General features: G+C 42.1%; 1 protein-coding gene across 1 annotated transcript; it reads right to left on the bottom strand.

Annotated features, from left to right (window-relative positions):
• Nucleotides 1-27878: 27878 nt before the first annotated feature.
• Nucleotides 27879-50674, bottom strand: OPN4 (opsin 4). The gene is made up of 11 exons (XM_024210165.2): nt 50535-50674; nt 47518-47651; nt 44608-44811; nt 42158-42329; nt 40193-40354; nt 37274-37381; nt 35879-36056; nt 32859-33011; nt 30777-30845; nt 29162-29204; nt 27879-28159 (listed from the first exon to the last, which is right to left on the bottom strand). Exons 1-11 carry the CDS (start codon nt 50672-50674, stop codon nt 27879-27881), a joined length of 1644 nt encoding a protein of 547 aa, XP_024065933.2.
• Between the last annotated feature and the right edge of the window lie 21415 nt (nt 50675-72089).

Genomic DNA, 72089 nt, shown 5'->3' with positions numbered 1-72089 from the left:
CCAGTTATATGCAGTCATGAGTGTCACTCCAAATGAAATAAATTCCACCGCCCTCTGTGCTGATCATATGGTGTCTGATTTTCAAAGACCCAGTGACTGCTGGAGTCACTGGGAAATGCAGGTGCTCAACACATCGGTGGGGCAGGGGGGAGGGAGGGGGAAAATCAGGCCCATAAGCCCACAGGGAGAATCTGGGGCAAAGAGAGACAACTAGGTTGCTGCATTGTGTACCATCCCAGCAGCAAGTCATTACCACTAGTATGTAACTGTAATAGGGTCCTCAGTGGCTGTGAGGCCTAGTGGTTAGCATCCACTCAATGGGGCAATGATAGGGGAGCCCAGGCCCACCACTCCACAAGGCTCTTACCCAAGGTCCTAAGAAGGTCAGCAACATTTGACCTCCGGGGGGGGGGGAGGGGGGCAACCTCTGAGTTACCCTCCCTGGGTCACTTCCTACCACTACTTCCCTCCACTTCTGGTCCCTCCTCTGTACTCCTCTGCAGCCTTCAGAGCTTGGTTGCTCCCTTTCCAACCCTGTCTCCAATTGGAGCATGCTCTGCAGGGTTGGAGGGGCGGTGCTAGCTGGGCCCAGTACTGTCCTTTAACCCCTTCAATCCTAGCGTGGGGTTTTTATACCCCATCACATTAACTCAGAATTTAGTGGAGTAAAGCACTTTAGAAAACCTGATGATGTAATAAACTATTCTACATAACACCCTTGTTCTTGTCAAAAAACTTCTGATGACTTTTAATTACAGCCTGTTTTAATTTCTTAATATTCCTTTATATCACTATAAAGAGCATCTTTCTCAAAGTCTTTTATTTTGCCTAAGAAGGTGGCATTTACTATCTTTAATGGTGACCTCCTCCCCCACATTCTTCATCTTAGACTTCCCTTAAAACAAGAGACGTATGTAGATAGTAACTATGTTTAAGCAGACGAGAAGGTCACAGACTTAACTAACAACGTTTAAAAAAAAAAAATCAGGGAACAGAATGAAATGTTCTCTTCCGATATCAAAATGAAGGATTATCTAGAGTTCAGCAAGTCCCACCAGTGTTGCCCAGCAGTTGATTGATAGCAACAGCTGTAAATTCATGTCACAGAAGAGATGCAACTGTAAAGGTAACAATGATACTCTAACATGGACACTAATGTATCTCGCGTGCAAGGGGGAGAATGGCTACCTCAAAGTAATGGCTCAGAATAGAACCGGGTGATGGTTTGACAACTAATGGCAGATTCATTAGAGTAGTGGAAACAATTCGTAAATGCCAGGATACTACATTGTTGTACTAGAAAGAAAGAGCTTGAGGAAAGTTATGACTGAATGCTTGGAAGTACATTACTATCAACTGAATGAAAAGACAAAAACCTAGCATCAATGCAGAGTTAAGATTGAGGATATAAGCACTAATCAAGTCACAGAAATTCCAAATAAGGTTTCTATGACTACATTAACTTGGTCACATTGCTCATTCTGTATATTTTATATGCAGTAGTGAATTAGTTCCCTGAACATTACTGTGATAACAAAATTGTAACATCTATAACAGTGGTTTTCAAACTGCGGGTCGCAACTCAGTACTGGGTCACGGAATGTAAGGCACTGGGGTCGCGGCGGCTTTGGTCAGCACCGCCGACCGAGCCATTAAAAGTCCTGTCAGCGATGCTGCCCGGCTAAGGCAGGCTACTCCCTACCTTTTCCGACACTGCGCTGCGCCCTGGAAGCGGCCAGCAGCAGGTCCGGCTCCTAGGCGGGGGGGCCACAGGGCTCCGTGCACTGCTCCCTCCCCGAGCACCGGCTCTGCACTCCCATTGGCCAGTTCCTGGCAAATAGGAGCTGGGGGGGCAGTGCCTGCGGGCGAGAGCAACGTGCGTGCCTCCAACTAGGAGCCGGACCTGCTGCTGGCCACTTCCGGGATGCAGCACTGTCCGCGGTGCCAGGACAGGCAGGAAGCCTGCCTTAGCCGCACTGCCGCATCGCTGACAAGGAACCACCCAAAGTAAGCCCACGGCCCAACTCCGCCTCCCAATCCCCTGCCCCAGACCTGAGCCCCCCCCCCCAAACCCAGAGCCCCATCCTGCACCCCAAACCTCTCATCCCTGGTCCACCCCAGAGCCTGCACTCCCAGCCCAGAGCCCTGACCTCCTCCCACACCCCAATCCCCAACCCAGAGCCCCTCCCAGACCCCCAAGCCCCTCCTTCCCAGTTCCGTTGGGTTGCAGGCATCAATTTTCTTCAAGTGGGTCACCAGAAAAAAAGTTTGAAAACCACTGATCTATAAGATTAAGAATCTCCAAGAGATTTACATCAGAGGTAGGTTGGTTGACACTTGACTTAGGCTCTGATCCTGCAATGAGCTCTGTGCATATGCAGAAGATAGTGTACATGGAGCAGTTTGAAATATCATGGCCTCTGTGAGCTTTCATGTGGTCTGCTTAAGATAATGTATCAGTTGGGCTTCAGAGAAGCTACTGTTTCTAGTTTGATAACAATCCCCTTGGTAAACTGAATGTCTTCAAATTAAGCCTTCAATATCTCTTTGTCTCAGTATTATTTGCCAAATGAAGACAATAATATTTAAAACATCCAATCATTAAAGCAAGTGATTAGGTTAGTTGTACTCACCCACACATCCATTTCGGGGAATCAATCCAGTATACTAATAGTCCTGTTTTAAGTATGATGTTCTGTTACAGTAATCCCAGATATTCCAAATCTTTGGTTTAACGAAAGGTTAGTTAAGTTTCCCACGGCTGCAGTTAGTGCAGATCAGATCGTGTAGGAGTGGTATTTCAGGCTATAGTACTTGCCAAGCTCCTAAGTGGGGTTCAGGAACCTCAATGGAGCTTAGCATTAGGCCTATGGAGTTTAGACACCCTTAAAGTCCCCTGAACCTCTATAAAGCTGAGGTTTGCCTATACAATGCTCGATAATCAAATGTGTAAGATTAACGTGTTTATAACTGGGGCCTCAATATTAAGGGAAGTGAAAACGGTCCAGATAAAATAACTGACTCAAACTTCGTCAAAAGAATAATGAGAAAAATCTGAACCTCCTTGGAGATCTAGAGGAGTTTTAAAAATAAATAAATAAACACTTCATGAGAAGTGTCAGACTGACAGTCCTGGGGTCCCTTACTTATCTAGAGAATGTGTACCACATGGGCAGCAGTCATGTGAGTCTACCCCCATGGCCCCACCAATATGCCTTGTTCCTCACCCAGATGACCCACTACTATAGGTGAGAGTGGGTAGTTAAGTCACTCGACTTCTGTATTGAGAATTCCATCAAGCTTTGAGCCAGCTGTGATGTGATGTGATCTGCAATCCACTAGTAGACCCAAGACACAAAGCTTACTTCATATTCAAACATACCTCGGATGGTTCTTAGTTTTAATTTCTATGCCTCTGGATACTTCCTCGTTTTGGGAGACTCTGGAAATGGAAATGCTACATGAAGAGCTAGCTACCTGGCCTTCTGTCCAAAACCAGGAAGCAGTAAAATCTTCACGTAAGAGTACTCTACCAAATGCTACAGTACTAAGGGCTTGTCTACATTATCCGCTGGATGGACGGGCAGCGATCGATCCAGCGGGGGGGGGGGGAAAAGGTCGATTTATCGCATCTAGTCTAGTCTAGATGCAATAAATCGACAGCTGAGCACTCTCCCATCGACTCCGGTACTCCACCGGAGCGAGAGACGCAGGCAGAATCGACGGGGGAGCGTCAGCCGTCGATTTACCGCAGTGAAGACACCACTGTAAGTAGATTTAAGTATGTCGACTTCAGCTACGTTATTCATGTAGCTGAAGTTGCATAACTTAGATCGACCCCCCTCCCCGCCCCCAGTGTAGACCAGGCCTAAGAAAGTATTGTCTCTTTTGTAAAATGTTTTACTAGGATTTACTCTAAACACTCTAATAAAATGAGAATATGGGACCAAATCCTGAGTTTGAGCACCATCTACTCCCACGGTTTTCAAAATAAACGGAATCAAGGACACCTGAGCCATAACAAGATTGGTCTTATATCTAGGAAGAGTATAATCCATACATTCATTTGCAATCTTTCATAATGTATTCCACTATGATTTGGTGATATGAGGCTTGTAAACTATTTCACCTTCAGAGGCAGATAAAAGGAACGAATTTTATTTTGATGGTCAGATCCCAAAACGATCAATTCAGACCAACATGCAAACAACTTGCCCACCAGCTTTTACATGCCCAACAACAAAGCCCGTTTGTTGGTTGGTAATGTCTACCAATAAAGAAAAATGTTAATGTCTAAGGATATTTTATAAAAATTCATGGTAATCCACTTTACACACAGCTAATTTACAAATTATATATGCTACTTGTGCATATGGCAATGTCCTTCCATTGGCTAGGGTGCACCATACCCAATCTCTGGGCAGAACTGGAGTTTTCACCTTATGTTTTTCTATGCTGTTCCAATTCCAGAGGGTTTTTTTTTTTTTTTTTTTTTTGCAGAAGAAGGAAAGCAGTTAGAAACTGAAAGGCTTTCCTCATAATAAAGTCCAGCCACAGTTGCTTAAATGGTCAGCAGTTTGGGATTGTTAAATTCAGCCATGTTAGTGTTATGACATTGTAATGCATTTCTACCTGATGCGAGCATAAATCCTTGATTAATTGGAGCTACAAGCTTTGTTAGATCTAATGCCTCAAATAACATGAAAAGAGTAGCTGTGTATCACAGAGAAACTATGTAAGCATAATCAGCATGTATATTTATTTTCTTATATCTTTTAGCATTAGAAAAAGGTTTAAAATAGTACTATCAGTATGTACATCCAGCTTTAATTCACATACCTATAGCTATATCATTTAACCTATGAATATCATGCAATATAGAAGTTACACCATTTAAATAGTGTAGGTCTTCACAGAGGGATGTATAGAAAGTATGCTGCTGCTGGAGATGCTTTAAAACAAATTGACTTTTAAACTAACATTGGCACCCCAAAAAAAGTGAGAAAAAGACTGCAGATTTTTGTTAATACAATTAAAATTAACGTGCATCAGTTTATTGCTTTCATGAATAAAATCTCAAGATGGGTCATATTAACAAATAAAAGAATATATTTTGCTAGTTAGCTGTAGAATATAGGTTTAAAAACATTTAAGACTAGCTCAGAAGCAATTTTTGGCTCCAAATTTTAAAAATAAGATAGTTTAGCAAATACAAATGGATTATTCCAAGTGTATCACAAACACATCCCCTAGCATACAACTAATTAGAAAAGTTAAATGATAAATGTAGAATGAGGCTTAAAAGTAGTTTTTGGTTTGTTGGGGCGGGGGGAGGGAGGAAGTGAGAGAGGAATGATGTGCTGGCTGCTAACAGCCTCTGCTGAATACTGGGTGACCTGTGTGCTTTGGAGAGAGAGAGAGAGAGAAAAAAAAAGAAAAAAAGAACCGAACAGCTGATCCTATGTGATTAGTGAACAAATGGTCTGAAGTAAATCCCAGTTAGCACATCAGACTGATTAAATACCCCAACAGGCATACGCATGAAATGCAAACAACATGACAGCAGCCTCAGTAAATAAAATTAGCATGCTCCATTCTGAGAGGAAAAGGAAGAAAACTATCAGCAAGAGATAGAAACAACATGCAGTAAGTGCAAAGTAGTAAGGAAAAGCCCTTGGTTACTAGGAAAAGAATTAGTGTAGCTAGACAGTTGGCAATGCTTAGATAGAGACGTGCTGGTCACTTCTACCTGGGAGTAGCTCTGCAGATGTCCTCTGGTACTCTTGTGGCTCTCCTGTTGCTCCAGCTGCAGATTTATCTAATCCCTGCATCCCCAGTGACGTAGTCCACTCAGGCCAAAGGGGCGGGGGGGAGCTTGCTTAAGGTGGATCTCTTAAAGCTACAGTGCCACATTTCTTTTAAAATGTTTTTAGAGTTTGTTTGCTTTAAACTTGGTTAGTTTTTACCTTTTGGCCACATACTAGCCAACATTCAGAATCTAAAGTTTGGGGTGGGGGAACTGGAACACATATTTTCACTCCATTTCATTGGGAGAACTTTTTTGGGAACAAAACAAATATTTCACCCAAAAATAAATAGGGACAGTTGACTTGGATAGTCAGCAGGTGCTGATCATGTTACCCTTAGACCCAAACTGCAACTGTTATTCATGTGAGTAGCCACACTGGCTTAAATGTAACTACTCACATGAGTAAGAATTGCCAAATAGATATATACCTGCGACAGTGGTTGTTTCCAGCTGATGAAATGAAATGTACCAATTCTATGAAACCTCTGTGAGTTTGAGATTCATGGGAGTTACAGGCAGAAGGCATGCTCTGCTACATGCAGAAATAGAGCAGGACTGACACTCCAATAGTTTTGGCTGAGGAAAATGCATGCCAGCTATAAGCAAACATGTACCCTATGGACACAATCAAATTATGAAATAAACTTTAATTTTCATTGGTAATCTTATTGACGGCATCCTTCAATTTCCATTAAGATTTTTGAGTGTGTCATTCTCAGAGACCTTTGTAAGAGGAAAGTTATAACAATTTTGGCATCACCATTTGAATGATTAGGAACATGTTAAGTGAGATTTTCAGAAGAGCTCAGCATTGGCCTGATTCTATCCCCACTGAAGTCAATAGAAAATTTTAACTTTAATGGGAGCAGAGGAAAACCATTTTTGAGTGCTTTTGAAAATTCCACTGCTTTAGTTTAGATTTGCTTCTCTTTTTGGGGGGGGACAAGAAAAGTCCAAATAAAATAAGAATATATCCAAATTTTTGCACATCTCTCAAATGAACCTATATCTGGGGTTCAAGAAGGTTTGGTTAATATTAACCCATTTCCTTTGTGTGCCACCAAACTTCCCAACACTGGACAAGAGAAGGAGTGAAAATAGTCTGGGCAAGATTAGGTCCTCATTTGCATCCATGCCATTCCAATTACATTTCCTTCAATAGGATTGCATAGGAATAATGAGGGCAGAATCTGACCCTTTATTTGGGTCTGATCCTGACAACCATAGAAGATACACATAACCCTGGGGCTCTGCACTGGCTTCAGCTTCAGTGGTATACTGGTGCCAATCTTTAAAGTCCTCAGTGGATGGAGCTCTTTCTTGCTCTGTGTGATCCACCAAAACAGTTGTAATCGCGGGGAATGTAATGGCTGATGAAGCTGAGGATGAAACTGTCAGAGGCCAGGCATTCTCACTGGTATACCCTTTGCAATGGAATCCCATGCTAGTAAAGATCAGGGTGAATACAAGCCTTGCCATCCTAGAGTTCTATTTCCCCCCATCATGTCACACAATTCCTTCCTCAATAACAAAAGCTGCAGAGTGACCACAAGTGGCTCTCCTGGAAATATAGCAAGAACTGTCCATGTAAAATAGCATAAATGGTGAGTGGTCGGGAAAACATGGTCCTATCAGATTAAATTTGTGATGAGTGCATTAAAGATTAGATGTAGGATCCCAAATGTAAAATTCTACAACAGACTTTTAGCAACATGCAGTTCTGTGGCAGAGGTCATCGGTGGCTCTGACAGGTGGCTACAAATTTGCCCTGGTAGCCAGTCTTGAGGTAGACATGTTTGAGACGTGGTTGGACTGTCTTACCCATCTGAATGTTCTTTACCCATAACTCATCTCTGACACTGTAAAAAATGCTCACGTGTATATGTTTTGGATGACTCATGGGATTAGTTTAATGGCATAGGAGAATTTTGGTTCTTGCTCACTGATTCAACTAAAGACAAATTGAAAAATTCTAAAGTATGTGAAATGACTTGGTCCATCAGCTGGCACCATAAGAGAACAAGGACTGAATGGGCAGCACTGATAGCGATCTAGACTCACTCTCAGCGGTGATCGGGTATCAGGTACAGTGACAGAGAAGCACAAGTGAAACTTGCACTGCCATTTGCACATACTATACCAGTTCTAATAAAGGAAGCATTTCAGTCTCCAATGCTATCAATTGGTCACATTTCATAATAAGCATTGCATTCAGTTTTTAGAAAGGACAGAAAAGCTTGGCTTTTACCATGTGATCATGTACAGTGCTTAGCACTTTAATAACAACATTGATTCCCAGTATCTTCTACCCAGTGCTAAGTGCAGAAAGTATAAGGTTCAATGGTCTGCTCTTCCTTTTGTGAATGATGAATAAACTGACTCAAACCAACTCACAATCTTCACTTCCCTATTGATTAAAGAATGCAAGGAATTTCTTTAAAAACAGGACCACAGATGTGTCCAATACACAGGCTGACTCAAATGGTGATATGGCATAGTTAGTGAATAATGCCAAACTTACCCATAAAAGATGGAATCTAATATTTTAGAGTTTTACAAATGATTTTATTTTGCAAAACAAGTCAAAATGAAACTCAGAGGATATTCAGATTTTCTGTAAATGAGATGAACTCCAGCACATCTACATTAATTACTTTATACACTTTTACCATAGGATTGCATCAGTTTTAGCAACAATCTTTGCTCACCATACACTTTTCTAAAAGGTGCATTTGTAATATTGCCCATATGACAACTTAGCTGTTATACAGAAATCAAGTAAAACATTATTACCTACTGACTTCTTTGAGTTTTCCTTACAAATGAAAGAGGAGGAGGTCAAATACTGTAATCTTCATTGGAAATCTCTGTCAATTCACTGAGATGCACCATTGACATAACATCCCAAGACATAGTATGACATCAAGACACCATTATTTAAGTGAAAGTCAAGGTGGATTCTTAGTAGAAATGAACCTAAGCACTGAAGTGCAGTTTACAATCCAAACTCCTCCTGGGTTCAGGCCAGTCTCTAAATGTCAATGTGTTGTCTAGAAAATAAATTCTGATACTACAATTGCAGATGTAAACAGAAAACAGGAATTCACTGAAGTTTAAATTAGATATCCAGCTTCCCCAATAAATAGAGGCAGTAAATAATCAGTGGGGTATGTCTGCCATCTGTGCAGTGACAGGCATTGTCCATCCCTTCCATTTCATCTCTCTCTAGAGACCTTCCAATTCTCACATCACAGTTCATGACTTATTAATCTGTACATTTATCTTTATTAAGATAAAGACTGATTCATGTGTGTCAGGATAGGGGAAAGAAACATCTACCTTTTTACCTTTTTCAAAAATCAGTAACCACAATAATATAAATAATACTTAGCATTCTCATAACTAATTAAGCCTTACAATACCTCTGTGAGGTAAACAATAGTATGCCTGTTTATAGATGAGGGAACTTGGACAGAGAGGTGAAGTGATCTGCCCAAGGTCACAGAGGGAGTCAGTATCAGAGCTGGAATTAGAACTTTCTATCTATTTTAGGTATTTATATGGACCCTATTATCACAGTATCCAAGAGCCTCAAATCTTTAATGTATCTATCCTAATACGAGGTAGGCAAATACTATTATTCCCATTTTATAGATAGGGAACTGGGGCACAGAGTGACTTTTTCAAGGACACACAGGAAGTTTGTGGTGAAGGAAGGAATTGAACCAGAAGCGCCCATGTCTGAGATTAGCACCCTACCCTGTGGATCATTCCAGATAGGAAACATGCTCTAGAAAGGAAGAAATTTCTGGCTTTAACAACTGCCCTCAGACCACTAGATTACACCCCAAAAGCCATAAGAAAATTCTCTGGTGTCCTGCTGTCTCACAAGTGCCATCTCAGTGCAGGAACGTAACCAAACATATATATGCACAAATATTGATAGACAGACATCTGTAGTTTTAACAAGGGATAGTTTGGTGGCCTCTGTGCAATGATTTGGACTCAGCCTGACTCCCGGTAGACAGGAGCACTTATCACACAAACCATATAACAATTGGCACTAATTGCCCCTCCCCCTCTTGTTGGCAGACTCAGCAGGGAGGTGAATGACTCCATGGGCCTGAAATGTAAACTATCCTCTAGTTCCAAGAGGTCGACCCTGAGCTGGAGAGACCAAGCACATCGTAATGTTGACAATATTGCTTTATTACTGCCCATGCTGTACCTCTTCTGTGGAGAAAGGACTCAGACATGAGCACTTTTCATGAACACTAAAATCATGTGATCATTAAAAATAATACCCAAGGCTTTCTAAAACATGCATTACAAACTGGATGTGACCTCTATATAATACCTTACAGGACCATAACACTCAGCATATTGAAGGCTCATCTATACAGAGTGCGGCATGTGGCAAGTCAAGTGTGAATCTACAGTGCACTAGCTTAAGCAGCAGTATATCAAAGCACACAATGGAACTTTAATTGTGTGGCAGCAGGATCCAGGAGACCACTTAGTGCACAGCAAGTTAGTGTGCTGTAGATTTATACCCCCGCTTGCCACACACTAAGTCTCCGTACAGACAGGCCCTTACTTTAAGAATCCAGAGTTGAGAAATATTTTGCTCTTTCACCAGTGCACTCACTACGATAATCTGCAGCAAACATTTTCCAGGGATGGGAAGAATTACCCAGACTTTTCCAAGAATTTTGGATCTCGTTGTAGATATGACACATGAACCAGGCTAAACTGCCTTTCTCACAGTGGCTGCAAAGTAACACTTTTGGTATGCAATAGTCAGGGATGGAGATACTGATTTAAAAATAATAATAGCAAACCCTGGAAAATGGCCACTGCCATGTGCTATCTCTCATGAGATATGTGTAGGATAGCATCCTGTCCCTCCCCCTCTTAATGCCACCAGCTGGACCAACAACTGCAAGTCTGTTATATTTTGATTAACTTTACTATTAAACAGGGGAGGGGACAGATTTTCATGGTTAGACCAAAATCTATGCCTGACAATTTAGATCTAATACAGCTGTGGTCGTGATGTGCCTCATCAACCGGAATTGGACAGAGAATATATACAAGGTAACATTTGGCACCCAGCATCAGTTAGAAGACTCTAGCAGAGGTGTTCAGTGAGTAAGGTGCTCTCAGGATAAGACTGAGCCACTTAATGATGATTCAACCTAATTCTCTCACTCTCCTCATCACTTGGAGGGATTCTTTCATTCTGTTTTTAATTATACCTACTGTGCTGTGGCAAAGGAGAGAAATTAAGCTACAGACTAACTAACTAAAGTGCAATAGACAGAAATAGAGCTGGCTGGATGACAGCTTTTTTGGTTTGCTGGTAATTCTGAAAAAAATCACTTTGGGTGAAACCAAAAATGATATTTTTCAAAGTTTTCAGTGAAAGTAAAAAAAAATAGTTTCAGGGCAAATAAAACATTGCATTTAAATTCTGAGGTTTTTAAATATTTTAATTTTTTAATAAAATTACGGAAATTTTGAAACAAAAAGTTGTTTTTAATTGAAAAATCAGACCGTCTAGTTTTTAAAAATTGTCTAAATTTTTTGATTTTTAAAAAGTTTTTTTCAACCAAAACAATCCAGTAAAAATTGACACACATTAATTTCAGTCACCAAATCTGCATTTTTGTTGAAAAAATTTCAGTCTAAAAACTTCACCCAGTTCTAGACAAAGGGTTAATCTCACCATCGCTTCAGTGGAGTTATATTATACACCAGGGATTAATTTGTAAGCACTGTGAGCCAATCTTCCCTACCCCCTTTGTATTCTTTCATTATTTCCAGCTATAGCTTTGGCATATGACTATACAGTACTAGCAACAATTTTTAACTGCTGTGGTTCAAATCTTTATAGTTCATATAGGCTCCTCAGCTCTAGCTATGGGAATTTAAGCCTCAGAATGTGGCACTGAATTAAACCCTAGGGCAATCCAACAGTTTGAGATAGAGCTGCCTGAACAATTTATAGATAGAGGAGATGTGTTGTAATAAATCCTTTTGGAACAGTTCCTGGATGCTTATGGCTAGATTAAAAGGTCACAGTACTGTGTAAAGGCAGACTGTCACAATCTAGCGTGAGCACTAATGAACACGCTGCAAACTGATTTTTTGGACAATATGACAAATCAAACTGAAATAGTTCACAGAGGTTTGAAATAAAGGTGACATGACACTGATTTGTCAAAGAAGGGCTAATGGAAATGTGAGTGTATTATAGGACTGGCTGATTGTGCCCACTTTAGTTAATGTTGCAGAACAGTTTCCATTGTTAACCATTTTCATGGCTTCATAACTTTCTAAAACCTTTATCTTTGGTACTGAAATTTTCCATGATATCTCTCTGGCTGCTGCTGATTTCTATTATAATTTGGCCCAAATCTTCCATTTTTCATTCATTTAAAGGCTAGAAGGGACCATTGTGATCAGCTAGTCTGACCTCCTGCATAATACAAGACATAGAATTTCACTCGGTAATTCCTGCTTTTAGCCCAATAACTTGTCCATAAACTATAGTATATCTATAGAAAGACACCCAGTCTTGATTTTAAACATTCAGTGACATAAAATCCATTGCATTTCATGGTAAACTGCTTCAACTAGAGTGTTCAGTTATAAGAAAGAGCAAAATAATAAGAAAATGCCGAGCAACCAATTTTCACCAATATAAAAACTAAATTATTAATTCTTTCCAAGTCAAAAAACAGCAGAAACTTCAAACTTAAAATGTCACACATGCATAGTCCCTGAGCTATATATGCTCACAGAAGTTTTGGGGGGAAAACGGTTTTGAAATATGAAATCTATTGAACTTTGAAAGCGTGCCATGGCAACATGCAGTAAGAAACAGCATTAACTTTCAAGCAAAAGTGTGTACTGTGAAGCACACATACATGGTATTTAACTACCTATTCAATTGAGCTGATCTAAACATACAAGTATGTGGTAAAGAATGAGTGCAGCCCAGAAGCCTAACTTCCTAAAATCTGCTCCCACATGTTTGTACAGTACTTTCCAAACATTATCCAATTATGTCTCACATAACTCCCATCTACTACATATCTATCATTAGCCCCATTTTACATATGGGGAGACCATGGTGGATAAAAATTAAGTATTTAAAAAAAATTTAAATCAGATTTATTTAAATTGTTTTTTATTTAAATTTAAATTAAAGACATTTTTTTTATTAAAAATAAACCAATTAAATTTGAAATGATGAAAACCTGTGTTAAGGCCTAAATGTTTATGATCTATTAAAATCATTTAAATTAAATACCAAAATAAAATAAAATAAATTAAAATAATTAAGCAGTACGTTTGCTGCCAAACTTTTAAAGAAAGTTAAACCACTGAACTAGTGTCAATCACTGGCTTAGCACCTGGAACCAAAGATTGTTTAAGTGCTAAAGCAGCTTTTGATAGCAGTAGTCTTTTCTGCCAGTGCAGAAAGAATATTTTCTTCATTTCTGTTTATTCAACTAGTTCAGTTCAATGACTAGTTCATTTAAAGTTAAGAAACTAATTGGGAGTTGGAAAAGAAGGAAAGCTTCTTTTCCTTTTTAATTCTATGAATAAAAATTAGGTCTGAGAGGATAAGATCTACCAGTTCTAAAACCCTGAAGGAAACGGTGATCAGAAACAATCACTTCAATTCAGCGACTACATAATATAGTTCCTTTGCTTTGCAGTTAGTTTTAAATGCAAAAATGTGTTTGATCAATTTTTTTTCTTATGTTTTAAGGTAGTTTTATTTGACAAATGAAAAATTTTAAGTGATGTTTTAGTGCTTTTTTAATTGAATTCCAGTTTTCATCCATACATTGCTTGACACAAATCATAAATAAAAAATTAATCATCTAGCAAATAAGAAATGTATCATTAACCATTTTCTAACATAATACAAAATCTAAAAACTAAGAATGTGAATATTTAAGCTACATAACTGCTTAAATAAATACATAAATATATAATATCTTCCTAGTTAGCAAAAAGATGTTTAAAATATAGTGTAAAAACTATACTTAAGTTGCAAATCAATATGTTTTAATGGTTACCAACCAACAGGAATAAACTTTTCGTTAGGTAAATAACTAAAAAGTTCAAATGTAAAACAAGATTAAAATCAATTATTTAAATCAAGATTTCATGCTTGCTGCTTTAAATCAAGATTAAAATCAGTTATTTAAATTGTTTTTTATTTAAATCAGACAACTCTGGGGGAAACTGAGCTCAGGGGTTGAGTGACTAATCCATAATGCCAACGTGCCTCTCAGGCAAGACATGGACTTTTGAGTCAGCATGTTAATCCTGGCTGAGATGCTAACATGTTGTGTAACTTTGGGCATATCACTTATCCTTTCTATGCCATGGAACAAAAGCAAAATCCCAGCTCAGCCCCATCACTATATGAAAGGGTAAAAAAATCCTATGGATCAGGTGAGACAAACCTAAGTGACTAAAAGCTCTAGCCCATCAAATACAGAAACCATACAATTTTCTTCAGCCCTTGATACCTAAGATACTGACAGCTTTAACACTTCAGTTAGCTTTGTTCTTCCAAGTAGTAAACTTTTCCAATTCAAAAGGTGTGCAGAAAGATTGTTTTTCCTTCTGTGCAGCAGAGAGGAAAGAAGATCAGCAATATCTTGATGCTCGGATGAGAAATGTATAAATCACATAAGAGCAAACAGGAATTAACAAATTGCCCGTGTAATTTGCACTTCGCAATGTTTTTGTGCAGCAGGCAGAATGAAGGACAGAGTGAAAGGAACACCATGTAAGGAAAAGTCTCTCAACTACCCCAGTTCTATCACAGTAGCTAAAAGAAAGTTACATGAATCTATTACACAAGTTTATTGGAGGCTTCAATAATACAAGCTTTTGCAGGGCCAGCCAAGTGACTTTGGGCTCTTCATGACCACTCAGGAAACCTGGGCTCAAAATCTTCAGGCCAGAAGGACTTAGAAGTGCCATAGTGGCAGCACACTCAGCCCTAAAAGTAATGTCACTGTATACTCTACAGAAGAAGTTCTGAAACTTTTTTGGTGAGCCCCTTTTCAGAGATTGTGTACTGCACTCTTTCTAAGGGCAGAAGGTGCCCAGTATCCACAGTGGCCGGTAGCAGGAGGAGTGCCTGATAACCATGCGGGTGGGTACTCACTATGCAGCACTTGAGGAAACCTTCTGCAGTCTGCAGCGGTTGGGTGGTCTTGACTGCCAGGACCTGGTTCCTTGCCTGTCTCACTCCTTGTGTAGGGGAAGTGAGCAGTGCCGTGGTGAAGGGTCATGATGAAGGGTCAGGGCATAAGGCTACACCCGTAAGTACTGGCCCCCTATCAGACACAAACCCCTCCTTACCCTGACCCATCAGTATAGCCCCATACACTTCCCCCATGTAGACTCTGTCTGGCAGGGGAAGCGGATGGGGCTCTGTGCCTCGGGGCCATGCAGAATGGCCAGGGACTGGAGTCAGGAGGGGGCTCTGTTTGACAGGGGCATCAATACTCACAACGCACAGTCTGCTCCCTGCTTGCAGAGTCCCTGCCAGCCTCCCCAGCAGAGGAGGGTAACTGCCAGTTGGTAACTGTGCCAGTAGGGGAGCAAGACAGGTAGGGAGCCTGCACAGAGAACCAGCCACTTCCTCTGCTGGACAGAGCCCCCTTAACACCGGCCCTTCAGTGCATCCCCATCAGGTCCTCATGCCCTCCCCCCCCCAATTTGGGAGCCTCTATTCTACAGCCATCCATTAGACAGGTTCAGTAAGATTATGGGTTCTCATAAGAGTCCTGGGCAGAATTCTTCACCCTATATTAATGGAGAAGCAAATGGCAGTGAGAGATGGGAAACAACATAGGTCACAAAGGGCTTAGTCCTGCTTCCATTCAAGTCAATGGAAAATCTACCATGGACTTGAATGCTGCAAGATGAAGCCCCTAGTGAACACAACCTCCCAATCAAAAGGCAGCTTTACTTCTAATGCTCACTTGTCCTCTCAAAGTCCATGTCCCCCCTGCCACTGGTGCGCTGCGGCCACTGCTGACTAGCATGACCTGTGGTGCCAGGCTTTGAGGAGACACGTGCAGAGAAACGGAGAAGTGGGTGACTTTTAGATAAATCCCTCCCCACTTGGTTTCTTATTAAATTAAAGGTGTGGATGCCAAAAGCTAAAGAACGGGGTGTGGGTCTCACCTCCTTGGAGCTCAGGGAGAAACTTAAAGGCAGAGACATACCTTCTGCCACAGAGCCAGTGGCACTCTCTCCCCCAGCTTGCCAGCAGCCTGTTTGGTTTTTCCCCTCTCTCCTCTTCTCTGTCTGCTTCTAGCAGGCTAGGTTAGTCTCCGCCTCACACACATGGGAACTCCTGAGGGCTCCAAAAAGGGGATGTAACCCTCACTTGGGGATTCCCAGCTCTGGGCTCAGCCTCCAGGGGGGCCTAGCCCAAAGACTACAACCAAGATGGCTACCAGAGGCCTCTGACACCCCGCCCCCCAGCCTGCAGCAGGCTTGGAGTCAGGGGTGGGGACAGAAGGAACCAGAAACCTCCACTGGGGCCAATTAGGGAGCTTGAAGTGGGCAGGCAGTCGGCTACACTAATGACAAGTCAGGGCTGCACAGCCCCAGCATGTTAACAGGAGAGGGGACAGCTGAGCTTGTTTGAAAGAGAAGCAAATTTGAAGAAAGAAAAAAAAACCTAGGAGAGGCAGAGTGTAGCTCAGGGAGTTCCTGCTGATGCCCCTCTCCCCCAAAAGGGAGGTTTTGCACTATTCTGTGACTTCAGCTGTATGGATTAGGCAGCTCCATCACTGCAGTGACTAGCATCCCAAGAAAAAGAGCCTTTTATTTGGAAGCTGAGAGACACAGCACAGCTCAGGGAGTCCCTGCTAAATTCCCCAAAAGTGGACATTTGCATGGCTCTGAGACTCTAACTGCATGGATCAGCAACTCCAGCGCTGCATTCCGAGCTGACCTGGCACTGACTACGGAGAGCTAGGAACATTTGAGATCATGAAAACCAGTGAGCCTGCTTGGGTTTAGGAGAGGACTCTGCCCCATCAAAGAGAGACGAAAAAGTAAGGTGACTTTTGTTTATACTGGCCATACTGCTGCAACCCTCCATCCCAGGACATGCAAATTCAGCTGTATCATCTACTTTGGGAAGATGCTAGGGAGGGAACTGAAGTTTGGAGGAGTTTGTGAACGTGATGAGGTAGGGAATTCAGTTTGTTTCTAAATATTTATTAATTGTAAATTAACCTTAACCCCTTCCTTCCTCCAATCCAATTTTCCTGTTGCCAATAAAGACAACCCCACCCCAACTTTGTTATACTATTGTTTTTTAGAGTGATATTCCTTTGTTAGTGGTTTTTACTTTATTGTCCTCTGTACTGACTTTAACTTCCTTGTCAGTAGTAGTATTATCATTGACTTTCTCAAGGAACAATGGCCCTGTGTATTTGGTACAGTGAGGAGTTACTTTAGTGGAACCAGCTGCTAAGCTGGAATCCAGGATCAAACCCATGTGAGGAGGGGAAAAAGGCGCTCCAGATATTGGTGATACCAAACACGTGGGAGAGAAAAAGGATGGAGGAGAGTTCAGTTACAACTTGGGGGAGGGAGTGCAGGAGAAAACTTTCCAGCTGAGTGCAGGTGAAGCTATGGCCTCCAAAGATGCAGGGATATTACTGGCTTTGCCGCCTCTTCAGGAAGACTGCTTATCATTTTTCTTTAGTGGGATGAATTGAGGTAGCTCACAGTAAGACCTGATATAACAACTTCCTTCTGTGCCATCACCCAGCAGAAATAAAGCAGCTTCAGCTTTGGAGGGATGCTTTCCCCTCCAGGTGGTGGACTGGCCACACTAAGGGAACGATGCCACGTGGCATATTCTAACTCATGTCCTGGCTTCAGTAGATGCCTCTGTGTAAATGACATGCCCTGGCCTTCTACACATGTGGAAACTGTTACGATCTGGTAGAAGGGTCTGGGAGAAATCAAGAAGAAAAGTGTTAACTCTGAGATCCTTTGCTGATAACAGTCTATAACAGGAAAGGGAAAAGACAGATTTCTGTACATATTGCTATTTGTTTTCATACGCTTCTTCAGAACTCCCTTCTGGTTTGCAGTCATTGTGCCGTGGTGCAGTGTTAGTGTCCCAAATTGTAATGTTCCCCTTTCCTTTACCTCTTTGCAGTCACCCTTCGAAGTGACAGGTGTAAGTGCAAGTAGAATTAAAATGGGTGTAGTTTATTGAAATGGAGTTTGTAATGTGAGTGTCTTCAATACATGAGATCACTTTTTCCATGTTTTTTTAATTCCTCCAATAGAAATGAATGGGCCCTACAGTGCTCTAAGGAAAGATTTTTGTAATTAAAACTTCATAAAACTTATTTGTCATCTGACTGTACATAATAATCCAAGGCCTAAAAGACCAGTAACTCGCTTTTTCTGGGGAGTGGGTTTGGAAGGGGAAATCTACACAATGAATATTACATTGCACTTCATTGTGTCACAGGCAGCAACTTAACCACATGGTGCTGCTTCTTTCTCAGCTCACAGGAAGATTTGTTTTTTATCTAGTGATTCAGGAACATTAGCTCTCTTGAAGGGATATATCTATAGACTCTAAAAACGCTGCTATATACTCCTGTAGCCCAAACACTTCAGCAGCAGACAACAGCAAAGAGTTAATATTTTATAAAAGCACTTTAAGGATGATTTCAAACCTGGCTTCCATTTATTTACATGCAAAAAAAGGCATCCAAGTGTGACCAAATGTAGGGGAAATTGCTTGTATTCCTCAAACTGAAAAGCAGTTAAAACAAAAAATTATTTTTAAATGGTTGTAGGTCACTTTTTTTTTTAAGGCAAATCAAGGGGTCTTGATGTAGGTGTAATATACACAAAATATAGGCCAGTTCAGTGGGAAAATATTACCGGTACTTAAAAACAATGAGATGCATCCCCCCCCATGTGAAGGGCTATACTTTATGTATCACACTCTATGTAAGTAATATGGGTTTCATACTAATACTTTGGCACTTCTATAGCCTGCTTCTGGGAAGCAGGTCTGTAGCGTGCAAGGCAAATGTCTTTAGTGTTATGTCCATTTAACAGCATGGGAAACAGTAGCACACAGGTTAAAGGGTCCAGTCCAACTCCCTTTGCTTGCAGTGGGAGCTGGACTGAGTCCTATTTAACTTCCTCAAAGTCACACACTGAGTTGTGGACAGATTCACTTATAGAATCAAGAACTCCTTAATGGCCTGCATCCTAACTAGTAGAAAATACTGCCTTCTATTTATGCTCAGCTGCTAACTAACTAAGCAGCACAGCTACAATGATTTTTTCTCAGACTGTTTTATCATAATTTAACTACCTGCCATACCTATATTTCAGATGATCCCATTCACAGATATGGCGATAGTTTGACACCTCCATTAAAAAAAGTGCATGTGCTTCATTTCCACTGGGACAGCCTCGTGAAGGAGATGTGATGTTCCAACAGCTACAGGTGCTAAAGCAGCATTTAAAAAAAAAATTCATCCCCCTTCAGTCTTGGCCCTGAAGCCACCATTTTTCACTGTGGATGGGAATGCTTATGGTACCTAGCCATGGTGTTCATTAACCAGCCAAAGGAGTCAAGTCCTTCCCTTTCTTTTCTTGCTATCAAGGCCTGAGACTTCACAGCACACCCAACACCTGTCAATCTAGAACCTAAATTCTGATTTCCGTGACCCCTGTTGAAATCCACTGAATTCAGTGGAGTTACAATTTACATGTATGTGCATGAGAAGAGTATTTGGTCCTGTGAGTGAAAACCCAAACCTAGGCAGGTCCCTAGCACGTCACTGGATTCCCTTCCACAGCAGAGTCTATTTAAACTTGACTTTCTTCTGAATCTCTGGCTTGTAACCACTTTCTCATTAGGATTATGAGATTTCCTCCTTTTCTTGACATTTGTGTGCGCAATAGTAGTCAGTGTAGCACCTTTCCCTTAGGCCCTGGATACTATGGCTGCCCTTCAAAAGCTAATGATTTCACGAGTGAACAATCTGAGTGTTTCCTCTTCTTTTTCTCATTTATAGTCCTTGCATCAGTAGACAGTGCTGGTTTTTGGGATTGGCCTCATCATCCCAAAAGCAATAACTGTCTTATTTCTATAATATGTCTTATAGAATGATTAAAAAATCAGCAGGTTGAGCTTTCCATTAGCCTCCCCAATTACTGTGATCACCTTCCTAAAAGCTGTTGCTTTATATCAGTGCTTCTGTCCTTTCTCTTGCTTTACCATCCTTGCTACTCCATTCTCTCTCCTCCCCTTCTCATATTCCTTGCTTTCAGTGTGTTTCGGACAAAAAAAAATCAAATCTTTATGGCTCACTGAGTGTTAAAGAAATGAATACAGAAAGAACATGGCCCTCACATGTACCTGCAGTTAAATTCACAATCAGTATAGTGTAATATCACAGAAAGTCATTGTTTAAATAGATATAGGGCCTGGTCCTGAGCAACCACAATGTTTATCTAGGAGCTTCACAGTGTAAAGGGAATATTAAGTGGGCCATCAAGTACACATGTGCCTGCTCTCTAACATTTGCCCCACTGGTCTGTTGTAACGACTTTCAGGTTATTTTCTACTCACTTTAAGCTCTGTTTCTGGCTCCTTCCCCAGTCAATTTTTGCTCTCTTTTATCTATGTATAACGGAGCGGAACTTGGTCTGATATTTTTAATATACAGTTTGTCCAATAAATACATTATACACAGGCCACTTCAAACAATATACAGAATTATGATACATAATGTTAAACCACATTTTAGCATTAAAATGTTTTCTGGTATACACAACACATGCATACATTGCATCTTGAGTTGACAACTTAATTAAATATTGGCAGTATTATTTGAATTTCCCAGTCTGTGGAAAAAGTTATTACACATCCCTTATTCACATACACTGGTTTTTGCAGTGTGTGTGTGAAATATTGATAACTAAACAATGAGATAAGTTTGCATTTCCATCAAAGGATCAGTGAATGTAGTGTCACACCATCCTTGTGAAGTAGGTATTATCCCCATTTTACAGCTGGAAAAACTGAGAGCATCAAGGTAAAGTGACTTGCTGATGGTCATATACGAAGTCTGTGGCAAAGCTACAAATAGAACCCAGACATCCTGACACCCACTCCTGTATGTTTACTACAAGATTATCTTTCCTTCTTGCAGTAGATGTTTGTTACAGGCTTTCACTGAAGTGAATGCCATTGAAAACAAATATGGTAGCCTTTCCTTTTTACAGTTCAGGCTGCAGCAAGAGTGCTTATGCTTGCAATATGAGCCTCTATTTTGAAGGATTTATAATTTAGGAGGTAAATAACCCTATGCTCCAGTTTGTCATCAGAAATATTAGGCTAAGAATAAAATTTCACAAAATTAAAAAAATTAAACCACACTGTATTGCTGTTCTTGAGCTAAGAGAACAGGAATCCTAGTCCTGTATAACCCCTCAACCTAGTTTAGTTGTAAGGACGAATCATGCAAATATTCATGCATGTAGTTAGCTTTGTGCACATAAGAAGCCACGTTGAAATCCATTGTTCTGCTCACAGGCTTGTACTTAGGTGCTTCTGCAAGCATTCGCAGTACTGGTCTTTACTTTGTTTCACAGCAATTGCTGCCACATTAGATGCATGGGCAATTCATGTTTCACCTTTTAAGGCACGTTCCTGCATGTATGGTTTGGATTGTCAGTTCTTCATTCTAAACACTGAAAATATACAGTGATTGGAACAAAATGTTTGAAACTGTCACATGACTAATCATTGCTGTAATGAAATGTCCCTTATGAAGTTATGCATGATGGCTTTTGTGCTACACAATGATGCAGCCTCAGTTACCAAACAAAAATTCACATTTTACATATATTCTGTGTTCTCTCTCGGAACTAGGCAGCTTTCATTTTGCACGCACAGAATCCACAGCCAGAACTATATACTAAATGCATATAATTTTTCAGCACGGGTTCCTAATGATTTTTTACATAACTATGCATCAAGTTTACACATTTTATTAAGCAATTATATATACATATATATAGTTATTTACTGAAATCATGACAATATTGATCATTAGCCCACAAAGTACATGTAGGAAAAGGCAAATTCACATAATAAAATTTGCATGAAAAGAACCTCATCATTATGAAACAATTCCCACAACTACCAGACAAATCCAGAATGTAGGTACAAAGAAGAGCCTGGCTTAAATTTACCCAGTGGAAGCTGGTTTTGTAAAGTAACAGGAATTTCCTTTGTAATTGTGAAGTTCCTGTCTTCTGCTGTGTGGGTTTGTTTCACAACATGAACTCCTCTGTTGTTCTTCAGAAGTTTCTACAATTTGTTATGCTATAGCAAGTCAGTTTTTTCCTTATGATAAACTGTAACAAACAAACAAAAGATCACATCCCAATCCATAACAAACAATGGTAATAAGACACAATATCAGCTTTTACTTACTTTGTTAATTTTGTGTGAGATCTGCACCAAAGCAAGGAGATTGTCAGAATTAAAGCTGAGCCTAAGACCATTCTGTTTGCTTAGGTTTTACAAACACAATTAGGGCCTAATCCATAACCAAGCAAAGTCAACAGGAGTCTTTCCATCAACTCAAACAGATTTTGGATCAGGTCCAAATATGCTTCATAGATAGCATTCATTTTGCATCTTTATATTCAGTGATTACCTTGGACCTTATCCCTTCCCTTTCTGTTGTAAGTTTCTGTGTTTGTCTGATCACATATTAGATAGCTTGTGGCCAGCCACAGCCTAGGTGTCCAAGCAAGGAGAGGACATAAGAAGACATTCCCCGCATCCCAACCTTCTTAATTAGGGACCGTTCACAGCTGCCATCTTTGTGCTTCTCCCAAGAGCGAGCACAGAAATGTTCAACATTTAATGTCTATGTGCTGTATGCTTTAAAAACCTGAAACAAAGTTTGCCACATCTGGGGGCTGAATTTCCCTCCTCTCAGTCTCAATCACTGATGCACTGGCTGTGCAAGGGCAGAAAAAAACCCACAATTCTGGTGCCAAAATTATAGCCAATAAGTGGGTGAGGATCTGCCACTCAACAATAATGCCAGCACAGATAGCAAGTACACCTCTACCCCGATATAACGCTGTCCTCAGGAGCCAAAAAATCTTACCACGTTATAGGTGAAACTGCGTTATATCGAACTTGCTCTGATCCACCGGAGTGCGCAGCCCCGCCCCCCCCGGAGCACTGCTTTACCGCATTATATTCGAATTCGTGTTATATCGGGTCGCGTTATATCAGGGTAGAGATGTATCACGGGAGCCTCACCTGTATATACACAGTCAGGGAGCATCTACACTTGGGGTACATCTTCACTACCCGCCGTATCGGCAGGTAGCAATCGATTTATCCGGGATCGATATATCGCGTCTCGTTAAGACGCGATATATCGATTCCCCGAACGCGCTCACTGTCGACTCCGGAACTCCACCAGAGCGAGTGGCAGTAGCACAGTCGACGGGGGAGCCACAGCCATCGATTCCGCGCCGTCTGGACCCCAGGTAATTCGATCCAAGATACTTCAACTTCAGCTACGCTATTCGCGTAGCTGAAGTTGCGTATCTCGGATCGATTCCCCCCCCCCAGTGTAGACCAGCCCTTGGAAGACATAAAAGCCTTTCTGTGCAGGTGCAGTTATGAGTGTTAGCCACCTCCTTCTTAAAGGACATAGCGCTAAGAAATTCTGCACTGTGTCTGTACTAGAACCCTTCCCATTGGCAGAACTACTGGAGCTGAACCACTGAAGAAAGATTTTCCTAGTGTAAACAAGGCCCGACTGTACTTCTAACACAGCACAGTGGAATCGCAGGGACAAATTCACTTCTGGAGAAACTTCATTGACTTGAATGGAATTACCAGTGATATATTTAATCCACGGTATTTACAAGAATATAGATATGCTGACATAAAGCCCTCGACTAAGAGCTTCATATAGAAATAATAATAGAAAAATTAAGGGAATTAATACATTTCTTATTTTAAAGTTTCTTTTATTTAAGCCTATTTCTAACAGAAGGCTGCTAGTACTAGGATCCCTATTACATTGAACCCTTGCGCTGGTTAAAAGACCACCACTGAGATATTTGTGGCCAGCCACCAAAATAATGTAATAATTTGTTAATTATAGCAGTTGCTGCAGCTCTCATTAGAGTAGTGGTTGCAAAACAGTTTCCATAATAATACTAGCTAGGTATTTTTCTTGAGGAAAGTGAGTTTGCAGCCTATGAGAGCAAGTGACTAAGAATCTGGGCTACAACTGAGTACAGTGCTGGTTGTCTGCCTGTAAGCATCTTTTGCAGCTGTGCAAATGCACTTCAATCCTGACCTGCAACAGCCTCCTGCTTTTCCAGTCCTCAGGTTCTCCTTAGTGGGAACTGCCAGTCATGATGAATTTAAACAGATTGCATGGTGATTTTGTGATGTGCATGAATAGAAGAGACCATCAAACACATTTTCACTTGTGACCTAAGCCAGAATTTGAACTCAACTCTTTGGAGGTGCAAAGCTCATGCAAGAATTAACTCTAACTCATAGCATAACCCACAGATTCCCTTGACAATAGACTGGCCTCAGAATACCTGTTACAGCACAAAAGTCCAAAGGGAAGTGCCTCTGCTTCATTATAGTTCTGTTTTACATCTCAATCTCTGAAACACACACATGCACACGTGTAAAACAGGTCCACTTTCCAATGCAAATCACACTGGGCAGCCAACTTTCACTGAAACACAAATAATCTCAACCCTAAATCATTTTAATCCACTCGGTTGTCCACTTTAAGAAAGTATAAAGAGACAGTAAAGCAAAAAGTATGGCTGCTAGGCCAGGGATAAGGGACACAAATAAAGCCACTAAAATTAGATGAAATGTGAACTAATTATTTATTTATTCCAAATGCTGGTGGGGGTTACAGCATTCTTGACAGGGGAAAAATAGATTAAGTGAATTTACTAGTCTTTGCCATGAATGATTTCCATAGTTTTGGGAGAGGTGGAGGGGGGGGCGGGAGCTGGACTGGATTTCATGGACACAGGACTTTACAGGAGAGACTTGAAACGCTTCACTAATGCTTCACTCTTCACTAATTAATACACACATTTCAATGCCTTTGTAAGCAGACAAGTGCTAACAGCTGTAGTTTTTTTTTTATAGATGCAGAATAATCTCTAGTACATGCTGAGCAGAAGGAAACGGAGAACAACATGCTGCAGATTCAGAAGGCTTTCCCAGTCATGGAGGTATTCTTTTATATATTCTATAAGCAAAGTTTGACCAGAGCAGCAGGCAACGCAGTACAGTGCCGAGTATTATCTCCAAGTATGTTACAGAGGAATAAAACCATAACAAGTGATGAGGATAGATTTAGCGGCACATAGTGTATTCTCATGCCAATTATTAATACACGATAGAATGTATATGAGCTTTGAACGTTTTCTTAATAGACTCTGTGCATGATTTCACCATTGCTTTGCACCTCATTTACACCTATAAGAAGTGGGTGCAAAACTCCCACCAGTGGCAGTGGAGCATAATCATTTGGTAGCATTTGACACCTATTTTGTACAAAAGTAAATGGCTACACAAGTGGGAAGGAAGGGGTGAATCAGACCTTCTGTGTTTAAAATAATTTTTATAGCATGAACAATAGGTCTTAAAGAACTGTTTATAGTTGATGGGAATTTTCCAACATACCTTTTGTTAGGATACAATATCCTTTTTTCACCCTCTTTCCCTGTTCTTTATAACTAACAGTATCTGTTCTATCAATTTAATATCTGTTATGTGCTCTATCTGGGGACAATATCCTGCCCGGGCAGGTTAATGGTGAAGGAGTTATGATAGATCTTTTCCATCTCTAATTTCCTTGATTTCATTTACATGAAAACATCTTGGTTTCTGAATAGTTTATTTCCTCCTGCAGTTTGTTCCCTGCCTGAATTCACAGTCCTATCTGTGATGTCACACTTGGCTGCTGCAGAAGTTATGGTCATGTTACAAACACAGGTTATAATTAGAGATGGGCAAATCTCAAAAGGTTTGTTTCAAATCAACATTCCTAGGACCTGATTTACATTACATTTACATCATTTACCTTAAGGCCTCTTTACACCACTCACACTCACTTTAAGGCCCTTTATGATACCAGATTGGTGAAAATAGGCATTAAAGTAAATAAGACCCACTTTGTTTTTGCCACCAACGTGCTCAGAGGGGAATCAGCCCTCACAGATCCAGACTTAGTGGTGCTCAAAATATAAGTACCATCTCTGCAGAATGCTTCCCCCTACCTATCCAATGGCAAGTCTACACTACAAAATGAAGTCAACCTTAGTTAGGTTGATGTATAGCCACTGCAGTAATTACTGAGGTTTTTCATGTCCACACTATTTCCGCCCCCCCGTTGGTGGTGTGCGTCCTCACCAGGAGCGTTTTCACCCCCTTGGCTTTGTGGGGCATTCACAGCTGGAGCCCTGCTGCTGGGGGTTGATAACCCAAACTGTGAGCCCTGCAGAGGGCTAACAGCTGGAGCCACCACCACCACCCCACCGTGGGGCTGACAGCCAACAGGCAATGTAAGTAATGCAGTGTCTACATTGACCCTGTGTCGCCCTACCTATATCAACTTAAGTGCTATGCCTTTCACGGAGGTGGAGTTATTAATTCAATGTAGTGGGTGATTTACATCGGTGGGAGCTACATTTTAGTGTTGATGCTTACAGAGTTAGGTCGACGGAAGCTGCCTTATGTCAATGTAACTCTGTAGTGTAGCCCAGTCCTAAGTCTTCTCAAAATATTGACTCCATAGATTTCATCTGGATTCTGCCCCTTTACCTGACACCCTAGAAAGATCCACAGGGGAAGGCCAGCATAAATTATTACTACAGACAGCTATTTTCCTCCTGTGTGCTGAGAGACAAACACGTGTTGAGTAGCAGGGATAGCTACAGTTTGGAGGAGGCCCTGACTGTTGCTGTCCAGAAGAGGTAAGAAGCATGGTTAAATGCTGAGATAATGGGGAACCCATGTTTTGTGGGTGCCTGGGGTTGGGTGTCAAACCCTCTTTTCCCCTCATAATAGAAAAATCAGAACCAGAGTGCACTGAGCTCTAAGTTAATTTTGAAAGAGTTTCTTAATAGAGTACCTTTCTGAGCCAGCAGCAGCTCTTTACCAATAAGACATTTAATTACAGCTGCCTCATCCTTGAAACATGGTGACTGAAACTCATTAGCTTCCAGAATCTTTCATATTGTTCTGAGGCAAGTGAGCTCAGCCAGTTTTGGACTGGTCCCTTAATAACTGACACAGAAGGAAGACAGGAAGGAAGGGGAGTGTGGGCCACACTTGAAAATGATTTCCCTTCCTTGAGATAAGAAGAATGATCTGAGACCTCAAACTGCTGTTTAAATACATTGCTTTTTAACAAAACCGTACAAGAGCTTGAGAAAAAGCATGGAACTAAGAAGGGAGTGGAGCACTGATATTGCACTTAAACATGGTCTACTTAGAGATCTTTAACAAAAATAAGAAACCTTCTCCACCAGGTACTGTAAGTTTCTCCAAATACTCTCAACTCCATAATTTACCTTCTAAAAGTGTTCCTTTCTGGTACAGTAACTGTGGCTGAGATCTGGCACTGAGCAAAGATCATTATCTGAATCTTAGCCCCACAGAATTAACTCTTATCATGAAGCCTGCATATACTGTAACTGAAGGTGGTGTTCACGCAATAGTTGCTAATTCCTGAACAGAGTGAAATCCAAGTGAAAAGAGTGATTTCATAATCTAGATTGTGGAGAAATAATATACTTGTTCTAACACAAGAGCTAGAACAAGAAACCAACCACTGGAGAGAGCTCAGATGCTGGTTCGGCTTCTTCTTTTTACCCTTGGGTTATCTTGTGTTGTGTCACTATAGGAATGGTGACTGTCCGTGGATCAGAGCAGTTTTGGAAGGTCTTCTGCGCTCAGTTGATCTGTGGTTTCTCCTGAGATACTGGCTAAGGCAACACCCTGGTACCGTCTGTCTGGTTGGCTACGGTAGTCCTTATCCTGGTTGTGGCTACTGTTCTCAGGGAACCTGAGGCCAGAGCTGTATTCAGAAGGCTGTTCTATTCCCTGGACGTTGCTGTATGTTATTATAATGCTGGGTATCTGGGCTGCAAACAGTCTAGAGTGAGAGTCTCCTTTTCGTAGTCCAGTGCCATTCAGGCCCTCACCTGTCTTAAGCATGCAAGGATTTAAGAGAAATGTAAAACACAGATGTCTGCAAGATGATCAGATTGCAACAGTCCACTAAAAGGGAAAGTGACAAACATTTGGACAAGCACTCTGACAATTGCCACTGCTAAACCAAAACAAATCTTATATGAATGGAAAGAATTTGACCTAGAAACTTTTTTGATGTATCCCAGGAGCCACTTCTGAGAAATATCTTACTAAACAAACTAATATATCAAAGCACAGAGCTTACATTCCTTAACACTTCGATACTTCAGGCACATTCTCCAGTACTCTGATGAAGGTTCAGGTTAATAATAGCACATGCCTCCGTGAACAATAGTGCAAAGAAGCCAGCATAAGGGTCCGGTAAAGCTAGAAGTACACATGAATTCCAGAAAATAGATGGTTACTTCCCTACAAAAATCTAATCAAATCAGATGGCAATTGAGGCATTATCAGGGTAAGAGATGATAAAAGCTAGACCAAAGTGAACCACAGCATGGAAGCCTTGAAATGAGACACCAAATAGTGAAGTAAACAATGAAGTAAGAGAGGAAACAGTGGAAAGGTGAATAGAATTAATTCAGCAATGGAAAATACTGGATGATACTAGTGAAGGACCAAGAAAAGGAGTGTGTTAGAATATCATCTTCATCAAGCTGTAGAGAGAATGGTAAAACTTACTACTAACTATGAAAAGACCTATTTCAGGCACATGTGTTAGCATTCACGATGCAGTCTAAAGATAACACAGATTTACACTCAAATCCTGATTTCTGCCAATATTTCTACCCTCTTTTTCCCCCCACCTAGGTGGATTTAGGGCAGATGGATTAGAGTTAATCCACTCATGGGACATGTTAAAAAATTATCACTATGCCACAGCATCGTCATCAGATGAGAATGCATTAGTATGGGACTGCTCAAAAGGTTGGTGCTCTCCCAGGTTATAAAAGTATATAAAAAAAATCACACACACAAAACCCCCCCAAAACCACTTACTTGGATTTCCTCAAGGCTATAGGTTCTAGATGGCAGGGCCTACACAAACAAAGAGTAACAAAAGGTAACAGCTCTCTTTTCTACAGCAATATTCAGTGACTGTGGAATATTGACTTCTTTCTAGGAGAAAGCAAATCCTCGACAAAACAATGGGGGTTGGAAAAGAAGTGTCTGTTATTAAAGCAAAAGACACAACAGGACTACTATGCCCTTATCTTAAATGCACAAAAGTAAATAAATCTCTTGCATATCATTTCCTTTCTCCAGCGTGATCCATCTTGGATAGGAAAAAAGATAAGCACCTGATGTTTCAAAACTACCCTTGCAAACCTGTCATAGTATGCTACAGTTATGACCCCAAATACAGCATTAACTGTTGTAGGATATGATTTTTTTTCCAGTTTTTGCTTAAATAATCTAAGAGGCAAAAAAGGCTATGTTTTCTATAACATTTTCTAGGATTTTTATGAGTTCAGGATCCTCCTTCCATTTTCCTTTGCACTCTTGCTGACACTTTATGGCTTGGACAGCAGTAAGGGCACAGTCAAGTTTTAGAGTCATGATTTCCACTTAAGTTCATCAGGAGAACTCTTTTCTTCCTCATTCATCTTACTTGTTTCAAGATATCATTAAGGCTTATACAGTATACTGTATATCTTCAATTGATAGTCCAACAGCGATCCTGTTTAACATTTAATTAATAAACTATTTTACAATTAGCTTAGTTGTTTAGTATTTTAGACTAAGTTCTTTGGAGCAGGAACCTCATCTTGCTACAATATGTGTTCATACAGAACCTAACACAAAGGGGATCCAATCCTGATCAGGGCTTCTAAGCACTAGTGAGGAGTCCAGTGAGGTCCATGACTTCTTACCCCTGACTAAATCGGGGGGGGGGAGGGCACCTTGCGGATGCTGGGGGGGGCAGCAGCACGCAGCCCAGCTGGGAACCCCAGTGGTGCTGTGGGGGGTGGGAAGCAGCGCACGGCCCGGGATCCTGCTGGTGCTGGGGGGAGGCAGGGCTGGCAGGCTCCCTACCTGGCTCTGCGGGGACATCCCCCTCGCTCAGCTCCTAGGCAGCTCTGCACGCTGCCTCCGCTCAGAGCGCCAGCTTCACAGCTCCCACTGGCCGGGAGCTGCAGCCAGTGGGAGCTGCGGAGGCGGTGCCTGCAGGCAGAGGCAGCGTGCGGAGCTACCTGGCCATGCCTCCGCCTAGGAGCTGAGCGAGGGGGATGTCACTGCTTCCAGGGAGTCCCCTGAGGTAAGCACCACCCAGATCCTGCCTCACCCCGTCCTGTGCCCCAACCCCCTGCCCCCTCCCACACCCAAACTCCTGCTGGGGGAAGGGGGAGCGGTGGCCCGAGACTGCTCCAGCAGTAGTTGGTGCGACTGGTGCAGGGGCTGCCTGAGCTGCCCCCAGGCCAGGCGTACCGGCCACTGCAGAAGTCATGGAATCTGTGACCTCTGTGACAAACTCACAGCCTTACTTATGATCATATCTTGCACAGTCAACAGTGAGGGGCAGAGCTTAGTCTGTGTTCAGAGATTAGAAAGGAATCACTGCTTTCTTTCCTCAATTCAACCCCTGACAAATACTAAAATAATACTTACAACAGGAGAGGAAATGCACTCTCTGACATTCAGCTCCACCATGGAAATGTCATCGGCATCTTCAAAAGTCTAAAAGATAAACAAGAGCAAAAAGCCCATACATGACACAGGCATGTCACAATATTCAACACCAAGTGGCATGTGAAATACAAGCAGCACGGGGGTCAGGGGGAAGAGGAAACTGAAGGATTGAAATATAGTGAACTACAAAGGACAGTGTTATTTTGTATTTCTAGCCTCCATCTCAGTTAATTAGTTACAATATATGACTATGGAGCATAAAAAAGTGTGTTCATGATAAGTAATTTAGACACTGCAGAACACATGATGAATAAGCAACAAATGACAGTTTAAAAACAGAAATACAAGACCATCAGAAGCAAAGAACAAAACATCCTGCCTCCTCTGCCCCTTGCAAATGTAACAAAGACAACTGGAAAATGAACCAGTGCTGAAAATAGAAAGCTGAGGACCTTTTACAGCCTCAAGGTCATTACTCATCACATTCATATCACTTCAAGCTGTAAAATGTCTTAACCACATAAAGTTAACCCTTAGGGTTATTTCCCCCCACTATGTAGGAACCCTCGTTATTGAAATCAAGATGATATTCAATAAAGATAAGTGCAAAGTACTATACTTAGGAATGAAAAAATCGAATGCACAACTACAAACTGAGGAATAACTTTCTAGGTCAGTGGTTCTCAAAGCCGGTCCACCGCTTGTTCAGGGAAAGCCCCTGGTGGGCCGGGCCGGTTTGTTTACCTGCCGCGTCCGCAGGTTCGGCCGATCGCGGCTCCCACTGGCCGCGGTTCGCCGCTCCAGGCCAATGGGGGTTGCGGGAAGGGCAGCTAGCACATCCCTCGGCCCGCGCCGCTTCCCACAGCCCCCATTGGCCTGGAGCGGCGAACCGCGGCCAGTGGGAACCGCAATCGGCAGAACCTGCAGACGTGGCAGGTAAGCAAACCGGCCTGGCCCGCCAGGGGCTTTCCCTGAACAAGCGGCGGACCGGCTTTGAGAACCACTGTTCTAGGTGGCAGTAGTGCTGAAAAGGACTGGGGTTCTAGTGAATCACAAACTGAGTATGAGTCAACAATGTGATACAGTTGCAAAAAAGGCTATCATCATTCTGGGGTATATTACAGGAGTGTCATATGCAAGACACAGGAGGTAATTGTCCTGCTCTACTCGGCACTGGTGAGGCGTCAGCTGGAGTATTGTGTCCAGTTCTGGGCGTCACACTGCAGGAACAATCTGGCCAAACTGGAGAGTCCAGAGTAGAGCAACAAAAATGATAAAAGGTCTAGAAACCTTCCCCATGAAGAAAGGTTAAAAAATCTGGGCCTGTTTAATCTTGAGAAAAGAGTGAGGGGAGACCAAATAACAATCTTCAAATATGTTAAGGTCTGTTATAAAGAGGATGGGGATCAATTGTTTTTCATGTCCACTAAAGGTAGGACAGGAAGTAATGGGCTTAATCTGCAGCAAGGGAGATTTAGGTTAGATATTAAGAAAAACTAACTATAAGAGTAATTAAAATCTGGAATAGGCTTCCAAGCAGAGGTGTTGACTTTGTGATTTCCCTGGGGGTGCTGGACCCCCACTCGGCACCAGGCCCCACCCCCACTCTACACCTTCCCCCAAGTTCCCATCCACACCCCACCTTACTACGCCCATTCTGCACTGCCTCTTCCTGCCCCATTCTGCCCCTTCCCCCCTCTTCCTGCCCCTGCTCCTTCCCCTCTCCCCCAGCACCTCCTATACACCTCTGAACAGCTGATCGTGGCAGATGGAAGGCGCTGGGAACACCCCCAGCATACCCCACGGAGTCGGTACTTATGCTTCCAAGGGAAGTTGTGGCATCTCCATCATTGGAGGTTTAAGAACAGGTTAGACAAATACTTGTGAGGGATGGTCTAGGTTTACCTGGTCCTGCCTCAGTGCAGGGGGCTGGACTTGATCATTTCTTGAGGTTCCTTCCAGCCCTACCTTTCTATGTCTCTATTCTAATTATGAAAAAATATGCAGATTTGTTAACTCATTGGCTGTTTGAAGGCTTGTATGGTGCACAGCATCTATTACCTTTTCAAAAATCCCAGAATCATGGCTTTTCAGTTTAGATTTGGCTTTTGTGTCACTGGTTTCAACAGCGTATTTGCCTATTTCATAGGAAAGCTGTTTACTGACTGGTCTGGAGATCACACTAACAACATCAACTTCTGTATCAGTCCAGCCCTGCAATGAATACATCGGAAACAAGCACTTTAGGTTGCCTTTGGGTCCAGTTACTCTGGCCAATAACATGAAGTTACATTTTACATGGACATGATTCATAAAGGGAAAAGACCATAAGAAAGACATTTCAAAGAAGACAGCTGATTATACACAACATCATACACCCAAAAAGTTTTAGAATAGTGCAAGCAACACTGTAAAGGTTGGAAAGCCTAAAACTTGGTCTACATATTTTTCTAGTTGAAAAATTTTGATCAAGTTTTCCTGTCAGTTTTTTTGAAACTTCCATGGTGTGGGTGTGGAGAAATGTAGTCCAGCCAGGAAGCAGCACCCTCTGGGAAGAATGAGGGCATGAGGGACCCAGAATTACAACTCCCATGAGGCATCACAGCAGCTCGGGTGGAAGCAGAGATTAATGTCAATCAAAATGTTTTGACATTTCACAACTGGAAAATGTTTTGGAGTTTTTCATTCCATGAAAAGATTTGATTTTTTTTTAAAATGTCATAATATCAGAATTTTCTACGAGACAGAAATTCTTGTTTTCTATCCGCTCTAATTGTTCCTTATATTGGGAGAGCGAGAGAGTGCAAGAGAGAGTGTATTTTAAGAAAACAAAGAAAGAAAAGTGTATATAGCAAGCATTCAGAAGCAGTGAGTAGCCCTACAACAACAAACCAAATATTCATTAAGGGTAACACTAGTTAGGACATAGATTTCACTCCCAAGCTCTAGGAAGTTGTTATAAGCAATTGTGTGAAGATATGTTTTAAAAATACCTTGACAATGTCTTTTTAAATGCGTACATGTTAGAATAAAAAAGTAGACACATAAGAGACCTTTTCATGGGACCATTGTTCACAATTGCATAAAAACCTTGATAGACGTTTTTATCAAAAGGATACAGACTCATCTAGAGGAAGGTCAGCCCTGAAATGATTCTGTTGACTTTAACAGAATTTGCATCTGCTTCCGACGGGGCTGAATTTGCTTCAATGTCTTTTTGGTTCTGTCACCAGTTTTGTTCTGTTTTTACCCTAATGGTGAAACATCACACATTCTATACTTCACATTTTACATATATCATGGATTTAATGATCACCACCTGCATTGGATCAGTTGGCTATAAAATGAGTTAGTTTTGTTTTGTAAAGCCAGTCTCTACTTGCACTGCTGTAGTTGGCCACTTTCTACTGCAAAGATCTGTTTGGAAATTACTTTCCTTGAGATTTTTCAAAGGCATGAAAAAAAATTGTGCCCTTTTGAGTGCAAGTAAGTTGTAGATAGAGAATTTAACTGCTTGTGGGTGTGCTAAATTAGAGCCAATTATAACTTGATTGACCAACCTGGGCACAAAATATGTTTTTGCTCTGCCTTTTTGCATTCTACATGTCTGGGGAAAGGAAACTCCTGGTTTCATGGCTTTGCATGTGATGATCAAACATATTAATTAAGGAAAAAGTTGTCAAAAACAATATTTAGCCAAATTCTGTCTTAAAGTCATACCCTGCTTTCCCCTTGAATGTCAGTATTTAGAGAAAGGTATGTGTGACAAGCTTCAACTTCCTACTAAATTAGTGATGAGTCAGAATTACTAATGAAATCGGGGTATGATGTGTTCAATTTAACAATTTAAAGGACCCAGCCTGGGAGGAGATAATATTTCTGTTTGAAAATTTTGTATCTACTATAGTTCCAAAGCAGACCTAAGGTTATTGATGCTTTAAAATTTATATACTTTGAGAATTTGACAGCAGTTTGTCAGTTTCACTATTTTCCCTGCATAGCCAGGCTTCAATCTACATGACTCCAAGTGTCTGACTGGGCAAATCTGGTTGCAGAATGCAGGCCTTAGATTTCTCCCTTGCTGAAAAACCCTTATATCAGCAGGGTAGTAGAGAAGGGGAGTGGGAAAGCGTACTAATAGTTTTGAAGGAGTATTTCTTTTTTAAAAATTCAAGATACATCATTTAAAGGGTGTTTTGTCAGAAACTGTTAGCGGATTTCAAAACATTCAAGTTGAACAATGTCTTTTAGTCTGATGGGTTTAATTTTGATTGGCTTGATAAGTCAGAAGTACAACATGAAAAAAAAGTTGGAAAAAAAATCACAGTTAAAAATAACTGTCAGAATTCAAAGCTTAACTACATCAACTGAAAGGATATTAGCTTGAAAACATGAACACTCACATAGAACATAATGGCATTTTTCCATTTTAGGAATCGTATAAAAATGGTTGAAAATAGAACACTAATGTGCCATTAATAACCTAGAAAGTGATGTGGACTCCAGAAATCTGACCTGCTTCTGGCTACCATGCAGAAACAACATTTAGCAATACTTAGTTTGGCAGCAGCAAGCGTTTGAGGTCTTCTGGAAAAATTATTCTGTGATGGATTTTGATGATCTGTCTAAATCTGCCAAATAATCTGTTTCTAAATGCAGCCCATTTCACGTTCAGAAAGCACATTGGCTCTTTCTTTACAACCTTGTCTCCCTCCAAGCATTACTTGGGAGCTGCAGTTTCACTTTTAAGTGTCTAAGTTCCAGATCTGTGGTAAGTGAAGCACCACACACTAAGTCTCATTCACTTTTTGTCTTCCTATTAGTGCATCTTTCCATTCTCCCATGAGTGTCACAAACCTGTAAGAATATCTACATTATTTGCATCCTGCTTTTAAACTTTATCTTCCTTTTAAAAATCCTGCTTTATCCCCAAACAATTAGCCCCCTCCCCACCAGAGAGCCTCTGTACCTAACACCATAATGCATCTTTTCATCTACTCTACCTACCACTTTGAAGGATGCTGTATGAAAATTATTTACTTGCTTTTTAAAAATAAACATATATAAAGGGTTTTCCTTACTGATTCACTGTCTGAGAGAGAGGATTGCCATCTCTTTCCTTTCTGCAGTCCACTTATCTCAGACTGGCTGGTAATAGTGGATCGTCTGGTTGAGAGATACCTGCTGGAAGACTTGGAGTCTTTACGAGAAACTCTTAGCAGGGGTCGAAGGCACGGCACATACTTTGCAATGGCCATTCTAGTGGATAAAAAATAAAACCAGTCAATTCCCTCTGCCTAAATAAAGCTGCCAGCACAAAAAGCCACTCACCATAAACATTAAATTTATTCAGACAGACACATGCTACATAGACTGAAAAGTTACTGGGTACAGTAGTTAAAGTTTCCCAGATTTCAGATATTGCTTTGTGTGCAACTGATCTACAAGATAATTTTAAAGAAATGAGACATGAGTGCTTTACAGCATTCTGTTGAGTCAGAATTTACTACTGACATTGCTGGGCAAGGATAAGAATATTAAAATGTAATTTTTTCACTGAAACCAGCTATTAAAATGTTTTATCTGCTTAAAGATTAACTGGGATAAAAATAAAGCTTCTGGCCCTTTAAACTGAACTGTGCAGAATTACCACATAGAGAATTATTTTAATCTCTTCTTAAGCAGCTATTCTAACTTCCTCCTGGGCATCTACTCACATAGTATCGGTGTGGTGGTATAAACGCTAAAGCAAACTGTTCTTTCTAGATGGGGTGGGAGGGATCATTTTTACTACACTGCTCTTTTCTCCTCCCCATAGTTCCCAGAATGCTTTTGAAAGGGGAGAAGTAATATTGCATGGCTTAGCCGTGCTTGTTCATATCACATGTCCCTCATCTGAACTTGACCTGGGGTTGACCTGGATGTTACAACTAAAAAACAATTATTCGATGCCTGAACAATGGAAGCATGAAGGAGGAACAGGAAGCCCACAACACATGAAAGAAATGGAGCCATTTACCAAACTCCAACTCTCATTGGTTTGGGTAACTTGACAAACTGCTATTTGCAACATTGACAAATGGGTACATCTCCCAAGGAAATATTTCAAAGCAAAACACCATAAAACTTGTTTTTTAGCCAGAGAAGGTCCCTAACCTTTATCAGATGATCAATGAGTACAGCTATCACCCTTCCATAAATGTCTCTAGCTCCCATCTGCACGGTAATTTGTTCTGAGTACAAACTCCACTGACATTTATAGGGCATTCAAAACTGCTTTTTCTGTTCTCTTTTTTGGCTTCATGCACGCTTGCAGAGGTAAAAAAAAAAAAAACAGCATAAAGGTAAAACAAGCAGATGAAGCAGAGCTCAGGCACTAGCATACAAAGGGAATTCAATGAATCAGTGAATGTTTTATCAGAGACAGATTTGGTTTTCTTTGCTATGTTATTTGTGTTTGAAGAGAGCAACCTTACCTGTATTTGGGATGAGTTATGGCATAAATGATGGGGTTGTGGATGGCAGAAGCTTTGGCAATCACAGCTGGTACGGTGTTCATAAAGGGTGTCAGGAGATGGGAATACCTAAAGAAATGCAAAGTTGTTATTTTTTACTGCACAGTCAGCACACAGTAAAAAAACAAAAATTAGTTACAGAGTGCAGGGACTGCTTTTTACTGCTGCTGCTCTCCCTCCCTTCCTCCTCCCCCAGGAGAGTAGGATGAAATAAGAGGGGCAAGGAGCAGGACCGACATACCGTCAGGGAACATTCGCTTTCAACCTAGTGTATGGGACAGATTTCATAGCCATTTTATTCAAGAATCAGTGCCAGACTGTGCTTCAGAGAGGCACAATCTCTTTGGTGCTCCTCTTTACAAGTGCTGCTGTGTACCATATACTACGCATGGTTGTGGCTTAAGCAAGCTACAAGCTAATCCCAAATTGTTTACACTAGGGTAAAGACCATGGGACAAGTTCAGCCTGGAATAAGCAAGTGCTGTTTCTTTGGAGTGTATGGGCTAAATTCATTAGTGACCCAAATGGTGGTGTAAGTTGGTCAGAAAAGAGCTGTAAGGCATTTAACAGGTATGCTGAATAAGGGAAGAGGGTGTTGCATGAAAAACAGCTAACACGAGAGTGCCTGATAAATCAGCTTCCCACCCACACTTCGACTTTACCTACCCAAAGCTGGGAACCAAAGTCAAAGAATCTTCATGTAGTGGAGGGTGGTTTTATGTTTTATTGAGCGTTTGCAGGGTCTTCATCACGTGACATGTATGTTTAGAGGAGATGGTGCAAGTTCTGACTGTGGTGCTGCTAGCTGGTACCACCCCTTTAACAGACCAGGTCAGGCCCTGTTCAGGTTGTCTTGATAAAAATAAAGTCAGTAGTGGAACCTACACTTAAATAGCAGTAATATTACAGGGTCAGCTTGCATCAACCAGGCCCTCAGTGGGTCTTTCCTTCAGCAGTGGGAATAGCAGCACACTGTGTAGAATCATTTCTCTCTCTCCCAGGGAAAGTTGCCTGTGGCTTTATGTTGTGCCCCAATGCTTTGCTGCACCAAGAAGGAACAGGGCTGCAGAGTAAGGTGGCAGCTCATCATCCTTGGAATGGAGTTTTCCATCACATTCAGCCAACGGAGAAGTGTGTGTTCTGTGACCAAATGGAAATGGGTCCCCAGCAGATAATATTGGAGTGTCTTCATGGGGCAGTTGACTGCAGGCATTCCTACCAGCACTAACCTAAGACTCACTTCTGGTGATAGTTTCCAGAGCACAGTGTGTTTTTTGTCCTGCAGTTCTTGAGACAGTGTGTCCCCTACCCCCACCCCTAGAGCATTGATCTGGAGGATGAATTCCTTGGAGAACATAGTACTTGCTGGCGACACAGGATGTCCTGGAATGCTGTCTCCCATTTCAAGGTCGTAGAAACCTTTCAGGGGACGGATGCTTTGGTAAGATTAGTCAATAGTGCAGTCAGTGAGGTAAACAGTGACACAAACTTTCTGTCATTGCTGGCCAGACACAGGAAAAACAGCACCTGTGTCATGGTGGCTGGAGTGCAACAGTCCTACTGAGCATGTATCATGTCAGCTAAATCTTCCCCTCTCACAGCATGTACTGTAGATATTAGGTTTCATTCTTTGCTATTGCACATTTTGTTGGTCTATCAGACCAGCCATCCTCAGTGACTTCAAGACTGTACCCACAGTTTCTAGGTCTGTCTCTTAATCTATGCTGTATGTGACAATGCTGTCAAGGTAAAGTCAACATAAGGCCTTGGGACTTGGTCTATTAATCCCTGAGAAGCCACAGTGGCCCCCAAGGGGAACAAAAAGGTACAGCCTCAAACTGAAAAGGTTGAAGGAGAGGACAAAGGCAGTTTTCTGCTTCCTAGTGTCTGCAATAACTCCTGCCTCGGTTCTCATAAACTCTATCAGTCAGTTTTATCCTGTATTGGTTGTTAAGTTTCAGGTGCTCATTTCTCATCAGATGACTGGAAAATTATAAGTAAGGCAGTGGTGGGTTAGTGCAAGTATTAATTTTATTTTGCACTTGTATAGGGTCTTTGACCTGAGGACGTCAAAGTGCTTTAAGTTATTCAATCTATTTAGATGTAGGTAGATGGAGGACAGGATGGGTAAGTGACTTGTTCAGTGTCACACATTAAATGAGGGGCAGAGCCTGAATAGAACCCAGGAGTCCTGACTTCTAATCCCTTGCTCTTAACCAGTCCATATTAATGGGTACTCTTTTTTAATGGACATTATGTCTTTATTGAAAAAGATAGTACAAAATGCTGACAGTTAAATAGGTGGAAGAAATGCAACATACTCTAGGATTTTTTAAAATATATTTAAGGTTAGGTCATCCATTGTTACTTTTCAGTGCAGCACTAAAAGAACTAAAGCCAGTAATGCCAGATATAGGGCCTGATTTTGAGCTCACTTACACTGTTGTAAATGAGTGGTAATTCCACTGCAGCCAATGGATTTATGCCAGCATCAGACTAGTGTAAGTGAGTGGATAATCAGGCCCAGAGAAAATAAATCAAAACAAGCTATGTATCTGAAACCTGGAATAGCCATATGGTCATGTTCAAATATTTTAGCATTGTGAAACTTTCATTTTAGAATTAATTAGCATGATTTCATGTATTGCCAATAATTAGCTTTTTTGTGCTGAAAAATCAAACTGAGAAAAATTACAACCAGCATGTGCTCCGTTTATCAAATCTGTAACAAACGATTACTCCTGAATATGTGAAGGTTTCCCATTCCCATTGTTGAACATTAGAGTTGACAACTACTTGGCCTTTCATAATTTGCTTCTTTGAGAATTTCACACCTTCTGGGCTCACTGATTTTTTTCTTGCTAATATATTCATAATTACCCAGCAAAAGCCACCAGAGCTACAACAGAATATGGTGCCCAGGAAATGACGTAAAGTAAGATGACAATCAAGGCAATTTTGGCCATTTTCCATTCATTCTTCATCCTCTGATACTGTCTCTGGGATACTTTATTAGCATCAGAACCAATGTTCTGAACAGCCCTAAGGGAAATAAACCATAATTACAATACAAAATATATGTGAGAAACTGAGGAAACAACTTAATAAAATAGAACAAAGGACTGCTCTTTAACCAGATGCCAACCCTCTCCAGCTCTCTCTCTCCCCCCCACAAGATAATATACTATTGTGTATGTAGATTATGTGTAATTGCTTTTCCACAGTAGAGGCCCTCTCCCTCTCACAGTAATCAGGGGCAAAACACACACTGACTTCAGCAGGAGCAGGATGGAGGCCTATGTGAAGAATATGTTTCCAAAATAAGGCTTTGGATTATTCAGGTACCCAGATTAATCTGCATGATACCTCTAACTGTGGAAGGAGAAAATTATTTCTTTACTTCTTAGGGCCAGATTTTGGCACCTTTACCCACACAGTTACATGAGTAGATACATTGAAATCAATGGGGTTGAACATGTAGTAAGATACTTCTCACCATGAGTTAATATGGCAGAATCAGGCCCTGGTTTGCTACTCCAGTAGTTCTTATTTCACATATTCCTGATGCAAATTGTTGCACTTTGTTTAACACAAGGGTTCTCAACCTTTTTCTTTGGGAGGCCCTCCCAACATGCTATAAAAACTCCACAGCTTGGGGGGGGGATCCTCTGGCTTCAGATGGGGAAGGGGGCTCAAGGCTGCTGGGGAGGGGCTTGGGAGCTCCACGGGATGGAGGGCTCAAGGGTTTGGGCTCAAAGGGCTTGGGGCTTCTGCCCCTTGGGGTGGGTGGTGACTTGGGGCTTCAGCCTTGTGGGGTGGCTTGTGCTGGGGCTTCAGCCTCACAGGGCGCTGGGTCTCAGGGCTTCAGCCCCACTGCTTCAGCCCCGGGGGACACCAGGGCTTGGTGCTTCAGCCCCAAGGAGCTGCTTCTGCTGGTGCTCAGGGCTTTGGGCAGCTTCTGCTGGGGCTAAGGGCGCCGGAGCTCAGGGATTCAGCCCTGTGGGGTGTCTGGGCTCAGAGCTTCTGCCCCCCCCCAGAGTGCTGGGGCGCGGGACTTCAAGATTTGGGCACCAGGGCTCAGGGCTCTGAGCAGCCCTGCTTGGCAGATCCCCTGAAATTCCCCTGTGGACCTCCAGTTGAGAATCACTGGTTTAACACATTGCACCTTGCATCACTGCACCTTCTTTAACACAGAGTTCATAGTCAACTTCCACCTGATCACTTGTAGACAGTTGACATTTTGCAGGGGAATCCTTTCACAGTCCTTCTGTTGACACAGGAATGGCCAGATCGGTGCAGACCAGTGACTAAAATAGCTTTGCTTCCCATATGCAAGAGAAATTCCCACCTGGATATCTCTGTCTGTTTCAAAGCCACTTTGTGCCATGTATACATGGCATAAGTGGCTGAAGCAAACCAAAGAAACTGGCACTGAATATCATTTGCCTGTGTGCTGAACAGTCATTTAGCTTTATTAGGCCTCTCTGAAGTTCCTCACACTTTATCTAGACTTGACTAACCTAAATAGGTTTCTATCATCTGCTAGATTTCCCACCTTCCTATTCACACCCTTTCCCAAATCATTAGTAAATGTATTAAACAATGTGGGCTAAGTAGCAAACCTTGGAGACCACCTCCCATCCATATACATTTAAAATTTTTGCCATGTTGAAAATTCACTGTCTGTTCCTATTCTGTTTTGTCTCTTACCCATTTCCATTAAAGGAAAAAACTTGTTAAAATAGAGTTGCATGTTTTTATATATATATACACACACACACATCCCATAAAAACAAAGGCTCTCCCCTAAGCAAGGAACGAAAACCTAGATTATTGACAACTCACTCATTGGTATTCTTGATAGCCTTGAAGATAAAGACATAACTGTATATGATGGCAATCAGAGGAATGAAGAAGACAAAGCAGAAGAGGAGCATTGTATAGGCACGGACTGATGGGGTAAAGGTCACGTAGTCCCAGGAACAGGAAGTCAACAAACCCTCAGGAACATAAGCACCTAGGAAGAGAGAGAGAAAAAAAGACATAAGCCATGAAAAGTTTTTTATTGGACATTCTGGTGGAGAAGCAAGTGGAGAAAGAATTCAGCATATCCCTGGGATTTGAAAAGGATCAAACGTGGCTCTGTTGGTAGAGAGAAGATGGTTAATAAGGGCACCTGTTTCTTGTTTTAAAGCACTTCTTGCCATTACTGATTCCACTGCCTTATAGGCTCTTAGAATTTAATAGATCTAATGAATCACTCTTTAGACTAATAAAATAATGATTCTTTTTTCATTCCAGCCTTCAGACCTGATCCAAAGCCTACTTTAGTCAATGGGCCTCTTTCCATTAACTTCATTGGGCTTTGGGTCACACCCATGTTTCTAATATCTTTAAAATGTCTCAATTTTTCTCTTAAATTATCACCTCTCTTGCTCAGGAGTGAAACGAAACTGACTACGCTAACCTCTGCTCAGGGCCGGCTCTGGCTTTTTTGCCGGGGGGGCGGTCGGAGCCCCTGGGGGAGGGCGGCGAGCCCCAGCGGCGGCTCCGGTCTCCCCCCCGGCGGCCAGAGCGCCGGGGGCAGGGCCGCGAGCCCCGGCGGGTGCTCGGCTCTCCCGCCCCTCCCCCGGCGGCCAGAGCGCCGGGGGCAGGGCGGCGAGAGGGCGGCGAGCCCCGGCTGGGGCTCAGCTCTCCCCCCTGGCGGCCAGAGCGCCGCGCCGCCCCCCTCCAGGTGCCGCCCCAAGCACCAGCTTGGGTGCTTGGTGCCTGGAGCCGGCCCTGCCTCTGCTCTTTTAAATTCTGCAGACAACAGAAGTTTACTGTGCAATTCCAATTAATTTTGCCATGAAATAAATGTAAAACACACACACACACACACACATTCCTACCTGAAATAAGAAATATTCTTCTTAGAGAAACTGTGTCAGACAGTTAAAGAATAAAGCAAACTCAACACCAAACTATTTTTAATCATTAATTTAATTTCCAGCATTTTCATTGCTAGCTTCTGTGGAACCAGGTCTAGAAAATATTGCACCAGGTTCTATGCTCAGATATGTCTAATTATTGTATGAGATTCAGTATGATGGATACTATTAGAATCTAATTATAAGTCAGCAGTTATAATATCCTTCAATAAATTATTCTGCCTCATCACATTAAGGTTCTCTCATCTAAGAGTATTTGTCATATTGCTCTCTTGAAATTCTCTCATTAAGCTAGGAGCCATAATGTTAAAAAGCTGGAATTTACCAGCTATGCATGCTACACATTTGGGGGAAGAAAGAAATTAACAACAAAAATAACACAATAATATCTGACCCTGTTGCAACAGCTTGGTAGGCAAGTGAGAACGTGCTACTCAATTTAACCTTACATCGCCCCTCCAATGGGGACCAGGCCTGCTCCAGGGGTGGGTAATGTTGAAGCTTAGGCGTTTAACTGGTAGGTTCAAGTTCATCCTACTGTAGGTTCATGCTGACTGTAAGTTGGTGGCCTGAGTGAAACAAGTTAATGGTATTAGTCTAGTTTCTAACTGAGAAACAGAACAACTACTGCTATCTCAGCCAACAGTAAGGGCCAAATTTTCAATTTGTCAAGATGTGAAATATGAACACATACCAATTTACACACACAAAATTAACGTGTGCAAGCAAATCAGCTACCTAATTACTACTAACTGTCATCCTTCGTTAAGATGTCAAGGGCTAAATGGGCATAGAGAGTAAACAACCCTCTTACCTCTAGAATTGGTCCCTCCCAATAGGGTTGAGGCACATCATAGGGGTGTGGAAAATTGAACTCTTACTGCACATACTGTACTGCTTTAAGGTATAAATAGAGGAATTCAGGTTCCTCAGGTTGTCAATATGGCACTTTTTATGAGCAATGAAAATCATTTTGAAAACTTAAAAACTGTGCTCATCTGTCCCCTTTACTTTTTATTGTTCAACTCTGCTTGATTGCAGAAGGTTATGCACTATTTCGGAAGCCTGTTTTGCATTATTTTTGCCCTTTATTTTATATGTTTTTTATACAGCGCGCTAATGAGATTCCCTGCAAAAGTGTCAGTGTAATTAAATGTGATATGTGCACTGCAGTCTTTTCTGCTGATTAAACTGCTTAAGACTCATTAGCTATAAGCAATCTCCTTCACACTGATTTCTTCAAACTTCATCCTAATATGTAAATTCTGTTTATTCATCCTTGTGTCTAACAGACCATTCTTTAATCCCCCCATTTTCTCCTGGTATCAGACAATAGACTTCTATTAGGTATTCTATTTCACTTACTCCATCCGAAGAAGGGTGGGAGGCTCCAAGCCAAAGAGTACAGCCAGACTCCTAGCAGGATTATCAAAGCCTTCTTCTTGGACATCACCACAATGGAGGCCAGCGGTCGTGTGATCACAAAATATCTGTCCAGTGCGATTGCCATCAATGTGATCATGGATGTAATGCCAAAAAGGGCTCCGCAGAAGGCATACAGCTCACAACCTTTCGATGGAGAGTATAATAGGGTTAACCAACAGATTTAACCATCCATGCTGGTTATACCAGTATTCCTGGGAGATCATTTATCCTGTGGCCTAGGCTAGTAACACATTACCTAATTACTTTCAGAACTCTTAAGGCAACAGGAAGTTCACTTTTCCAGCAGCAATATACTTTCCAAGCTGTGGGCTGGCCTTGCTAATTATATTATCCATGGATGTAAACATCAAAGATTTACTTGCCTTTATTACTCAAGATAGTGACTTAATATAACATTCACTTTTCAACTTCTGAAGTTTCTAGTGGGAGCATTTCAGAGATCCCATGGCAGCTCATTTAGCTTTCATTTTATTCCAACTCCCATGGAAAGACCTATTTTAGTTAAAAGTATTTTTATAGTCACTCAGATACCATGGAGCAACTCATATCCCAAGATGAAGTCAGCATAGTTTCAGTAAATAATTCAGACAATGGATTGGTTGTCAGTTGTTTACTTTAATTATTTGCTATTTGTGGAACATGATTGGTCACAGTTTGTCTTCTGCTGTTGGACAGAAAGACAAATCTTTAAAATAGGAGAATAATTAATGATGAATGGGAATTAAAACATACAAATTCATGAAGTGTTTGAGATGCACCAACTTTTTCATTAATATCTGCAATTATACAAATAGTACAACAACATCCATAGAGCACATATTCATTAATATATTCAAAAGTCTGCTTTTAATTATTCAGCCAGCTCTAGAGATTAGACAGTTTGTTTATACATCTGTGTATACTCTTTTCAGTTTTGTAACATGAAGAACGGCAGAAACAAGCATTTGTTATCTACTTAATTTAATAAACAAGTCAGCAATAACCAACATTTCAATACCATACCTCTTGTTCACCTCCCCCACCACATACGTGCAAGATATAATTGCAGCAAGAGAGAGTAGCCCCTGCATGGAAAGAGTCAAATGGTGGGATTCATCAAGGTATTTAGGTATCTAACTCTCATTGATTTCAATGGGAGTTAGGCACTTAAATACCTTTGTGAATCCCACCTGAAGTGTCTTTATTCCACAGATTTGCTTAGGCCTTATAACAGATGGGCCCCATCAGACTGGCTGTATGATCTGTATGTTTGTCTCATACACAGAGGGTGAAATTCTGGCTCCACTGAACTCATTGGGAGATCAGCCATTGACTTATAAGGAGCCAGGATTTCACCTTAAATCTGAATCTCTGGTGTGGGTAGGCAGGGTGAAGGGAGAGCTCAGTGAAGCAGCACATAGCTTTGAGCCTGTGGAGAATCACGGATGGGTCATTGGAAAGGATAGTTTGACAAGGTTTAATAGGCAAGGATTAGACACTGAAAGTAGACAGTTTAAAATAAAAAGGTAATTGACACACATTAAAAACCAAGCAATGGGGGGCAGGACCAGGGGTGGATAGTTCATATGTATATTTAAATAAACCAAACCATATCCCATTTTCTATCCAGCTCTCTTTTCTTGATGTTGTATCCCCTTCACCCACCTTTTGTCTGGCTTTGTCTTTATAGAATGCAAGCTCTTTGGGGCAGGGACTGTGTTTTCCTGTATGCCTCTCTCTCACCTAGCACATTTTGGGCACTTCTGTCACAAACAACAGTAACTAATGTTTGACAAGGGATGTTTGGTAGTTTAGACCCAATGAGTGAAATACAAAGCATGTTCACTGAGAACACTGAGAATATTTGGTTTATATTTATATTGTAAAAACTCATGTTTATTGTCAGGCTTTCTAGCAGCAGAAATATCAAGATAAAAATTCCACATTCAAGTTAATTAGTGCCAGTGGCAGAGTGTTATGCTGGGAGCAGATGCTCCTGGGCCTTATTCCTCTCTTTTTTTAAATTCAGGTGCGAGATGATTGTGAGTGAATGCGAGCAGTGAGAGAGTATGTTCGTTTATCAAACATTAGAGAAGACCTTTTTCTATCTCACAATTCTGGCAGTAATGGTATAGACTTAGTGATGTAAATATATTTATAACAAACAGAAACTACCTTAAAGAAAGTTATTTAGGTTGCAAAGTCAAGCACTCAGAAGTTAGGAAATACCAGATTTAAGGTTGCCCATGCAAACTTGATTTCCCCTCTTGTGGTCCAAATTTGCACTGAATGAGACAAATGTTCTAGAGGAAAAAAAAGTATGTGATCATGTAATAAAAACTGTATCATAATGCACATGCACAAAGGGGCTGACTTAAGGTCACACAGGCAATCAAAAATCTGGCATTTCTTAACTTTTTAATGCTTGACTTTACAACCTAAATACCCTTCTTTTAATGTAGTTTTTAGTGTAATTTCCTCTGGGTTTTTTAAAGGACAAAGATAAAAACAAATTCTGATTTATGCATCTGTATCAACTCCCCATCATACACCTGTCCAAAATTCAAAATCAAACTAATTGAAAACTGTCAAATTTCAGCCTGTATCATATCTATACCACTAAAATATAAATAACTCCAAGTACAGACCCAAGCTTGTTCTAAACCTTTTGACAAACTTGGACTGAGTCCTGAATGCTCAACAAAACTTGAAACCAGGCAGGTTATATGTGCTTTCGGCTTTAGTAACTATAGTATTGCATAGCTTTGATACTTATACTGTCAATTATTAACTTGAAGTCATTACCATGGCAACAAACTAAATTATCTTTCAGGAGATATATGTACAAACCTTTCTTGCCAAAAATCCAGCGCTTGTGGAGACTGGTAGTGAAGAAAATTGGAGCCTGTGTGATGGACATTAGGAAGTCGCTAATAGCTAGATTGATGATGAACATGTTGGCTGGAGTTCGAAGGCTCCTACTCCTACAGAGAAGAGATTAGAAGGAACATTGCTAAGCGCTGATCTGTGGGTAATTATGCTATTACTCTTTGCTGTATGCAGTGTTATTGTAGCCATGATGGTCCCAGGATATTAGAGAGACAGGGTGGGTCAGACAGTACCTTTTATTGGACCAACTTCTGCTGGCTAGAGAGACAATCTGTTGAGTTCTTCTTCATGACCCAAAGAAGAGCTGTGTGTAGCTCGAAAGCTTGTCTCTCTCACCAACAGAAGTTGGTCCAATAAAATATATTATCTCACCCACCTTGGCTCTCTGTTACTCTTTGCTGTGAGCATTGGCAGCTTCACAAATATCAACGTGTAGAATATGTCAAGCTACATCAAACTGGCTTCTGATTTTCCTGAAGAGAGAAGCTAAATGAGCCGCCATAATTTTAATAGCACACTCCTTACACTTCTTTGTGCCTTAGTAGAGGATATGGCTTGGTTTTGATAACCAGCTCAGAAACAGGAATAGAAGACATTGTTCTCTGAATACTCTGACCCACTGCACCCTGTGTCCATGATTAACAGGAAATTAAATTTGATTTACTCTATGGATTTTCTGGATCTGGGTCATGCAGAGCTGAGGGGACATTTTCCACTGCTGATGAGATTAACAGCAACTTCCAAATATGGGGATTAAGGAGGCTGACTTTATACCACATGCTGCATTTTATTTTATCTCAACTCCTCTCCATGACAGGCAGTTCACTGCACCAGGCACTGAATTTGAAGGGACCTATTGCCAGACTTATTACATCCCCCACCTCCATAAATTATTCGCACCAACATAATAGAGTGTCCTGTAGTGTTTTTGTACAAACTTATTTGCTATTGAGAGTTCTTAATATCAGTACTTTCTGATTCTGATTTTTTTATTCTTCCTGAAATTGTGACACTTTATCTAATGTCTCTACAGCTGCTTTCCTGTGTTTTCAGTCTCAGACACAATTGGCCAGATAATATGTTGCACCTCCTGAGAGCTGTAGCATAGAAGATGCATTCCAGGAGGATCAGTGTGTAGGGCAAATAATCTTTTTTGCCCCCAGTGTAATTCAGAGCTGTCCCAGGGGCACACATCATTTCAGTCACTCCCCTCCAGCCCCTGACAATCTTTATGCATTACAAGGCTGTCTCAAGAGGTTCTGTTTTCCTAGAGAAACTGGCAGATGTTCCCTGCACCAGTCCACAATCACCAATTTTAAAGCACTATTTAGGGGCAGCAAAATACTCATTAACTGTTTACAAACTAACTCCTTTAGGCAGTTGGTGGTTTGTTATTGCTATGCAACTACTGATACAGCATCAATGGTGGGCATGTGTAGTATCAGTGCACCCCCAGCTCTGCAATTCTACTGTAGTCTCCCCACCCACCTCAACATTTTTAGATAGCTCCAGGGAGAGACATGACAGCCAGCCCCCTCCCCTGTTCCCTACCACAGACACAGCTGTTGCTGCCGGATTTCCTGCTGAGCTGCCGCTTCCAGAGTGGGACACACCACAGTACTGTTCTAGTCTTCTCCCAGCTGCTGCTGTATTCTTCCCCCACCCTGTTTAGGCTGTATGGTAGCATCTTCCTGGGTGGGCAGGCCAAGTCCCAAACACAACAGAAGGGTCAATATCTGCTATAAATGCTCTTGTTCAGACTAGCTCAGTCAGCAGCGTATCAGTCTCATAATATGAAGGTCCCGAGTTTTGTCCTCAGAGGACACATACTAGAGGATCACAAAATGGCCCCTTCTGACCTTATAGTCTATGAAACATAACAGAAAATGTTGGATGGGGTGGTGGGGTCGTAGTTCAGGGCAACTGCACCTGTATTCCCTTTCTATCGTCCATCAAGGGCACCCCTAGGCGTAAGGCCCCCCACCCATCACCTCACTTGGGTCCCATCTGACCAGGGTATTTCCAGGCTGAAGTGTTATTCCCATCAGAAGACAGGCTGTCTAAGCAAACCTACTTGCTTTGTCTTCATAGACTAATAACAGTGTAATTGCCCACTGTTATAAGTCATCACAGAGCTCTTTCTGAGCAAGCACAGTTTGTTCTTCAGATAAAAGCATTACAGAGAAAACATTAAAAACAATAAAAGAACCTACATGAATGCTAAAAGTTTACCAGAGATCACCCCTTCAACAGGGCCTCTGGCAGGAGCAGTCCCTGAAAGTCCCACCCAAAGGTTTTCATGTGGTTTCTACTTCATCACTCACAGTCGTATGGGGCTTTAATAGGCCAAAGTCCTTCCAACCCTTCCCTAAGGATTGGGGCCCTCTGTGGACCAGAAGTCCTGTCCATTTGCTGGATCTGAACAAAAAACCCTGAGTCAGTTTACCACCAGGTTATTTATCCCAACATCCTTTCTTTGTCCACTGGTCTCTAGAATCCAGTTTGAACCTTTGAAGGGACTGTGAATAGGTAACAGGCCTTCAAAGGGCTGATATCCAGAGGAATTACATTAGCATAAGCCCTCCACCTAGAGAAGTTACATACAATCTCACAATAACGCATAAACAATTGCATTTTAAAAATGTATTCAGCTTAATTCAATAAGGCTTATCCAGGATATTGCATAACTATCACAGGGTGTTGTAACAAAAATCTGAGAGATTGTTTTGGGATACTTGCACTATCAAAACCACCAGCAGCCAATTATACCTCACCTTTCATTAAGGCCTATTTCATACGCAAGATAAGAAATACAAGGTCATGGATCTGGGTTACTTTGATGCACAGCTCATTAGTTTGCATTAGTACAATCATAATGATAGTGTTCCTGTACCACATTTCCTTAACACAATCCCACCAGTATTAAAGTCTATCCACAGAAATATTTAAGACACAGAACAAACAAGATGTATACGTACCTGCAGAAAGCATAAATGACCAGGAAGTTACCCAGCGTTCCGGTGATCCCCACCACCAGAATGACAGTTCCAATTGTGTAGTGGGCATGGTCTGGAACATCCAGTGTAGGGAAGGCATGAGGAACATCTTGCACTGTCATTTCCTACAGAGCAAGCAGGAATTCATAAATGCACAGTGGTACTTCACTGAATGAGCTAGCAGCTGCTATTCCTCTGGGAGATGAGATGGATAAAGGAGGTTAAAAGCTGGATAAAAACAAACACTTTGGAGTAAACTAATCCCTTTCAAATTACATTTATTTTTATTCCTCTTTTGCAAGTAAACATGCCAGGCATGGTTGTATCAGCAATGCTTGAGTCAAGGGCCGTTTTTTGTTTTTACTACCAGTTTAGTGTTTCAGAGATTGGAAAATCTAAAGGAGCAAACAAAACCAAAACAAAATACATGCTAGTTGACAGAAATATACTGGGACTCTATTGCATTTGACCTCAAGGAATGCTGTAAATAACAGCAAGTGAGTTCTTTGTAATTTTCATCCTATGAGAATTTCAATGCCTGTGGTAAAGTTTAATTTCTATTATTTCCTTAAATCATTGGATAGTTTTCTAATAAATAAATAAATAAATATTACACTGCTTTAGTGAAAATGGTAAGTCCTGTTGATAAACACTTGTTTATTCAAGCCTTTAATACAGCAGAAATCTGGTTTCTCCCATTGAATAACCAGTGCTGAATTACTAATACCCTCAAGACCTAATTACCTTGTAGTGTTGAACAACACTGTTCCTTACAGATTAAATTGAGGATTGAAAAAAACATTTTTTAAACATTTGTGTTAGGTACAAGTTCCATTTTTATCATGGCCCCAACTCTGTGACTTAGACAATAAGATAACAGCTAAGAGGCATGGTGACCTGATAGCAGTGGAAGATGGAAGGGGACAGATGCCCAAACTGTCACCAACCTGCCCACTTTTGACATGCATACCCTGAGCATGTAACTTTCTATTGTCCTAATGAATCAGCACAATTCAGAGGCATAGGCAAGATACAGTCCCAGGCTAGCTAATGTGCAGGAAAATCCCAAATTGTGTTACATGGGGCCCTAACCTCTTTCAGACATAAACAAGTCAATGTCTAAATAATAGGAAAGGGTATTTTGCATCTCAGCATACGTGAGGTCAAGAGATCCATTCCCCTGCAATAATTCTAATCTTCCCCAAAAGGAATTTAACTCTTGATGCCAGGACAAGCCATCACAGATGCCTCTAGCCTTGCCACCAGTTCTCAGTCCATTATGGTATATCCAGATTGAAAATATTGGCTTCCGAGTCCAAGAGGTGTACATCACCTGGTCAAAAGAGCCCATAGCAATCATAGGTAATGCCCTCATGATTCAGAATCAGACCCCCACCCCCCAGATGAAGGAGCTAAAACTCAATCAGTTAATATCTTTCTGCACCTATTCCACTGATCTGCATGTGCCTTGGTAGTAGCTCAGACCACAATAATATGATCTCTGGAAAAAGCAAAGAGCAGTCCTGTTTCACCTGGATTAACAGCTCAGTTCTCTTGTCTACAACCAAGCTTTTCCCACTCTGCGATGCAGAACAATAACTTTGGGGTGGTGAGGGTGCTGTCATCACAGCTCATAATTCAATGGAGTTTATAGATTCATAGATTCTAGGACTGGAAGGGACCTCGAGAGGTCATCGAGTCCAGTCCCCTGCCCTCATGGCAGGACCAAATACTGTCTAGACCATCCCTGATAGACATTTATCTAACCTACTCTTAAATATCTCCAGAGATGGAGATTCCACAACCTCCCTAGGCAATTTATTCCAGTGTTTAACCACCCTGACAGCTAGGAACTTTTTCCTAATGTCCAATCTAAACCTCCCTTGCTGCAGTTTAAGCCCATTGCTTCTTGTTCTATCCTTGGAGGCTAAGTTGAACAAGTTTTCTCCTTCCTCCTTACGACACCCTTTTAGATACCTGAAAACTGCTATCATGTCCCCTCTCAGTCTTCTCTTTTCCAAACTAAACAAACCCAATTCTTTCAGCCTTCTTTCATAGGTCATGTTCTCAAGACCTTTAATCATTCTTGTTGCTCTTCTCTGGACCCTCTCCAATTTCTCCACATCTTTCTTGAAATGCGGTGCCCAGAACTGGACACAATACTCCAATTGAAGCCTAACCAGCATAGAGTAGAGCGGAAGAATGACTTCTCGTGTCTTGCTCACAACACAACTGTTAATACATCCCAGAATCATATTTGCTTTTTTTGCAACAGCATCACACTGTTGACTCATATTTAGCTTCTGGTCCACTATAACCCCTAGATCCCTTTCTGCCGTACTCCTTCCTAGAGTGTCTTTTCCCATTCTGTATGTGTGAAACTGATTGTTCCTTCCTAAATGGAGCACTTTGCATTTGTCTTTGTTAAACTTCATACTGTTTACCTCAGACCATTTCTCCAATTTGTCCAGATCATTTTGAATTATGACCCTGTCCTCCAAAGCAGTTGCAATCCCTCCCAGTTTGGTATCATCTGCAAACGTAATAAGCGTACTTTCTATGCCAATATCTAAGTCGTTAATGAAGATATTGAACAGAGCCGGTCCCAAAACAGACCCCTGCGGAACCCCACTCGTTATGCCTTTCCAGCAGGATTGGGAACCATTAATAACAACTCTCTGAGTACGGTTATCCAGCCAGTTATGCACCCATCTTATAGTAGCCCCATCTAAATTGTATTTGCCTAGTTTATCGATAAGAATATCATGCGAGACCGTATCAAATGCCTTACTAAAGTCTAGGTATACCACATCCACAGCTTCTCCCTTATCCACAAGACTCGTTATCCTATCAAAGAAAGCTATCAGATTGGTTTGACACGATTTGTTCTTTACAAATCCATGCTGGCTATTCCCTATCACCTTACCACCTTCCAAGTGTTTGCAGATGATTTCCTTAATTACTTGCTTCATTATCTTCCCTGGCACAGAAGTTAAACTAACTGGTCTGTAGTTTCCTGGGTTGTTTTTATTTCCCTTTTTATAGATGGGCACTGTATTTGCCCTTTTCCAGTCTTCTGGAATCTCTCCCGTCTCCCATGATTTTCCAAAGATAATAGCTAGAGGCTCAGATACCTCCTCTATTAGCTCCTTGAGTATTCTAGGATGCATTTCATCAGGCCCTGGTGACTTGCAGGCATCTAACTTTTCTAAGTGATTTTTAACTTGTTCTTTTTTTATTTTATCTGCTAAACCTACCCCCTTCCCATTAGTATTCACTATGTTAGGCATTCCTTCAGACTTCTTGGTGAAGACCGAAACAAAGAAGTCATTAAGCATCTCTGCCATTTCCAAGTTTCCTGTTACTGTTTCTCCCTCTTCACTGAGCAGTGGGCCTACCCTGTCTTTGGTCTTCTTCTTGCTTCTAATGTATTGATAAAAAGTCTTCTTGTTTCCCTTTATTCCTGTAGCTAGTTTGAGCTCATTTTGTGCCTTTGCCTTTCTAATCTTGCCCCTGCATTCCTGTGTTGTTTGCCTATATTCATCCTTTGTAATCTATCCTAGTTTCCATTTTTTATATGACTCCTTTTTATTTTTTAGATCATGCAAGATCTTGTGGTCTTTTGCCACATTTTCTATCTTTCCTAACCAGCGGAATAGCTTGCTTTTGGGCCCTTAATAGTGTCTCTTTGAAAAACTGCCAACTCTCCTCAGTTGTTTTTCCCCTCAGTCTTGATTTCCATGGGACCTTACCTATCAGCTCTCTGAGTTTACCAAAATCCACCTTCCTGAAATCCATTGTCTCTATTTTGCTGTTCTCCCTTCTACCCTTCCTTAGAATTGCAAACTCTATGATTTCATGATCACTTTCACCCAAGCTGCCTTCTACTTTCAAATTCTCAACGAGTTCCTCCCTATTTGTTAAAATCAAGTCTAGAACAGCTTCCCCCCAGTAGCTTTTTCAACCTTCTGAAATAAAAAGTTGTCTGCAATGCAGTCCAAGAATTTGTTGGATAGTCTGTGCCCCTCTGTGTTATTTTCCCAACATATATTTGGATAGTTGAAGTCCCCCATCACCACCAAATCTTGGGCTTTGGATGATTTTGTTAGTTGTTTAAAAAAAGCCTCATCCACCTCTTCTACCCGGTTAGGTGGCCTGTAGTAGACTCCTAGCATGACATCACCCTTGTTTTTTACCCCTTTTAGGCTAACCCAGAGACTCTCAACACTTCCTATCTTCCTAGTTAGCTGATGCCATCACATGCCACGATTACTGAACTGCAAGAATCACACTGATCCTGAATAAAGCCCAGTTGAGATCCTTGCTGACATGCAGCCACCCACTTCTGAGCCCAGCACAGGATGCCTACCAGCCAGATCACAGCCTCTCCTGTGACCAATCAGTGACCGCCTCATGACTTTACTAAACCTTTTCATGCTGATCTTGATCAGCTGGGGATCAGATGGCTTGGGTCAATTATCAGATCCAAGTGGGAGGGAGTCATAAAAGGCGAGGAGAACCCCACTGGGGAAGAGTGCTGCAGGAGGGGGATTCTCTTCTGTGACTAGTCCTGTAGGGATATGACAGCATGAGAGAGGCATGTGGCAAGGTTAAACCCCAGGCAGGTGGCCAGGAAATAGTCTGGAAATAAGGATCTACCTTGTGAAGAGCCAGACTGCTGGGGGTGGGGAACCTTGAGAATCAGTGCTCTGTAAGAAAGCATAAAAGAACTAAGCCCAGGAAGGGTGGAAGACCCTTCTATTTTATGGGACCATTGTTTACTTATCAATGGTCCATCTGGGGCCAGAAGGTGCTGTGAGACAGAAGGGGGTGCTGTGTAGGCTGACCCTTCTGTAAATACAGATGATCCAAGCAAATCCCTGAGGAGAAAGGAAGAAAGGTATGAGCTCCCCTGGCCAGCAGTCATCTGCAGGATTGCCAACAAATTGAGAGGGGAGGGGTATTCATTTCCTGTGCAGTACATGAGCAGCCCAGACTAGTAGAAGCAGCTGGAAAACGTCTCTAAATTGTCATGTTTAATGTAGCTAAGAGGGATATGGAAGAGGGTTTCAGCTCAGTTGGAGCATCTCCTACCAAGAATGCGGGAGAAGGGATGGAAAGCGGGGTTGTCTAGAGCTTTGTGTCGTGTGGTGAGGGCAGGGATAGCAGTCTTCCCAGAAATGCAGAACACACAACATGCATCTCGTGGCAAGTGGGAGGTGGGGTAGGGAGTGGTAGGAAGAGGCCTACTTCCAGCCAACACTAGCTGCCAGCTAATCCTAACATCCCTTATCTGTGCTAGAACTAACTGATAGCAGACATCCTAATACAGGAGGCCAGCCAGTGGATGAGGCAGCTAGGACATGGGGTTGCCACCTCTGAGGCAGAAAACTCCAACTCCCCCCCATCCCTCCTAGGCACCCACCTGTCCCTCTCTTCTTCCCCTCCATGGGACCCACTCCCACACTTGCCTGTCCCCTCTCCCTCCCACCCCGCTGGCTACACTGCATTATGCGTACCTGTGTCCAACCACCCATACCCCAGACTTCCTAGTGTCCACCCACAACCAGGCAACTTTAAGTTTGTGCCTGGTGAAGTGGGGGAAAACTTGACTGTCCACCAAACATGACTGTCCAGAGGACAAAAACATAGGCACATGGGATTGTGAGATACTTTTGGAGTATTCAGAGCATGAATTCCATTGGGCCGCATCTACATTGCAGAGCAATAGGGCTAGAATCCTGGGCCCCAGCTTGACACAGACTCGACTTTCCACCCTTGCGAAGTATTGGGACTCTGGGTTTGAGCCCTGGGTTAGGGCAATTTGGGATAGTTAGAAGGGGGAGTTAGACTTGAGCCTCATTTCGAACCCGGGGCGTACACTGCAGTGTAGACATACCCTACACTGCAATGTAAGCCCAGACTCAGACTTGACCTAATACTCATTCTGTCTACATGAGAATCTCTTGCACTTGGATCTGGGGTCACAGGATCCTGTGGGGGCTGAGGGTCCAAGCCTGCATCAAACTGGGACCCAGAGTTTCAGCCCTATTGCTCTTCAGGGTAGATGCAGTCCCACTGAACTCATGCTCTGGGTGTCCCCCAAAAGTATCCCACAGTCCCATGTGCAAATTTCTTTTGGCGATTCTTGGGATAGAGAGGACATCGACTCTAGGGAAATGGAAACAGCCCCCCTTGGTGTAGTGCAGCAGTTTGGTGAGTCGGCATTTAACCTTTCTGACTGCCACGCTGCAAACACCTCAGAGCCATCTGTGTTTGCAGTGGAGACGGAACAGAAGTCTTTTGGAAAGCGCACTGCTTCCTGTTTGTGGGAGCACAGACAGATTTTGGTAAATCTCTGGTACGAGGCCAGCAAAACAGTGGACTTTAGTAAGAGTACCAAGAATGATCATGCATACCAGCAAATAGCGAAGAAGCTGGCAGCATTGAAAATTTTCTGGAATGGTGACCAGTGCAAAGAGCAGATTAAGCAGCTGAAGATTGCGTAAAGGAAAACCAGGGACAAGACCCACACCTCAGGCAACTTTCTGACAGCATGCCCATTTTAGGAGTTTGACTGGGTACTGTATAGAGCCAATGCTGGTGCATGCTAACCTACCCATGTGGGATGGTACTCTGCTGGCCCCAGAATCCAGCATGGGGACCGATGAGAGCCAGCAGCAGGTGCAGAGTGAGGCCAGCAAAATGACTCTGTTGTTGAAACTGGATCCAGAGGTGGCTTTGATACAGAAGCAGCAGCAGCACGTCGTGGGGCTGTACTCAGAGGAGCTGTTTGATGCCCCCCAAAGGACCCAAGGCCAAAGTTATTAGAAGCCCCAGCTAGCAGCGTATCTCTCTAGTGGCGGATTGTATATCAGTGCCTTGGCTTCCCCCCTGCCACTCCGAGGAGTGTAAAATGGTGACCAGGAAATGCAAACAGTAAACACACCTTGAAAATGAATTTTTACTGGGAATGGTGTTTTGCATGTTTTCATGCAGTCATAACAGGCTAGGCCATGTGGATGCTAACGCAGCATCCTGTTGATTCCCTCTGACCCAACCCTGTGTGTGGATATCTGCAAACTTGTCCTGAAGCAGGAACTCCAGATAGTTAGTCACATTTCAGGGAAAGACTTATTTTCCAAGGCCTCCTTAGTAGCCGACTGACCCACTCCTCCCATAGATGTGCTGTTCAGTCACTTTACGTTTGAATACTTTGGTTGCATACATTGCAGATTTCCCACCAGCAGCTTGGAATATAATCTCCCTTTGCCAACTGGGCACCACAAGAACTGTTAAGTCCTCCAAAATGTGGAAGGCCTAAAATGATAGAAAAAGCTTTTGTGACACAGCTACCTACTCCTTCCCCCCGCCCAACCCCAAGTAGTTCTGCAATTTTTAGGGGAAAAGAAAACAGCTTTGAATTTTTAAACTTACCATTGTCTCTGCACTTATTTTGCTGTGACTAATCAGGCCGTGTCCAGGGAGCTTCTGTGGTCTGAAGCATCCCTCTCAGAATCTATTAAAGTTCAGTCTTGAAAAGTAACATTTTATGTCCTTGAAGTTTCACAAGGACTTGGTCTGTGCTCCTTCTCTGGGCTATTTAAGGCTATAACCCTCTGTGTCTTGTCCTGTTCCAGGCCCCTCAACCTCTCCTGGATGTAGCATCTCCACAGCTCATCCACAGTTCAGTGCAAGCTTGTCCCAAGGTACCTTCACAGACCGTTCCAAGAGGAAGCGTTTCAATGATTAACTTATGGTTGAAGTTCTGGACAGGGCCAACATACCAAAGGTCCAGTCCCAAAGACAAAGGGAGTTACAGCCAGAGGAAAGGCACGCTGGCTGCACAGTTTGAGGACAGGGTTTCAGCACAGGAGCGGGCACTTGCTTCACAGTTCCTGGAACAGGAACAGTGGCTAAGGGAGGAGGACAGAGCTCAGCAGAAAGGATTGCTTGAGTGGCTCATATCACTACTGGCCACAAGAGCATCAGCTCCTGCTGCATTACCCACATCATGGCCCGTGCCCCTCAGTGGTACTGTGATGCAGTCCAGAAACAGCTTGGGTGACCCATGCAGTTGAGTCCCCCCTCTCCTGCCAAGTGCATGGCAAATGGGGAAAGGAGAATGCAGGGGACAGTCAACAGTAGGGGGGTTTCTGTATTGTACATGGCTTCATTGTTTGCACTTGTCCATGCACTTTTTTCTTTAAGGTTTTTTTGTTACTGGTATTTTTGTGTGGTAATGGCAGCTCGCCTGCCTGGCAATGGTTTAATGTTGTTTCCTGGCACAGGATGAACGCACAAGCAACAGAAGTTCTTCAAAAGATGCCTACTCCTGGTTGTTGGCTCTATTAACTGAAAGCGTGCAGACCACAATGACTCCTCAGCAGGGTGTGCTGGCAGGCTGGTCAAACCTCCTGTAATGTGCAGGGAGGACTGTAAAGTTTTCCTACGGTGCACCCCAGTCAAAGGGCTAGAGTGGCCACATTTCGGGAGGACACTAGGGCGTCTGGGATAGGGTTGATTTGACTCAGGTATATGTGCTGTAGTGTGAATACCAGAGCCCTGGGTTCAAGCCTGGGCTAGACAATTCTTAACCTAGGGTTTACAATCAGTATAGATGCTCCAGCCCTGAGTCCCCTTAACCCTGGTCTTACATTGCAGTGTAGACATATGCTATGTGACCTGTGGGCTGTAGTGGAAGCAGCTGCTGGCATCCCTCCATGTGCATGCAGCTATGATTGCCAGTTGCAATGTGCTGGGAGGAGGGGTTCACTTGAAACTTACAAGTAATTTGAAAAAACCCAAGTACAGCAACTCAGGAGAAAAACTGGCCAGGCTGGTTAAAAAGAGGTCAGCTGGCAACCTGGAGCTGGGCTGAGGCCAGCCCCTCCTGACTTTATCGCACAGTCTCTCCCTCTAGTTTCCTTCTACAACCTGGCACTCATTGCTACAGTGGTACCCTTTAGTGTCAGTGGCATCCCAATTATTTTGAAAGTCATGCAAATTCTCAGATAATAGGGGCTACCTTCTATTCTCAATTAGCCCTGTGAGGTTGGCTGGGTCAGCTAGCGTTAATGGGGATACTTTGAATTTAAACTGGTGTAAGTGACAGCCAAACCTGGCCTGTGGAATTTCAAATGTGATTATCACTGTTCATTTACAGAGGACCTGCCTGCAGCTAGACTAGTCAGTAAGCCACATTCCTTTGTGTTTCTACATTAATGGGATTTAAACATATGGCAAGTTGTCTGAGGAGGAAGATGGGAAGGGCATGGTTGTGGCAGATTATATGTAGGGGAAAATATTAATATTACATTAAGATTGACAGTTTAATTGAATAAGAGTTGAGAAATTCACAGTTTAGGTTTCTACAACAAGTATGACTCAGCCACATAACATAGAAATATAAAGGGGCATTTTGCCCGAGTGGGGATTGCATAATTTGACCCTCAGACAGTACAGTAACACAAAATACTGTATCAATAATAGGGGTCTGCGTTCAAATTATTTTACAGGAGAAAATAAATCTGCTTTTCTAAAACAGTAAAACTGAGATTGGAACATTTTTAATTGTTATAATACACAGACCTGATTAAGGTTTTCTGTATAAAAGCCAGTTCTCTATTTTTCTGTGGTGTGTGCCTGTATTTGTCTTTTTACAAACCTTGGTCACGATAATAGAAGTGCAACAACTGAAGGAACTTGACATGGTTAAAAAGAACAAATTTCAATAATACCTTTGATTTGAATTAAAATAATGAATAACTACGAGCCAGGATTAAATAAAAAAACAATCATATACAATGAATAAGTAAAGTCCAATTAGAGAGGAAGGATATTTAAAGGAAAATACAAGTTTTGAAACAAATCATCTAGGAAGGAAATCACTCAGGACCAAAAGTAAATGTCAAGGCTTAATAACAAGTATATGTATTAAATGGCAAAAGAAATTTTTTTGGTAGAGAGGAATTTAAGATGGGCCAAAGTCACAAAATTTGGATTTACATTACAATCTGAATTTTCCCAATGTTTGGGGCTCAGATCCCATACTCTAATTTTTGCCATTCTTTAGGAGGATAATGCCTACTTTTAAAACATTTTTCATTTCGTAATTTTTCCTGAAAAGTAAGGGCCTTATCAAAAGAGAGTGGAAAGACTTTAATTGACTTAAAAGGCATTGGATCAGGTCCTAAGTGCTCAAAATTCTGCACTGGGTTAACATACATAGCTCTCATTGACATCAGTAGGGGAACTAAATGTTTGCATCACTGAGTAGAGTCTGGCTCTAGATTTTCTAAATAGAATTATAGGTCAAAAGAAGCCGCGGGGTGGCGGGGGGAGAAGGAGGAGGGAGAGAAACTGCTTAAGGAAATCAGGTCAGCGGGACAATCAAGAAATAAGACAATTCATATTGCTTTTCTCTATTCTGTTTCCACAGCACATGGGCCTTGTTTAGTCTCTGTTCCCCATTGTCATCCGAAGGTATTAGTACTGTGGTGGGGCGGCCGCCCCACACCCGGAAAGGGTGGGCTGCGGCAGGCCTGGGCGCCTGCGTCGATGCGCAGCCAATCCGAGAAGGGCTTACTGGGAGCCAATCAGAGAACAGATTGGGGCCAGCCAATCAGGGCCCAGCTCGGCCATATAAAAGACTGCTCAGAGCGAGAGCAGTCAGTCTGTCCCAGGTCTTCAGAGGGGAAGGTCTGTCTCCAGAGCTGGGAGGCCAGCACCACGGACAGTGCAGTGCAGGCCAGCTTTAGAGAGTGGGAGAAGGCCCTACTCCGTAGCCTGCCAGGCGGCAGGTCTGGAAGGAGAAGGCCTAGCACAGAGAAGGGCCGTTGGGGAAGCGGTCCAGAGGAGGAAGGAGAAGAAGGACAGCAAGACTGTCGCCAGAGGGCCTCTGGACCGGGACTCAGAGTAGTGGGCGGGCCTGAGTCCCCCCCTTATTGTTCTATTGGGCCATACCCTCAGCCATAGGCCGCAGGGAGCGGCCGGCCGAAACTACACCAGATCCTTGACCGGGGGGATCAGACTTGAAGTTGTAAGACTGTGGGTCATCCAACCCCCCCCGGAAGGGGGTGTGAATGAACAAAGGGACACTGTCGGAGGACAGTGTCCCAGAAGAGGATGCTGTGCGTTGGGAGCAACGCGAGTCCGTACACCAACTGAAGGCGAGACGACAGGCGGGACGTCACCAGAAGGGGGCGCTCTACTGGATCGAACCAATTCCCTGAGACGACCAGTAGGAGGCGCCACAGTGGTGAGTCCCAACCCTGTCACAGTACCTAAAAAAGAATGCAGTTACTATTGTTGTGGTCCTTATCAAAGCAAGGTTACAGCTACCTTACCCTTTGACTGCAATAGGAAGTTCACTCTACATAACTCTGTGGGGGCATTTAGATTGAGTTCTATATAGCACTGTTCCCTTATGTATTCTTCTACGGAGCACTCCTTCACTATCCTGGTCATAGTGGAGGCAAGAAAAACAACAAAGCATGCCACATATTATACCCTTTAAAACAGACAATGTTGTTTTTGTTTCATATAACATGGCTCAGAATATCAAGTGTTTTATGGAGAACTAAAACCATGAGCTGACAGGTTAAGGGCTTCCTCCAGGTGAAGAATGTCCCTCAGCTTTCCTTGAGCCAGCAAAGAGCGAAGGGAATAAAGACACTTGCATCTGAGGCTTTGTACCACTGGGTGCCAGTATACACACAGGCTCATTGTGCTGAGGATGGGTTAGCACGGTACTAAATCTGCAGAAACAATTCACTGGGAAAATCAGGCTTCCTTCCTATTGTATTAGACAATTAAATGTTACACATCTCTCAGTAACACAAACATTGACATAGTGAAAATCATCGAGGAAATAGATTGCAGGGAGCCTACTCCATTACAGGGGCAAGGGCTCTGGAATCAAATCATCTAGGTGTAGACTGCATTTCAAAGATATGTGTGAACGTGAAGGTTAGTTTTACAGTAATACCCAAGAGTATATGAAAACCTGGACAATAACACAGCAATTTGTTCAAGATTTTCAGCTCTGGCAGTCATACACATTTGGTTTGCAGGCTGTTAGGTACCTTTTGCTTGCTATGGAATATAGAAAATGCTGTACCGTATCAGGCCAAAGACTACTGTCCTACCTCTGGCAGTGGCCATTACCAGAAGTTTCGGAGAAAGGTGTAAGTTATGGAAGAAGTTTTCTTCTCACCCTAGGCAGTTAACATTTGGTTTATATCCTGAAGCTGGAAGGGTGTTTTATCTCTTGTACATGATAATCCTAAAGGAAGATATTTTTATTATCCGTATAAATGTGTAATCCTTTTCTAAATCCCATTATGTTCTGTGCCTTAATAGAGGCTAGGTCTACACTACAGCGGGGGTCCGACCTAAGATACGCAACTTCAGCTACGTGAATACCGTAGCTGAAGTTGCGTATTTTAGGTCGGCTTACCTGGCGGTGAGGATGGGGGAAAGTCGACCGCTGCCGCCGACTCCGCTGCTGCCTCTTGCCGCGGTGGATTTCTGGAGTCGACGGCAGAGCGATCAGGGATCGATTTTATCGCGTCTTCACTAGACGCGATAAATCGATCCCAGAAAACCGATTGCCTGCCGCCGGATCCTCTGGTAAGTATAGGCAAGCCCAGAGTCTTGTGGCAGGGAATTCCACAGTTTCATCATGTTAGCATACCTTTCTTTCCAGCAGTTTTAAGTGTGTCATTGTGGAAGCACTAGAAAAAAGGAACAAGTCTGGGTTTCCTGATGTCAATGCATATCACATATTCCTTGGACACTTAACTCCTAGTGAATTCCATGGAAGTTTGGAGTGTGAAAAGAATACAGGATCAAACCCATACTACCTAAAACATAGAGTGAATATATTTGTAATTGCAGTGAAGGCTGGTGTTTGGATGGTACTCTGCAGAAGACAAGGAGTAGAAACAGGGAGAACAGCATTTTTTTTCTGAGGGGTGCACTTAATAGATACTTGCCCGTTTCCTCTAACACAACATCTAAAACAGAAGTAAATATATTTTTAGTTAATATGCAGTAAGCTTTTCTGAGGCTTGGGATACTTTTGGGAGTTGGGAGAAAAGGAAATGCTTGATAGCCAGACAGGTTTGTCCAAATCCTCACTCCTCTAGACCTGACACTGGAGGTCACCAAGATATAGAACTTTATTGTTCTGTATTAAATATCAGTGGCCCTAAATGGTTATAATTAAGACAGAATTCCTCTAGGAACCCTTGAGGAATGAATGCAATAGCTGGTCGGCTACCCTGGAAAGGGGGCAATGTGCACACCCCTCCATGCCTGGCCAGCTCCGCTGGCTCGTGCAGGGGAAGAAGAGGGGCAAACCTCAGCCAGCCAGGGTAGTTACCACCCATGGAGGATACTAGGAAGGGAGAGGACCTGCACTCTTCAATGGGATCCTGTCTAGTCCTGTACATGGGCAAAAGGTGTGCGAGAAGAGGATGGAAGAAGCCTCACCTGCAGAAGACCAGGCACAACTGTGCCCTAAGTGAGTTTCCCCACGTCACAGTGAGTGTCTTTGGCAGAAACAGTATTAGTCCTAGATGCCTGTTCCCTGCTCTAACCACTAGTCTGCACTGCATTTACATGTATTTTTCTAACAAGATGGACTCTGAAGCCATTATTTTAAAGTTAGCTTTTAAAAATTCAGTTCACCTTTCATTGCATGAATGAAAGGACACATACCCTTCTAAAGTCTGACTCTTTCCTCTGGCATTTCCTTCTCTGTGACACAGAAGGAAAAGTGTAGTGAATAAATTACAAACTATTTTCAGAAGAGAGAGTTCTATTTTTCCAGCTCAGTAAAACAAACACACAAAATCTCATAAATTTAACAAGTCTTATCCTGGAGACTTTAGTTATTAAAAAGTCCCAATAAAGTTGGGAATTAAGTCTGCAGTAACAGACATAAACATACAAGTGTTTGTTCATAAATTTATTTTCTATGTGTAAAGAAATGAGATTCTACTTTTCACACTTTCCTAATAGTAGTGATATGTTGCAAGATCTAATTTTCACTTACAGGGAAACTGAATCTTCAGGACATTGTCCTGGGACTTGAATGTATTTCAGTATCCCTCTCTGCAATAACACTTGTTAAGCCTTGTTATGTGCACATGGCTTTATTTGAGAAGTATATATATATTTTTTAAATGACAGCATGATTTTCTATGGAAGTGACCTGGTTTGGTCCACAGTGTTTAGAATTATACAGAGCATTTGGAAAGGCTTTGTGAAGTAAACAGAGCAGAATCAGGGCATTCTGCAAGTACTCCTCTCAGAGGTACTAGAGAAATTTGGCATTCAATTTAGTATGTATAACAAGATAAAACAAGAAAAGGAAACAAGAACTAAGATCTCACTGCCCTCCTGATATAATTTAGCTTCAAACTGAATTCACTAGTTCAGAGAAGTGCCCATTTTCAACAGAGTATAGCCTGGCTCCAAGAACAGCTCGGATTTTGGAAATAAGTTTCAGTCACATAGCTGGCACTTCTTCTTGCTCCAAATTTGGGTGCTGATACTAACGGAGATAGGGGAATTCCCTATGTGGTTTAGGGTGGTTTAGTCATCCAGATTTATTATGTGTTATGATTTTATACTGGAGAAAATTATACATCCCAGAAAAATAAACAAAGCAGAAATTCTGAAAGTCGGCTATAGGTTCTGCCATCGCAATAGGCCCCATGTGTCTGATAAAACGTGTTACTCCTCACATCTCCTTGATCTGTTTTCAGAGCTTGCTTTCAGAGGCATTTTCTTTGTGGTTAGGAGCAGAAGCAAAGAAAGTAATCCTACTGCAATTATAGTTTCAGCAGGGTGACGCCAACTTCTAAACCCCAATATCTAGTGGGCAGTGGGGCTCTCTGCTGTATGATTTTTGTCCTGTTGAGCAACTAGTGTTGCATCTCAGATTCCCGTCTAAATCCTGACAACCATATGCAGTCCTTCTAGCATTCTGTTAAGCAGAACTGTGTATAAGTTAAAAACTGTTTGAAAGTTTAACGATAAAGGAACTTAATCTAAGCAAAGTGGTTTGATTTCTAAAGGTCTTTCAGCAGAGGAAGTCTGAAGTTTTTTGGGAAATCATGACCTTGCTCGAGCATGTTTTCCTTTTCCCCTTCTATTCTCTCATTTCTCTTCACCCTCCCTGTTGTGGTCTCCTATCCTCTTTCACATTATCCATCTAATTTAGCTTGTAAGCTCCTTGGCACAGGGAAGTTACCTACTTACTGGCCTCTAAAACATTGTGCACATCAGTTTTGTTACAGAAAAAAGTAATAATCAAACTTTGTTCTTCCTATACAAGTACATCAATAAGATATTTTCTGCTCTATTAAAGATTGGACTAATCCAAAACACCTAATTCAGTACCCTGCCCCCCTTCCATTGGGTGTTTGTAACCTGAATACAAATTCTGCAAATTGCTTCTGTTTTATACTGGGCCAAACCAGGTACGAGCACTCACAAAATCTGTAACTGAATTTTGCAGCTTGAACCCATGTCTACCAGAGTGCTGCACTAATGAAGGGCTTTTTACTTTTTTTATTTTGTTTTTGGTTGTTGTAGAATTTTTAGAACACCCGAGGAAATTGTCATTTTATTAATTTCCTCAAATGAATAAACCTCAATGAAATCTCAGTGCAACAGATCCTCCTCACCCTCAAACTTTTTTAAAAAGCAGTTTCCTGCTATTTAGAATTTAACAAATGTAAAAAAAAGGCTTTGATAGAACTTATCATGGAAGTACATGGAAAAACTCCAACCAGATTTCATTATAGGTGACCGAAAATAGCAGCTCTTGTAATTCAGATACCAACAGCCTACTATAGAACTGTCCTGGGTTTCCCTCCCACAGTTATTACAGAAGAGGTAGTTGTATTTAAACTGCTAAGCCAATCATTTCACATTCAGAATGGGACTATGTTTGATATTTTTACAATATACTTTTAATACTTTAACATTAAATACTCCACTTCATCTTCTGCTCATGTAACCCTGCTGACAATAACGGCTTCTAAAATTGTTACAAGAATCTTAAAAAATGGCATTTCCTAAGTTTCCTTTCATGTTGTTTGTTAGGGCATTGCTACCTTTAAATGTGAGCAGGCAAGTGCATGTCCCTTAATGGCAACTTTTGTCAGCAGAACTATTTGCTACAGCTTTTAGCCACAGAAAAACAATTTAGTGCCACACTTACTGTTGGGGCTACAGGAGGCAGGTCCACCAGTTTGTAGGCATTAGCTTCTGTGTCATTCCAGACTCCCTTGAGGGACTCCACAGTACTGGTGCAGTTGGAGTTCTGAGGGGCGCAAGAGATGCCCCTTCGAATGGATTGAATATTCATCAGATGAAATAAAAGCAATTTCCAAAAGCAACAGATGTCACAAAAAAGCTCTGTGCTGAATTTTAAACACTAACCCCAGTTTTCCTGGTTTTAAGTACTGAGCAGGTTGTCAGTTTTTCTATTCTGAAACTATGTAAAATGCAGGTTTCTCAGTAGAGCCTCAGATTGCTTCTTTTCCCTCTCCAGCTCAGCAAAAAACGGCACCAGCAGCTTCCATTTAAATATAAAAGCCGGCAGGATCTGCACATGCCCAGTTAGGCCCTTGCCCCATTCAAATTAAGGCTTCTGTTTCATTACATTATAAAATTGGTGTCCACTTAAAAACAATGTTATCGTCTTGCTTCTGACAGATTTAAATCTGCATTATAATAGCAACACATTATCCTAATATGAATAGAAAAAGAGAAGGTAGGGGGAAGGTTGATTTTACTAGCTGACTTGAATAATAGTCGTCGTAAATTTCTTCACTGTGTTGGTGAATTAATTTTCATCCTCTGCAATTAAAGAACACGCAAACATACAATTATGCCAGAAATGTAAGGAATCAAAGTAACTCAGATGCAAAACTGTTTGTGTATAGCTATAGGTTACGATTAGCGGTCAGTCTGCGTTTTAAAAACAAACAGGAAAAATACATGCTAAAACTAATTAAAGTCACCCTGAGGTCTACTTCCTTTTCTACCTCTCAGTTTTAAAATTGTTTATGGAGAAAGTGACAAATAACCACACATTTCAGAAATTGTGTGTTATCCTGTGAAGTTTTTGGCAGGAAGAACATGTGGGGCTTAATTCTCATTTATACTAGAGCCCCCTTACAGCACTGTGGCAGTGTCCAAAAGTGTGTAATTGGACTGTATTTCCACTTTAAGACCCCTTTTACACTACCAGAATGATGGAAAGGGGCCTTAGTGTAAATGAGAATCAGGCCCATGTAGTGGAGGTTTGTCTTAGTACATACTGGCTAGCCAAATATCAGTGTCATAGTCCTTAGGCCTTTCAGCCACTCAGTGCTGCTGAGTGACCCTAATGGGAGCTGTTAGCTTCAGTGCAATTAGTAATGAAAATCGATGGCATGGGATGTTTCTGAAAGCCTTCATGAGAAGATATTTTAAGGTAACATTTAATATTGCATTCCCAGGGGCCCACTCTGAGATTCCAGTTCTCACATAGCTTTTCTTGAGTTACTACCAACAGTACCTAATCTGAATCAGGGCACAAAGGTGCATGTTTCAGCAACTGCTCTCTCTGCACTGTGCAACCCACCTCTCTATCCCAATGCACGCACTCACATCACCAGTCCGGCACATTCACCTTTTTCTGATGGCCATATAAGTGTAACCCTTCTGCCAGGCCAAGTTGATAGCAGCAAGGGTCGGGTTCAGTACATAGGGGTCCCCTCTCAACAACGTAACTCAAAACCAGCTTGAGCCCCCACCCAGTGACCTGAGAAAATCTTACATACACCCCTGAGCACCTCAAAGAGGCAATACTTCCCCTCTCGCAAGCACAGAGTCTCGGTGTAGCAGAAAATTTTTAATAACACAAGGTAAACGACATTAGCATTAAATTGGGAAAACACCACAACTAGGGTTCATAGACCAAACCATGAGCAAAGACCCACCCCAGCAAATTGGACTGTGGCCTTTCCCTTTGGTTCTTGAGTCCAACAACCCAAAAATCACCCAAAGTCCAACAACTCAAAAGTCTCTGTCCCCGGTCAGTGCAGCCCCAGAGTTCAAAAGTTTATTTGCAGAGTTTTACCCCCCCCCGCCTGGGTGGAAATGGGGGGGCACAGGGTGTTAAGGAGCACCTTACGTGGTCTGACCTCTCTGTGGGGTTCTGCTGCAGCCTTTACCACGAGCCGCTCCAGCCATCCCGCAAACTGCTCTGCTCTGCCAGCCGCTCCACCCCACCAGCTGTCCCGCAAATTGTGCCCGAGTGCTGGCTCACCATTGGCCCAAAGTGAATTCAGCTCAGCAGTCTGTAACTAGACTCCTAATGGAATCAAAATTAGCTCTGATATTCAACAGTGGAAAGAGAAGGCAGTGCAATTGCTGTTTTGAGCCCTCAAAAGGGGGCCCACAACACAGGCTGGGGACAGATATTTGTATCTTTCTCAATTCAGTGGGTTTTGGAACCCATGTCCCTTGTCTAGCGAGTGCTACTTAGTTGATGGTGAGTCCTTCTGTCATAAAACAGTTCCACTGGCCTTGATTCACATAATCAAGGTAACAACACTTTATTCTTCCTGCCCCAATAACAGAGAAACTGGGGATCCCACACAGCCAAAGTGACCATTTGAGCTGCTGTGGGCTCATGCTAGGTGGGGTGGGTGTGCCTATGCAAACAAGATCAGCCCCTGAAGTTCTTTTGCACAACTCGCCACAATTCACCACCAGATGTAAGGGCAGAGCTCATCCTGACTCTGCTTACATAAGGAAGATGCTATTCAGCATCTGTGACGCTCTGTACCTTAGGGGAACACCCTACACCCCCATGTTCATTTTTATAAAATGATTGTGTGGTATCCAATGCAAAGTTTGTCATGTTGGGTGTCTCCGGAAGGCTCATGATGCACTGAGCATGGTTGTTATAGTGATATTATAGTAACTGTTATAGTAATGTTATAGGTTATAATTTCACATATGTAGTTATGAGACTGAAAATGTATCCTCATGGCTTAAAGTAAGCCCAGGCAAAAACTCTCCAAGAGCAGAGAGGCAGTTCACACCTCATCAGGGCACGTATGGGACAAACCCAGCCCAGCCTCACAGGAACAAAAGACGCTGGCCTAGGCAGCAACAAAAGAATCTGTTAGACTCTCGAGGGAGTCACCTGCCTTCCTTTAGTCAGTTTGGAACTGCAATGAGGTAATGCTCACCTGACTCTGAAGGGGGGGGGGCAAAGCCAAGAGGGAAGAAAGGACATGATAAAAGGGAGAGACATTTGCCATGCTCTCTCTCTCTCTTCCATCTACAGACACCACACCAAGTGACTGAAGCGCTGATCAAAGGGGAGAGCCTGGCTGAAGAGCAACCAGCCAGCCTGTGGTGAGAAGCATCTAAGTTTGTAAGGGCATTGAAAGTGTTAAGATCAGCTTAGAATGTGTTTTGCTTTTATTTGATTTGACCAAATCTGACTTACGTTTTGACTTATAATCACTTAAAATCTATCTTTATAGTTAATAAATCTGTTTATTCTACCTGAAGCAGTGTGTTTGGTTTGAAGCGTGACAGTCTCCCCTTGGGATAACAAGTCTGATACATATCAATTTCTTTGTTAAACTGATGAACTCATATAAGCGTGCAGCATCCAGCGGGCATAACTGGACACTACAAGATGGAGTTTCCTAGGGTTGTGTCTGGTTCCAGAGATACTGGCTAGTGTCATTTGCTTGCAAGTAGCTGGGAGCAGCTTACATGCCAGAGGCTGTGTGTGAACAGCCCAGGAGTGGGGCTTCTCACAGCAGAGCAGGGTAATGCTGGCTCTCAGAGTCAAGGATTGGAGTGACCTAGCAGATCACCGGTCCAGATAACACCAGGGGGGAATGTCACAGCATCCCAACCTGAAGGAGAGCTCTCCTAGGCTCAGAGTCACCAAGTCCCCCAAGGGAATTACAACATATATCTCTAGCACATTTTGTCCTTTGTTGAGTGAAAAGAGACTCTCTGGGAGAAAACAAGTGTGGGTGCAGGTGGTGGGGTGACATGAAAGGAAAACAGAGGGTTAGGGGAAAATGAGCTAAAGATTTTCATCATACAGGACCTAGACATTCAGTGAGTGCTGACTCCAAGGGAAGTCCAACTAGCTTTTTGTTTGGGGTGGAAAATGCTAAAGCAAGAGGAAAGACCCACAAACACCTGCTTTCCACTCTGTGCTGCTCTCCCAGTTGTCTCCCTGAAAACCATCACATTTTCTGGTGAATAACTCAATAATTCAGCTGCTTCCATCCTGCAGAAAGCCCGTGAATCTTGGACCCTGAATGGTGCCTGATTTTTACACCATGTGGTTTTATGTACTACTGTTCTGTATATTACAGTGTAGAAATCAGTACATCTAAGTGATTGGGGAGAGGAATTGTACAACATTCATCTTTCTGTACAGAATCAAATTGATAAGACCTATAAACCAAATCTTCAAACACAGTCACAAATCCTAAATCACCAGAGATATTTTTGACTCCATTTTCTAATTTTCTTTGCCCAAATCCTGTCAGTTCCCTCATTTGTTTTAGGTTTGAGTGATGCCAAATCTCATGTTAATCTGCTTGCAGACAACTTGTCTGTTGTTCTTTCCTTCCCTCACTGCACAAATTCCGTTTTTTATTTCATTTCATCGTAACTCCATTCCCTGCAACCAAAGCACTAAATGTTTTATTTCCACTTTGCTCCAATTGGCCTTTTATGCCAAGGAAGCATCCACATCTATGGTCTCTACAAGGGACCCTACAAGCTGTCTAAGGATTACATTAACTCTAGCATTTGATCATGCTGCTGCCAAATGTAAATCAGAAGTGTTAGAAATCATGCGTCTACTTGCTTTATTAGAAGTAGTGTTGTTCCATGCTTTTCCAGACTGGAGAATTTGTCTAATTCAGAAGCTTGATGAAATTATTACAATATACACAGTTTAAAAGAGAAAAAAAGTGACACACACAGACATTACTTAAGAGTGGCCTATAATTTTTGGTCCCCAACTTTAGACTTCTAGCACCTGGTTTTCAGAGGTGCTACGCACCCACATCTTCAGTTGAAGTCAACGGGTGCCTCAATATCTCTGTGTAAAGTTGGGTACCAAAAAACTGAGGCACCTAGTTACAAGCCACTTAAAAAACTGTCCCTAAGAATTCATTCTGGTTTACAGCCAGTGGTGCAAATGCAGTGCTCCTACAATGTACAGTTGTAAATGAACAAACACTCTCAGACCCAGAAGCCAGCTATTATAGCAACTTTTCTGTGACTAATGAGAATTCCCCAAAAGACTGCAAACTCTTATTTTGTTTGATCTTCACAGATTTGTATTATTCTATTTTACAATGCACAGAAGATTTCACATTTAGCACTTAAACTGTACATGCAGTTTGATATTTCACAAAATCTTCTTAAAGGTCCAGAGACTAAAGGTGGGAAAAGCCTCTTGGGTCTATCATA

The sequence above is a fragment of the Terrapene carolina genome, unplaced genomic scaffold (genome assembly GCF_002925995.2).
Source record: "Terrapene carolina triunguis isolate 2854851 unplaced genomic scaffold, T_m_triunguis-2.0 Scaffold95, whole genome shotgun sequence".
Classification (NCBI taxonomy): domain Eukaryota; kingdom Metazoa; phylum Chordata; order Testudines; family Emydidae; genus Terrapene; species Terrapene triunguis.
This window is presented reverse-complemented; position numbering and strand designations above follow the sequence as displayed.

Coding starts and splice junctions, on each gene's coding strand:
- OPN4 (XM_024210165.2), bottom strand. CDS start 50,674: ATGACAGTGCAAGATGTTCCTCATGCCTTCCCTACACTGGATGTTCCA. Junction 47,652..50,534: donor GTCATTTATGCTTTCTGCAG/GTACGTATACAT, acceptor TCTTCTCTGTAG/GAGTAGGAGCCTTCGAACTC. Junction 44,812..47,517: donor CTGGATTTTTGGCAAGAAAG/GTTTGTACATAT, acceptor CTCCATCGAAAG/GTTGTGAGCTGTATGCCTTC.